Raw genomic sequence first — 72,089 nt, forward strand, 5'->3', positions numbered from 1 at the left:
AGTGATGTGAGGATTGCAATTATGGTAAATGACAAGCCGTGTACAGTGGCAACTGTCTGTGACCCCAGTATCTTTTGCTGTTGTGTTAGTATCATGTTCTATCAAACACAGTGCTCTATGTATTATTTTTCCCCCTTTTTTTGTGGCACTGGAGATGGAACCCAGGGCTATTCTACCTCTGAGCTACACCTCCAGCCCTATTTCCTTTATTCTTTATTTTTTTTAAACAGGGTCTCACTGAGTTGCAAAGGGCCTCACTAAGTAGCTGAGGCTGTATGAGAACCATGATCCTCCTGTCTCAGCCTCCCAAATGCTGGGGTTACAAGCATGTCCTACCACACCTGGCTTGTTCTATTTATTCAAACACTGTAGTCTCAGGAATATCATAAGAAATATTAATATAAGCAAAAATGCCTGAGTCTTACCCCACTATTAGAATAATAGTATAGAATATCATCTTCTTTTACTTTAGAAACCTTGACTTGTCTGCTTCAAGTTTTGTAAAGCTGTTATTAATTATACTTATTCTGCTATATTATGGTGAAACACTCGAGTAATTATGCAGTTGCAATTTGTGTGTTCATACATGCATGCGTGGGACTAGATTGACACCAGGAGCATTCTGACTCTGAGCTATACCTTCAGCTCAATTGGTTTTTTATTTTCAATTTATTTTATTTATTTTTTGTGGTACTGGGGATTGATCCCAGAGGAATACCCCCAGCCCATTCTTTATTATTTATTTTAAAACAGGGTCTCACTAAGTTGTGAAGTGCCTCACTAAGTAGCTGAGGCTGGCCACGAACCTGCAATCCTCCTATATCAGCCTTCCTAATACTGGGATTAGAAGCATGCACTACCATTTCTGGAAGAGCTATTTTATGTTTTATTTTGAAACAAGGTCTCACTAAGTTGTGGAGGGCCTTGCTAACTTGCTGAGGCTGGCCTCAAATCTGTGATCTTCCTGTCTCAGTGTCCAAAACACTAGAGTTACAGACTTGCTTCACCATGACTGCCTTATGGTTACAAATACGTTTTTGTAAAAGACACAGAAGTATCTGTTCCTCTCCTCTACTTTCCAGACTGACAAAACTTATTGATCAGTATTGGACAATATAGCATATAATGGTAAATGTTTACTCTCGTGCATGTCATCTAAATATAACATACTTTATCATTTTGGAAAACAATCTGTAAATCACATGAAAGCTATCTCTTAATGTCTAAAAACTATTAATTCCACCAACTGGAAATATTGTACAGAAAAATCAAATGTGCTTGTGTGCATGTTTGTGGTTGCAATGTGAGTCATATTAAGAAAATCAAAAGTTTATACAGTAGAAAAATTATAAAATAATCATACACCCATATTCTATGTGGTAGAAGCTGATTAGATAAGAACCAAGTCTGTTTTCTCTTAAACTTGTGTCTACATTTTCTGTCTCCCTCGTAGGTGAGGGTGTATGTTGCCCAGCTTCAGCTGATTAAGAGGATGAAAGTGGCTGGGCGTGGTGGCGTACGCTTGTAATCCCTGTGCTTGGGAGGCATAGACAGGAGGATTGCGCAGGTTCGAAGCCAGCCATGCTGGCTTAAGAGACCCTGTCTCCAAATTTTTTAAAAAAAGTATAAAATAGGTCTGGGAGTGTAGCCTGGAGGTAGAAGGGCTTCCAGGAACCCTAGTACCACCAAAAAAAAAAAAAAAAAGAAGGAAAAAGAGGATGGAAGTGGTGATGGACATCAGGCCAAGCTCTTCACTGTCCAATAGTGCATACCCCCTCAAGACTCAGTCCACAGCTTGATGAAAAAGATGCAAGCTTAACAGAGCCTTGGTGTCTACATCAAATCTCTAGTAGAGGATTCAGAAGAGAAGGGATTTTCTGTGATACGAAACAAGCCAATATTTCTTTAAGCTTCTAACATTTTCAGGATATGGCAGTTGGTGTTATCTTTCCACAAACACAGAAAAGATAAGCTGTCATTTTGGTGAATAAGGGTGTTGAAGTGAAATCTATGTAGGCTATTGAAAGGATAAAGTCTCAGAGAAATAAGTTCACTCTGATTCTATTGAAAGGTATGTAGATACATATGAATATTTATTAACCAATATGCATACATGCATAGATAGCTAAATGCATTCTAGAGTGTCTCAGAAGATATTTCTCATTCGTAATGATTCACAATAATTATTTTTATTTTGTGATACTGGGCTCTATCCCCAGCCTTATTTTCTTTTTTATTTGGAAACAGTATCTCACTATATTTCTGGGGCCTTGCTAGGTTGCTGAGGTCGTCCTCCAACCTGCAATCCTCCTCTTTCAGCCTCCCAAGTACTAATATCACAATATTAATGTTGCCATCACACCTGGAGGTTATAATTAATTTTAACTTTTTCTATGGCAAAGTGGAAGTTCACAGGCACATATTTTATTTAAAAACTTAAATCATAAATAACTTTAGACTACCTTTTATTTCATTTTAGTTAGATTATTCTCAGAATGGTCAAACATAAATATTACAATCAAAACGTATCTGTATATATTCTAGAGAAAGGACTGTGACAAGAAAATCTATGGGATTGTGAGTGATAGATAGTACTAAGACCCTAATCTGTTCAGCATGTTTAGACTCAAAGTAGCTTTTTAATTGGAGGGAGCTCAACTTAATAAATATTCCCTAGCACCATATTGTTATTACTACCTTTTGAACACTGTGAAAAATAAGCATATACATTTTGAAGCCTATACATGGATTTTTGAAGATTTTATCTCTTGTTTTGGTGAGTAAAATAACTTAGAGATCAAACTCTCAGAAAGGAATTGGCAAGAAACAGATTAGATTGTTTGCAGAGAGAGGGTCAGAGAAATCAGTCAATAACAATTTTCAAGTGGATGAATAAATTCGAAGTGATGACCTAATTTGGCAAAATAAGCTTGTCATTCTCTTTGTTCACATATAAATTATGTATTTGTGGAAAAACACTTGAATAATTCATATACATCTATCTACCGTGTCATGTCAATATTTATTCATTCTGCAAGTGTCTTTGTTTTTGTTTTTGGTACTGGGGATTGAACTCAAGGCCCTTCTATTTCCAAGCTATATCCCCAGACCATTTTACTTTTCTATTTTGAAATGGGGTCTCACTAACCTGTTGAAGGTCTCGCAAACTTGCTAAAGCTGGCCTTGAACCTGTGATCCTCCTGTCTCAACCTCCCAGGTACTGGGATAACAAGTGTATACATACACACACACACACACACACACACACACACACACACACACACATTTTTTTTTCACCTCTGAATGTACCAGGCACTGATTTGATTTCTTGAGCCAGACCAACGACCAAGACAAATGATGTCTGAATTATAAAATCAAAATCATGAGAGCACATCTGGCAGAGGTAATATAGTTATACATCTTCCAACTAGGAAAAGAAGACGGGAAACCTTGTTTGATAGTGCTGGGTTGTAGAGCAAAATAAAATTTAAAATCAAATAAAGGAACTGCAAAGCACTTTGTAGGGTGATTTCCCAACTATTGTTAGTTACTGTGCTTGCACCTTCCTGCTGCTTTATGTCTGAGACCTGGTGAGCCTTGACAAGAATAACAAACTGGTTGTTGTTTCATGGAATCTGTATGCAAAGCTTATGTTAATTTTTCCATTTGCTGTTTTAGATGTGAAAGGACATTACCCTCTGTAGGGTTACTGGGAGACACTGACAATGGATGGGTTAAGTAGAACAAAAGACTTGAGCTCCTTCTATAAAAGGAAGCAATCACGTAATGTAATTACCCAAGAGCCAAACAGGGTTCTGAAGCTTATACACCTGTTTTTGACTAAGCGGGGAAGAAAGGCGACGAATTTTAAGGGAGCAGTAAATTAATTTTGGAGGAATTGTATGGCTTTAAGAAACATAGAGTGGCCGGGGATGAAATCTATGGGTCTCACAGAGCAGAAAATGGATTGTAAACGATTCTTCTTAGAGAACTGGATGGGCAGAAATTAAAAGACAATGGTGCATGGCACAAGTCTTGGCAGATGTGTCAGCAGACCTTAATCTTTTTCCCCATGGTGTGAGCTTAGTGAATGGAAACTTAGGAAGGAGTAAATATTTTCTTCTTTTGTTGTGTGTGTGATACTAGGGATATAACCCTGTGACATTCTACCTCTGAGCTATGCCTCCAGCCCTGTTTTTTATTCTTTATTTTGAAGCAGGGTCTCACTGAGTTGCACAGGGCCTCACTAAGTAGCTGAGGTTATCCACAACCTCCTGTCTCAGCCTCCCCAATGCTGGGATTACAAGTGTGCACCACCACGTCTGGCTCAAATACTTTTTTCTTTAGCAGGCCCAAATTTTAAGCAGACAAGGAAATACCTGCTTCTTTTTAGATTCTTTTAATCTAATGTAACCCAACTCATGAATATTAGGACTATGTGTTTTAATTCTTTGAGCTATATTACTGGGATTTGGATCCAGCAACAAAGGCAGTAGAGGACACAGAGATCAGTTCACATAGATACAGTCATTCAATCCTTGACAAAGGTACCCAAAACATATATTAGTATAAAGACGGTCTTTTGACAAATGGTACTGAAGAAACTGAATATCCGTGTCCACAAGAATAAAGCCAGACCCCTAATTGGATCAAAGACATGGGAACTTGAGCAGAACCTTACAACTGCTAGAAGGGAACATGGGGCCAGCACTTTATCATATAGTTACAGGCATCAACTTCCTTAGCAAGACCCCTTAAATATCAGAAAGTAAGAGGAATAAATAGGATGGCATCAATTGAAAAATCTTCAGCAGGGCAATAGGATCATGAAAAGAGAGACTGCAGAACGGGAATAAAAATGTTGCCAGTTACTCTTTTGACGGAGGGTCTAAATACAGAACATGTAAAGAATTAAAAAACTCTACACCAAAAAATAAAATAACCCAATCAAGAAACAGATAAACACTTTTTAAAAGAAAAATATAACTGTCTGCCAAATCTATGAGAAAAATTCCAACATCTTTATCCACCAGAGAATACAGATCAAAACTACATTGAGATTTCATCTAACTTTACGTAGAAGAGCAGTTATGGAGACTACAAATAATAACAAATGCTGGCAAGGATGTGGGGAATAAGGAATATTTATAATTTCTTCGTGTGAGTGTAAATTAGCACAACTACTATGGAGATCAGTATGGCATTTCCACCATATTATCCAGCTATGCCACCCCAGAAATTTATCCTAAAGAAGTAAAGCCATCACTCTAGAGTAATACGGGAACATCTATGTTTATAGAAGCATCAGTCACAATAGCCAAGTTGTGGAACCAACCTAGATGTCCATAAATACATTATTGTATAAAGAAAATGTGGTACAGAGACACGATAGAGTTATGCTCAGCCATAAAAAGAACAAAATTACGTTGCTTTCGGGAAAATGGATGGACTGGAGAACATCATGCTAAGAATCAGAAAGTCAAGGGTCATATGTTTTCCTTCATGTGTGGAAGTTAGAATAAATGAAAGCAAAGAGACCTCATTAAAAGAGAAGAGAGATCAATAGACTAGAAGAAGGAGTTGAAAGGTGGGATGAGAAGGAAAAGAGGAGGATATTGGGTCAGAAAGTAAGTCAAATTATGCTTTGTGCATGTCCCAAGAATATAAAAACGAATCTATTGTGCATAAATATGAGGCAAAAACAAAAATAAATAAGATAGTCATTGGACCAGGGTACCGTGTTTTCAGATGATCTTTTATGCAATCTTTTAAAAAGGGAACCTCCATCTTCCTTAAACTCAACTATAATTGCATTAAGGAATAAAGAGAGTGCACAAATATGTATATATGAATTGGTTATTTAATTAACACTCTGTTGCTGGCAAGATAACAAAGGAAAAGAATTTTAATCATGGTAAACTAACAGGGAATTAAGTTTTAATATCATTTGTACTTTCAAAGAAAATTCATTGCAATTTATTTTTAATTAATGTGCCATTTTTAATAAGTATTGCCCTGAAGAATAAAGTACATTAATTCTCTCTTAAAGTTAATTAAATAATTCTAATATTTCAAAAGCCCCAGTTTTTTTTTCCATTGAAGTCTAAAGTACTAGATATTGTCTTCATAGCTTCTGACCTATGAAATTATAAATGCCAAACTATGGAACCAGCCAAGATGTCCATCAACAGATGGGTGGACTACAAAACTATCGGATATGTACACAATGAAATTCTACTCAGCCATAAAGAAAAACACAATTACCTTATTTCCAGGGAAATACATGGAACTGGAGAACATCATCTTAAGTGATAATCACAGAAAATAAGAAATTGGATGTTCTCCCTAATATGCGGAAGCTAGGGAGAAAATGGGGTATTGGAGGAACTCTTGATGAAGGAGACACTAGATACTATAGATGATCAAATAAGGAAGCCTAACTGAGGGGATGGGACGGGGAAAGAGGGACATTCTCAAAAGCACATGATGGACTTTAACAAACATATCAATGTCAGTCACTAAGCCAAACATGAGAAGGAAGGATGGAGAAGGAATGGGGTGGGAAAGTGGTAAGGACTAATTGGATGATGTGTGTATGTATTTCTCCACCATCTTGTACCCCATTAATAAGTATGAATACAATGCACCAATATAAAAATAAATAAGTAAAAATAAAAAACAATCATTTTGGTCCTTTTATAAAAAATCAGGTTTTGTTTATTTAAATTCAATCTGAAGTTTCTCGCTGGACAAACATTAGCTTCAATGTGGAATAAAATAGACAGCAAAATATAAAGTCTTTGAGATAAAAATGTGCAGGAGTATTTAGAAAACATGTATAAACAACACATTTTCACTCACAAGTAGTTCGTGTTCTTTCAAAAGTTCAGTGTTTACTTGTAAAATGATTATTTTTTTTATTTTAGAATACAATTTGCTTGATCAATCATCTTGTCTCCCACGCATCAATCTGATGGTTAAAATATTATCAAAGTACATTTATAAATAATGCAGTGTAAGCACCATTCATTGCTGAATCTATATTTTAATTTTCATAACAGTCAGCTATATAACTTTTCTGCCACATTCTGATATGATTTATATTATTTGAATGGCTTAGTAGACCAGATAGATTATACTTTCCTTTGTGTTATGAGTGCATAGCTTATGACTTCATTAAATAGGATAAAAGGTCATATTTGAATCATAAAAAGAAAATTGAAATGTAGTAATACTGAGTTAAATTTTAGCCAAATGTTTTTACAATATTCAGTAAGCAGTCAAAATATTTTTGTTTAAACATACAAGATTTTTAATATATATCCAATGTATGCATTAAAATTATCCTTGTTATTTAATCATGATATTTTCTGTAATCTTTGAGTACAGTCATTTTTAGTATTATACAAAAGATTTAAAAGATAATGTCATATTACCAAGCCAAACCAAAACAAAATATAGAAAATACTATAATCTTTGGGTAAAAACTAAAATTTTGGCTGCTTTTCTTTAAACAAAAAGCATAAAATTTTTATTAATTTCTCCTAAATCAATGAGAAGATAATCTGTTTTACATTATTTTGTTAATAAATAATGGTTATAAAATAAGTTTAAAGTCATTTAGCTTCCTATTGAGTACAGTATGAACTTTCATTCTTTTAATATTATTAAGAAGCTGAAATTTTTAAAAAATAGAAATAAACTGATTATTTATAATTTGAGAAAAATATTGTCCAATACACTTATAAAAAATACAATTGATGTTTAATATAAGGTTTGGAAAATAACTGAAGAAATACATCTTAATAATTTTTATGTAGATTTATATTTATAATCCTTTTTATATCTTTATATTCCTAATAATTATTTCAACTTCTTTGCTTGTGATTCATTGCCTATAGCACCAATTCCCAACAGTATTGATTGCAAACTATATAACTGAATAATTTCTTGTAGTCACAGGAGGATAATAAGATATGAAACCAATTTAATAATGTATGATTAAGTCAATATATTCAAAATACAGTGTGTGTATAATTTTATTGAGATATTTTATGATCCTTATTTCATATATCTTCTAACCCAACACTGTTTTATACCCAATAACCCAATTTGGATTTGCCACATTTTAAGTGTCACAATTACATTAGGCTATAAAAGAACAGTTAGGTTGTAACAGAAATCCATGATATGAATATTCTATATAAAAATATTATGTATTCTTTAGTTTTCTATTCTGCTCAAGATGCATGTTTCTCTCAAATAACCAACATATGCTGTTCTAGATTCTCTCCCAAATTTATATTTATACAGAATCTGTTACATTTTGCAAACTTAAGAACTTTCCCTCCATATATTTTTTCAATGGGTTTAACTTCCTCCACAAATTGTTTTCCTTTAATATGTAGGTTTTTTAAATGTATGCTTGAAATAAACTTTTTTATTTATAAATATTTAAGTCTTTTGTGCATTATTTGCTATGCAGTTTGCTGGATTTTTAAGAAGTTGGAAACTATTATATTTTGAGTAGGTATTTGCATATAAAATAAACCTATGTGATAACAGAAATGATATGATGGTGAGGCTGGTCATAGGCTACAGGAACAGGAGTTTAGGAGGGCCTCAGGAAAAGCTAAAGGGAAGGTAACATTTTATTTTATTTTATTTTATTTTTTAATTTTATTTATTTCTTGGTGGTACTGAGGTTCCTGTAAACCCTTCTACCTCCGGGATACACTCCTAGACCTATTTTTATACTTTTTTTATTTGGAGACAGAGTCTCTTAAGCCAGCGTGGCTGGCTTTGAACCTGCACAATCCTCCTGTCTCCGCCTCCGAAAAGCAGGGATTACAAGTGTGCGCCAGCATGCCCGGCAAAGGTAACATTTTATTTATTTTTTACTTATTTTTATTTATTTTTATTTTTCACTTTATTTTTTTGTGGTACTGGGGTTCCTGGAAGCCCTTCTACCTCCGGGCTACACTCCCAGACCTATTTTTATTCTTGGAAACAGGGTCTCTCAAGCCAGTGGGCTGGTTTCAACCTGCGTGATCCTCCTGTCTCCGCCTCCCAAGGGCGGGGATTACAAGCGTGAGCCACCACGCCCGGCCAAAGGTAACATTTTAGATGGCCCTTGAATGCAAAATTAAGCATGTGTAGACAAAACAGTGAAAAGTCCATTATAGGCAGTGCACAGTAGTAATTACTGTGCACGTACCAGCCATTCTTCTGATGATTTTATCTCATTTAATGATCAAAACCCTCTCACCTAGGTGAAGTATTGAGGCAGAATTGAAGAGACTTAAAAAGCAGTTAGAGCCAGGCGGGGTGGCACACGCTTGTAATCTCCACTCTTAGGAGGTGGAGAAGGAGGATCCTGCAGATTCGAAGCCAGCCCTGCTGGCTTAAGAGACCCTGTTTCCAAATAAAAAATATATATATAAAAATAGGTCTGGGAGTGTAGCCCGGAGGTAGAAGGGCTTCCAGGAACCCCAGTACCACACACACAATAAATAAATAAATAAATAAATAAATAGCAGTTAGAAAATATAATTTTAATATAAAGTCTTAATCTAAAGTTACTTTTACTCCCCAAGCCTGGTTTAAAGTTACCTTTAATCTTTCAGAGCTGTCTCTCCCCAAGTTCATAGGAAATATGTAAGTCTTAAAAGTAAATAAAAAGGGGGTATAATTACCCTGTATACTGTTAACAAGATATATTATCTTCAGAAACATATTATTTACTGGCATCTTCCAGTCTATCTACTAATCAAATGAAGAAGAGCATGATTAGCCAAAGGACCCCATAATTGACCAGACCACCAGACTAATGTTGCCCTCACATGTTTTCCTGCACCCACACTTCAGAGAGTTTCCTTCCAAAAAAGAGCTGTAAATCTCCCAAATGCACGGCTCACTCTGGAGAGAGCCTGCATTCTTCCATGATCCATGCGACCTTCCTTGCCAGAAAATACATGGACAAATTTGGAGAAACAAGAAAACAAAGGAAAAAATTTACCTAAGTGCCCAAGATGAAAGGACTCCTCCTCGTTTAAAAATTAACAAAACCAACAATAAAAAATGCTGTCAAGAGTATGAGGAAATAGAAGCTTCCTTTTTTCAGCTCTTCTTTTTTTGTTCATATGTTTATTCCAGTACAGTATGTAGTGTATAGTCTTATAGCCATTATGTGTTATTTGTATCAAAGTTATTTGCAGGTGAAGTTTAATTTTTTGATTTGGTATTTTTCACTTGGGATAGGGTTTATAAACTCATAAACACTCCTGGTAGAATTGTAAAATTATTATCAACCACTCTGGAGATGAGTATAGAAGTTCCACAGATCACTAGGGATGGACTCCCCATATGCTGTACCACTGTTCAGCATCTTTCCAAAGGCACTAATGTCAGATACTGCAAGGATACATGCATGCCCATGTTTATAGCGGTATAATTCACAATAGTCAAACTATGGAAGCAAAAAATATTCAACAGATGAATGGATGAAAAGCATGTGGCGTATACTCACAATGGAATTTTACTCCACCATAAAGAACAAAATCATGTAATTTGCAGGAAAATAGAAATAGAAAATATTGTGCTGAGTGTGATTGGTCAGTCTCTGATAGCCTAGGGTTTTAGGGTTTCTCTCATAGCTAAATTCTAGAGAGGAACAAGGAGAAAAGTCGTCTTAAATTAAATGAGGAGAGATGCCAGCAGAGTTGTGGAATGAGGTCTGGGGCGGAGAATGAAGCTTGAAGAAGAAAACAGATTGAATAACATTATTTTCCAATATGAAGGTATCAGTACCAATCTTACTAACATGCACTGAGAGGGAGGAAGTCGGAGTCGGGTGGGAGGCTGAGGAAAATACTCCAAGAGATGTGCGCATGTATGAATGAATCACTTTGAACCTCACTATGGTGTGTAAGTACAAGACACCAATAAAAATTATTGTAAAAATATACTTAGCGAGGTCCTTCGCAACCCAGTGAGATCAAAAATAAAAAGACTAAAAACAAATAGGGCTGGGGTGTAGCTTGGAGGCAGAATGTCCCTGGGTTTCATCCCTGGTGCCACAAAAAAATGATTGTAAAAATAATAAAATTGAAGTTTATTATTTTACAACTTCAAGCAGGAACTGATCTGAAGCAAACTTTTTCCATTGCTGATGATGTTTTCTTTCCAAATCCGAGTCATCTGTCTACAGTTATAGGAAAATGATTTTGACATTGGACACACAAGGACTCCTCAGTCTACATGTATTTCAAAGTTTGTGCTTTTTCAAAGAAGTTGTCTGATTTCATTAGCAAAGCCCAACGAGTGCCCGAAAGATCAATGATTTTTATCCTTCACGATTACTAATTCCATTTGCTTAGTAAAATATGATGCCAAATTAATAGCTCATAACTTCCTCAAATGCAATGTATGAAATTCATTAGCTCTTCATCTCTGCTCCCTGGTGGCTGAGCTCCCCTCAAGCTGATAGGGCTACACGAGTTTTAATGGACTGTGGCACTAATATTTATAGTCCTGACATTAATTTCAATAGCAATTTTTCATAAATCCTCCAAAAGTCTGAGTTTCTCAAACATGCTCAGTATTTTAATTAGTATTGTGTAAAGTCAGCTGCTCATTTTACATAGGGAGGATTTACATGAAAAGGTATTTAATTGAAGAGCTACTCACAGATGACCCCACTCTATTTCCACTGCCTCTCAAAAAAAAAATATCAAGAGATGAAAATACCATTTGGAATACTGCACTAGAAAAACTTAACCCTTTTGAGATATATTTTATCATCTAAAGTTCATTTTTCTTTTTAGCATCCAGACAAGAGTATACATTTTCAAATATCCATTTTCACACATATGCATGAAATGGAATCCTGTTATCCTGTAATTGAAGGAGAATGTAGCCAGGGAACATGAGAATATTCTGTGGTACTCTCTGGGAGATTTGAGAATCTAAAGATCATTCCATAAAGAGGAAAAAGTTGAGAAAAACTCGCATAAATATTTTATTGATGATCTAAATTTTTTTTCATGCAGCAGATTAGGTACACTTTACTAACTTTGGTGATTCTCTGCACTGATATTTTATATTTTCAGTTTTTATTGTTTTAATGTGTCTGAAGAAAGTGGAAAGTCAAGGTAAACAAGGATCAAGATGGAAGAATCATCATGTCAATCAATTATCTACATGGGAAATAAAGTCCCCTATGCATAATTTTGAATGGATTTTCTCTTTGGTTATAGAAAAGAAGCTGCTTATAAGTATGTGTCTAGCATAATATTCTTTAAGATTCTGCAAGAGGGAACTGATAATCAGTGGCTTGCCTAGTGAGTGACCCCAGAGAAGGAAGCACCGCAGTAAAGACAGCCTCAGGAAGCTGGTTATAATGTGAACCACAAGAGCACAAGCTTGGCACAGGAAATTCTAGGAAACAGGCATCATTGTTTGAAAGTGTTTCTCCAAATTTCATTGGTTGAAAGGTAATGCCTCATGAGATGGCAGCCTTGAAGAGGTGATCAGGACATGGGGCCTCCTTCTCTTAAAAGGAACCAAGCCCCTTATGAAAGGGGGCTTTCCTACCCTTGTGTCTTCATCTGCCATTCAAAGACACCCAGACTGGACCATCCCCAAGAAAATGGCTTCATCAGATACTTGTGCACTGACCTTAGACTTCCTAACTTTCATATCTATGAGAAATGATTTGTTGTTCTCTAAAACCACCCATTTTCAGCTACTTTGTTATAACAGCACAAACAAGTATATGACAACCTGCCTTTAGATGGGTTCCATGTCCAGAAATCTATCTCTGCCATTTATAATTTGTCCTGTGCATGAGGTAGTGTAGCATCCGGCAGTACGTTAGGACGTGAGCTGAGTGCCTCTGACTCTGGGGCTTCTCCATCATCACACGATACATCTGTTCCTCCATGCCTTGATTCCTGAGTATCGCCTTGTTTTTTCAGTGCTCTGAAAAGGTCCTTTCCTCGCTCATTCCTATCACTGTGCTTCTATTTTTCTCCAGTCATTTAAGGGACCATCCTAGCATTGTGGCACTAAACCTAGGAATCCTTGATAGGAAATTAAATTCTCTGTCATGAGGATGTGCCCTCATTTCAACAAACACACTTATCAAGTCTTTGATTTTATCTCTACCCTTGAACCAATATACTCCACACACATTCCTAGGATCTCAGTTCCTGCTGGTACATATTAGCTGGGTCCTGCAGTGATTTTGGACACACACACACACACACACACACACACACACACACACACATAAATAACACATACATATAAATACTGGGTATATACATACTGGGTATGTGGGTATGGACTCCAAGGGTGTTCTACCTCCAGGGTACAACCCCAGCCCTATTTTTTTTTTTTATTCTTCATTTTGAAAACAGGTCTCACTGAGTTGCAGAGGGCCTCACTAAGTAGCTGAGGCTGTCTGTGCACCACGGTCCTCCTGTCTCAACCTCCCAAATGCTGGGATTACAAGCAGGAGCCACCACATCCAGCTCTGGAAATATTTTTATTCCTTGGAAAGAAGAGTACTTCTGCTATTAGGTGATGAAGCAACGTTTGTTACTGGTCCAGATTAAATGGAAGGAGATGCTGGTATCCATGTGACTTGGATGAACTGTCCACGGTCCACAGGTAAGTGGAGGTAGTCAGCACTAGAGAAAGAAGGAGATCAGTCCGGAACTAGGAAACAACCTAGGCATAAAATGTTACCAAGCATCTGTGTGCTGAGGTTCCCATGCTAAGTGCCATGCTGTGAACTTTCTTAATAGAAAGGCTTGTGCCGAATATCTTACAGGCATCTTTCTTATACAGAAATAGGTGCGAAAGCCCACTAGTAAGCTCCAGAATTCAAATACTAACAATCAGAGTATTCATAGCATATAATTTATATCTTGACTACAATTGAATGTTAACATTTGTAGATTCATTTGAGTCCATTTCATGATCCTTAAATTGTATGAGAGTTAATTGAACTAGGCATTGCAGGGCATGCCTGTAATCACAGCAGTAGGAAGGCTGAGACCGTAGGATCACAGGTCTGTGTTCAGCCTCCCAGCTTAGTGAGACCTCGCAGGTGTACCTCAATGGTACAACATCCATGAATTCAATCCTCAGTAGCCCCCCACACACAGAAAAAGAAGGTTAAATGTAATGCCAATCAGCATCTATTTTGTAACCAAAAAGGTGTGTTTCAAGTTTGTTGAGCAATTGCATCATTAGTATTTATTTAGTCCTTTTTATTATATGCAGGAACTACATTTCGGATATGATAGGACATTTACACTATTATTTGACAGTACAGAAAACGAGATCACAATGGAGCGATTCTTGAATTCTCTTTTATAAGATTTTTTTCCTATCAATTCCTTTGATTAAGAAAAATATTTAACATTGAAATTTGGAGAATTTCTGACTTATTTTTGGTGGTACTGGCGTTCCTGGAAGCCCTTCTACCTCCAGGCCACACTCCCAGACCTATTTTATTTATGGAATTACAGTCTCTCAAGCCAATGTGGCTGGCTTCCAACCTGCGCGATCCTCCTGTCTCCACCTCCCAAGCACGGGGATTGCAAGCGTGTGTCACCATGCCCGGCTGAATTTCTGATTTTTAAATAGACTTTTACAAACACAAATTAAGTGAGGAGCCCCTAGATAAAATCTTGAGAATGCTTTTTTTGTTTTTTTTTTGTTGTTGTTGTTGTTTTTATATATAAATTGATACTGATGCTTCTGTCAAAATTTTAACTCATCCTCAAAAGGAAAAAAGAGATGCCTAATAAATTGTCAATTCAATGATATGATGCATTGTATTGTGAGTTTTCAAACAAAACTTCTGACTTATTAAAATTACACTTATAATAAAATCTACATCTCATGTGCTTTAGTGCATTACTCAAATGTTTGTATAAAAGCAACTTTTCTCACTTGTTCATGGCCAGAATTATGTACACATTAGCATCTACTTGATAACCTGTGTGTCTCTGCTTGTATGAATGGGTTTAACCTGCCCATATATCTCACTTGGAATAATTCTGCTGCTGCTGACAGGGGAAAGAGTAGAGAATTCACACATTTATCATTCTCTGTGCTTCTTTTGACACCTGCAAGGATGCCTGACGATCCCCAGTGCTCAAAAACAATTACAATGAGAAGCTATGTGGAGAGAATTTCTGAAGTGCAATTCCTAGGAGACGGAGACTGGAGAGGATGTGCTGAAAGGTCAGAGCAGAGCCATCCGCGAAGGGAGACAATGAGAGTGAGCTCTGCTACAGGCGCCTGAGGACCTCCTACCCATCGCAGACTGAGCAGCATGCACAAGGCACATTACTGTTACATTTAGAACCACATAGCTTCTCATATCTGCAAATTCTGTGCAGAAATCAGCAAACGTCAGGAGAGAAAGAAATGCCTCTCTGAAATAACTGGACTGCCGTGGCTCCACTAAGACCATCAGCACTGTGCTCTTTGAGAGATGAACTAGATTCCAGTGCAACAGAACTGTGTCTTCATGGGCGTAAATGTCAAGAAGTATTGCCTCTGATTTTATCATCGTCGGTATGAGATGATATTTTAATAATGTGATGACATACCAGAGCAAAAGAGTTTGCAAATCCTAAAACTTCCAATCAGATAAGATTATTTTAATACTCTTGAATGCTATGATAAAAATGACTCTCCTCTCTCTCTCTCTCCCTCTCTCTCTTGTTCTCCCTTTCTTTTCTTTCTTTCTTTTCTCCCTTTCTCCCTTTCTCCCTTTCTTTTTCTTTTCTTTCTTTCTTTCTTTCTTTCCTTCTTTCCTTCTTTCTTTCATCTTGGTACTATGGATTGAATCCAGAAGCATTCTAACTCTGAGCCACACCTCAGTCTCTTCTTATATTTTCCATTTTGAAACAGAATATCACAAAGTTGTTTAGAGTCTCATTAAGTTGCTGAGAGCCCTACTAACTTGCTGAGGCTGACATCAAACCCGCAATCCTCCTGTGTCGGCCCCCCAACTACCAGGATTATAGGTGTGTGCTACCATGACGGGCTACAGATGCTTTTAAATGATAAAGTTGCATGTTTATTTTGGAAGAAGCTCCATAATGCTCAAAATACAAATACAAATAGACTTGCATCCGTTATTCACCTATTTCCAGGTTTGTAAAAATCTTCAAACTTTCAGTTATGAGTAACTATTGTCATATTCTTATAAAAGCTCACCACTAAAACCCAGAAAAAATAGACTGGCTTTGTGTCTGCAAAGACTTATAGAATATCTGTGATTCAATAAACTAAACAAAAGGAAACATCCAGTGTGATGATAGAATCCACCTGCAAGTCAAATGACTGAACATTATACTTTCTCTGTATATTTTTCTATTGGTAACAAAGTCCCAAATCTACTTTTGCTCAAAACACATTTACAGGTCCTATCAAGTCATGCTGTAATCATACAAATAAAATTTACTCACACCACTATAATTAAACCAAACTACCAAAATTATTCCTATTTTCAGTCTGCAGTACAAAAGTGCAAAAGGGCCTAATAGGTCTTACTAAACCCCCTTTTGTTCTCTTGAGTGCAATAAAGAAGGGAGCTTACCGTAGAAAGAAAATTGTTCTGGAATTATATAATTGTATAAATCATCCACTCTTAGCCCTCTGCCATGGACACTTAAAAAATAGAACATGTTTCTGGAATTAGTATGTTTTTGAAAGCAGTACAAATAGAAGGAATTCCAGTTACAGCAATGCACTGAAACACAAAACATAATATAAAGTAAAAACAAAAATCAAAATGCAAGTTTATGCTGTGTTCTTACTTGATTTATAAGTGAAATTTTATCTCATGAATATTGCTTGGTCATGCCCCATCCCTCGAAAATGGGCTGCGGCATTAACTATTTTTCTATGTTTTGTTTCACTGTTATAGTTAAATACCAGAAAGACTTCTTTTGACATTGTTTTTCATAGTTAGGAGATTGTGCCTGAGCCTATACTTAATTCTTTTCTAAATAATTACATGACAGTACTTTAGAAAATAAAGGAGGAGTCATTTGAAATTGTTATATTTATGATAACATAAAAAACAAAAGATTTGTATGTTTTCAAATATTTCTGTGAATTGTGTTGTATGCCTGAATCCTATCATTAATTATTAAAATAGTATGATTTCAATATCATATACCAGCCAGGCGTGGTGGCGCAAGCTTGTAATGCCCACGCTTGGGAGGCAGAGACAGGAGGATCATGCAGGTTTGAAGCTAGTCTCGCGCGCTGGCTTAGGAGACCCTGTTTCCAAATAAAAATGTAAAAATAGGTCTGGGAGTGTAGCCCGGAGGTGGAAGGGCTTCCAGGAACCCCAGTACCACCAATATATATATATATATATATATATATATATATATATATATATATATACACACACACACACACACACACACATATATATAGTGAGAAGGAAACTCTCTAAAGCACAGGATGTACTTAAACATACCGATGTCGACCACTAAGCCAAGCATGGGGAGGAGGGATGGGAACTGGGTAGGGGCTAACTGGGCGATGCATGCATGCGTGTTGTCTACACAAGTCTTTTTTACCCCATTATGATTATGAATATAATGAACCAATAAAAATTTTTAAAAAGGAGAAAAAACGTATCATGTATGAGAAAGAGAAGAAGTAGAAAGGGGGCTGGAAAAAGCTCACCAAGTGCTGCACCTTGGAATGTTTCCATCACTCTGAACCTTATTATGATGCGGGACTGCGAAGCGGCAATAAAAGTATATTTAAAACAGTACGACGATTTCCATCTTTGTCATTATCTTCAGAAAATAATCCCCTTTATGGACGCTGCGTCATGCGCATTACATACGGACCCATATGTCATTTGAACATGTCAAACGTGTTTGGACGGTGGTTTGCTTCCCTGTCTTCCTTTCCTCTGATAAGTCAAGCTCTTCTGGATGCTACTTTGCAATTCTTTTTATTTGGGCATGTGTCAGAGATTTTTGGGATGTTTAATTTGGATCTCTGGCTCGTGGACTATGCACATCTTTCACTTTATTTAAAAAGAGAGCCCGCATAGCATTTAGAGTTTGAGATACCTCTACCATTGTGAATGGCTAATATTCATGCAAATGTTGCTATAAATGTATTTACGGGACCCAGAGAATGATATCCCAAATGTATCAAGTAAGCCAAAGAGAAAAATAACATTTCTCAGAGTATTTTTTCACACCACCTGGGAAATAAGCCTGCCAAGCACAAGGATGCAGGATAAAATAAATATGTATCTCTCAACCAGGAGTATAAATGATCTTTCATGAAGGTAGAAACTTCAAAGGATATACTTCTCGGCTAAAGACATATCACCTAGCAATTTAAAAATAAGGTATATACTATCTTGAGCTAGACTAGGAAAGACACTATTTTGCAAAGTAGCATCTGATCAGCTATTCAAAAGCCATTGAATATTTTCTAGCATCTGCCTGACTCCTTGAAAGTGGAAATGGTATGCTCACAGAGAAGAATTTGTCTTGGGATGGTTATATAATGTTACCTTAGTGTTAAAGTATAAAGTCGTGAGCACACTCAATGAAAGGTTTCAGAAAATGCGCTGCAAAACGTTCCTGGTTTTTGAAAAATAATAGAGCATTTGGAGGAAATTTTAGAGACAATTTACTTTAAAAAAGGTAAGTTAAAGATTTTTTATTAAGCACAATTTTTAATGTAGTTAGCTACTGCAGGATTCCAGACTCTATTTTCCTTTTCATCTAAGTCTTGTTCTACCATTTCACATCCAGATTCTGATGTAGCAATCCCTTTAGCAGTGACTTTAATAATTTTAGTCAATAACTTTAAGTCACTGCCTTATTCATTTGTTTTATTCCTACCATCGTTTACATATTAAAAGTCTAGTAAAAAGTCACACAGTACCTAAAATTAACACAAAATGGTGTCATTAAACCATCTTTTCAGAGGTAGACTTTTCTGTGTGTTTGTAGTACTCAGTACTGAATCCAGGGATGCTCTAAACAGGACTACACTCTCAGCACTTTTCATTTTTTATTTCGAACAAGTTCTCACTAAATCACTGCACACTAGTATTAAACCTTTAATCCTTCTGTTTTAGCCTCCCCAGTACTGAGATTTCTGTGCCCAGCTCACAAGTAGGCAATTTGAATCAGAAATGTGCAGGTACCTATACTTAAAAATTGATTCTTATTTGTCTTGTGGGTGAGTACAGTTGAAGAATATATTATCAGAACAATGTAAAACTTAAAAAGTTTAAGATAGAACATTGTTAAAAAGGTTGAACTGATATTAATATTCATTGTGCTACAATAAAAATATTATTGCGTATTATGCTAAGATATTAATATTTTGGTTTCTTTAATATGTCTAAATTTATGATTAGCGAATGTGTATTCTCATCCTGAAGGATGAGAATAGGACTTGGAAAATGGTTTTATATTTATATAAGTCAAAGGAATATATAGAGATATTCACTTAGGAGTTTGAAGGGCCTTATAGAAGTAATGTGCATTGTGAATTTTCATAAATGTCTCATTAACCAGCCTTTTTCATTATAGAAACTTTATTTTCCTAATAAGGACTGCAGTAAAGAATAACAAGAAAATTTTTTTTTGCAGTACTGGAAATGGAACCCAGGGGTATTCTACCTCTAAGATACACCCGCAGCCCTATTTTTTATTCTTTATTTTGAAACAAGGTCTCACTGAATTGCAAAGGGCCTCACTAAGTAGCTGAGACTATCTGCAAACCGTGATCCTCCTGTCTAAGCCTCCCAAATGCTGGTATTATAAGTGTGTGCCACCACACACCAGGGACGATTAAGGGATGGAGGTGGAGAATGGAGGACATTTGATGAAGAAAACAGTTCAAATAATGACATCTATGTATTTAAAATTAGCAATACCAATCTCAGTAATATTTACAGGGAGGGAGAGGTAGTGAGTTAAGATTTGGAAAGAAATACATCAGACATTCTCAGAAAAAATGCTTCACCAAAACAGGATGTATCACAGTGGTAAAGTGCCCCTAGGTTCAATACTCAGTATCAAAAAGAAAATAAGAAAACTGGGAAATTTCCAAGGATTCGGTGTTATCTCATCATTTTACAATGGCCAATCTTTCTTGCTTTTTCTAACTCAAGGTGGCAATTTTACAGGCTCTGGATCTACACGGCAAGTTCTTCAAGCTTCAGAAACATTTGGGACAAAGCTACAAGACTGGCTTTCAGATGTGAATCCAGAAAGTCATGACATAATCTTAGTGTTTGATAATCATCGTGGATATAAACTGAGTCCGCATTACAAACACGTTCCTGATCCCGTGAACCAAGGAAGAGGCCTAGTGTGGCTTCCTCATCTCAAACTATTTCTTGAGTTCTAAATATATTAAAAATATTTTGTAGCATTAAAGAAAATTTTCTCTCATACAGCCTCAGCCAAGTTACAGTCATTGGTAGATATATATCGTCCTAAATTTTCAGGAGTGTATGTGTGTTATAGTTAGATAAAAATTCCCCTGAAAAGCTCATATTTTCAGAGTTGATGTAAGTAAGTCATGAGGGTTGTACTCTCATCAGGAAAGAAATTCATTGTAATGAATGTACTAGGTGGTCATGTAGGCAGGTGGAGTGTGGCTAGAGATGGAGCCCCAGGAGTTTGTGTCTTTGCATCTTATTTTCTTGCTCTCTTGCTTACAGCCTCTATGAAGTGAGAGCAGAATCCTCATTTTTTTATTGCTCTTCTTGTCCCCATTCCTTGAGTTTCACAGACTCCAGGCTAGCATAAACTGAGCCCCGGATCTCCAAATGCTGTGAGAAAATATATCCTCTTTTCTCTAAGTTGTAGGGTCAGTTGTTTTGGATTACATCAATGAGAATGTTGACTGTAGCAGATGGCTTTGATGTCGATTGATGACAAGTAGCCTCTCACGTGAAGGACAATGGGGTCAGTGTGGAAGCTGGGGAGGATTGGGAGGAGAGGGCTGTCTCTACTCCGATTGTCCTTCCACTAGCATCTTGCTTTTATTAAGGCTATAACCAAAACATTATAAGGTATTATTAATCACAGGAAATAACAAAGAAATAATGGGGTGAGTCAGGGAAAAGCACCGAGGTAGTCACAGATGAATTAGGCAAGGAAAGGGTAAATAAACTGTCAGGGTCTTTGCTTATTGGTCAGGGTTCCTGGTTATAGGTCCCATTTGGTCCTTGCAAACTTGTCTGCGTGCAAACAATTCTCACGTGGGTGGGCAGTTTGTGTTCCTCCCAAGGAGAACCGAGGTGACCTCAAAGCGGATGATTAACAATGCTCCCAACAGTTGACTCTGATGGTGTTAGCAACATAAAGTGATATAAGTTTGGACTAGCTGATGCCTAGGGCCCTTCTACTTATGCAATTCCATTTGTTCTCTCTCTACATTAAATACAAACACCACAGTGTGGCATGTTATACAAATTCCAATTGGCATCAAGCTTCACCAATATTCTAACATTATGCAACAATAAATTCTTCTGGTCTTTGATTAGTTGGTTGGAAGAAAACCAGAACCAAATAATGTAACAGGGTTTTGAGATGGATTATTTAGTCTGAGATCATAATTTCATCCCTTTATTAACCATGTAACACTGACTCAGCCACTTAACTAATCCAGTCCACAATCTTGTTATTTACAAATTGAAATAATATTATCTATACAAAACCTTCATGGAGTTAAGTAAAACAAGAGGAAAATGCATGTTGGAGTGTTTGTAGAATTAGAGAGCTGAAAAAAATGATGATTAAGTATTCACTCAATCCTGTGTGTGCTTGGCCTTCATTTCTTTCTTGGAATTTCAAGCCTTGATAACTTGAATAATAAATAAGAAATGCTGCTGAGGATTAAGGAGAGACGTTAACTGGGGAGCATAAAGAATTCTTAAAGTTGATTATTTAAAAAGTGATTGTGAAAGAACTTTTGATTGGATGAGTTAGATGGAACAAAAACCAGATTGTCAATGTTGTATATAAAAACACCCCACAGGATTTGTTCTTTCTTAGGTACAAGCCTCAGTAGGACCATACCCTTAGCCATAATGGCCTGTCTCCCCACCTGAGATTCCAGAGAGGCTTAATAAAGAAAAGATCATAAGGAAGATCAAGCTCTGGTGCCACACGTCACCACCCACCAGTGCTGGAAACCTGATGATTCTGAGGAAGTCCAGACGTCCGGCCCTGCTGTGCTCCCCTACTCAACCCCTCCCAGGTGTCTCCTATAAAAGAATAATTGTGAAGACCCCAAAGTTGCTCTTTTCATCTTGAAATGGCTCACATTATACCCTGAATGTGTATCTTCCTCTTTCCTAAATAAACCTCTGTCTGTCTCTGAAAAAAAAAAAAAAAAAAGGATGTGGCATCTAAGAGAGCACAAAGTTGCTAATCTATTTATAGCCAAAGTGAAGGTATAGAGAAATTTGCCAGACTTCATCCATATTGGGACGGTCCAGTATAGGTGTTAATTTGACTGGATTGAAGGATATCAGAGGGCCGGTAAAGAATGATTTCTGGGTATGTATGTCAAATAGTCTGGAAAATGCTGGCATCAGTCTGTGGACTGAGCAGAGAAGACCCTTCTTCAATGTCAACGGAAACCATCCAACTGGCTGAGGGTCAAGAAGGAATAAAAACGCAGAAGAAATGTATATTTACTTGCTATCTCTTCTGGACCTGGAACATTTTCTATCTCCTGCTCTTAAAAAGAAGAATTCCAGGAGCTCTGGAATTTGACTAGTAAATTTTCTATTTCTGAGGTCTTCAGAATTTAACTGGGTTATACGCCTAGCCTTCCTGTTCTCCAGCTTGCAAAGATCCAATTCTTTAATTTTTTTTTTTTTGGCAATACTGTGGGTGAAACCCAGGGGCTTTCTACCTCCGGGCTATACTCCCAGACCTATTTTATATTTTTATTTGGAAAAAGGGTCTCACTAAATTACTGAGAGCCTCACTAAGTAGCTGAGGCTGGCTTCGAACCTGTGCAATCCTCCTGTCTCAGCTTCCCAAGTGCTGGGATTACAAGCGTGCGCCACCACGCCCGTCCAACAAAGATCCAACTCTAAGACATCTCAACCCCTACATGCACATGAGCTAATTTTTTAAATATAATATCTATCATCTGTCATCTAAATAATGTATCATTTCTCTCTCTCTCTATATATATATATACAAACATACATTTAGCCACCCATTCATTCATCTTATTAATTCTTTTTCTGGGGTACCTTGACTATTTCACAGATTAAAATTGAGTATGAATTACCTGTTATACGTCAGAAAATTATCTGAACTCACTAAGCAAAAACTTGCTATAGAGTGGGACAAAAGATTCCTTAACTAGGTTTTATGGTAAACATTAAATGGAAAACATCCTCTTTTTCTGGTTCAGAATCTACTTTATCATTTTCTTGGCTTTTAAAAATATCGTATTGGTGCATTATACATATTGGTGCATTATAATTATGTATATAATTATACATCATAGTGAGATTCAAAATAACACATTCATTCATGCACACTTAGTTAATCCCTTCCTACTCACATTCATGACTAAAGTTTTGTACATTTCCAATCCAGTTTCATTTATCTAATATAAACATTAAATCATGCAGACGGATAAAATTGAAATAAAAATTATTAAAATGAGTTGGGCGTGGTGGTGCACGCTTGTAATCCCCGCGCTTGGGAGGCTGAGATAAGAGGATCGTGTAGGTTTGAAGCCAGCCGCGCCGGCTTAAGAGACCCGCTTTCCAAATAAAAACGTATAAAAATAGGTCTGGGAATGTAGCCTGGAAGTAGAAGGGTTTCTAGAAACCCCAGTACCACCAAAATATATATATATATATATTAAAATGATAAACTTAAAATGAAGAAACTTCTACATAAAGTGTTAAAAAGCCAGCATTATTTATCCAGAAAGATTAAAACATAGTGACCATATATGGAAAATATTTTTAAATGCATCTGTATTGAACATGTACAGATGTTTTTTTTTTCTTGTCATCATTCCCTAAAGACTACAACATAATGATCATTTATATTGGATTAGGTATTATAAGTATTTCAGAGATTACTTATTTTTAGTTATTTGTTTTATATTCTGTCCTGGGGATTGAACCTGGGGTGTTCTACTTCTGAGCTTTATCTACATCCCTTTTAATTTTGAAACAGGATCTTGCTAAATGCTAAGGCTGGCTTCCAATCTGCAATCTTCCTGTCTTAGCCTCTCAAATACTGAGGTTACAGGTAAGCACCGTCACACCTAATGTCTAATAATGTTTTAAAGGATATGGGGAGATGGACATGGGTCACATGCAAACAGTACATTATTTTATAGGAGGGATTTGAGAACTGAGGGATTTTGGTATCCAAAGACATTCTAAAACTCACCCCCCACACATACTGAGAGCCAACTCTCTTATGGCCATTTTGCTGATACATATAAGGATTTGGAAATGTTTAGAAAACCTAATCCATAAAAGGTTTACATAGTTATGGCACATACCTCTGGTTTTAAATAATGTCATCTAAATGCCAGATATAAAGGCATTTATCTATTGGTGCAGATAAGAATGAAGAAAATGGTGTTTATAAAAGACTGACTCTCTAGCACATACCTTGGTTCCTTACATCCCTATGGTGAAGGAAGCAGATGTCCTTGTCATTCGCACGACTATAATTCTGCCTCGAATTCCTCCAGAGACATCTAGCTTTACAACCTGAACCTTTGTTTTCATGATGGTAGAGAAACCAGCCTTAGTTGTTTCAGTCTTTATAATAGAGTTCAACTCAGACTTCGGAAAACAGAGAACCTTTCGGTGGTAATCAGGACATAAATTTTAGTTCCAACATTTCCAGTTTGCATGTTAAGATATTTGATAGGGACTATAACAAGATAAAGTCAGGCCTAAGGCAGATCTCAGACTAGTGATTAGGAATACATGCAGTGAAAACCTAAAATAGGGTAATTTAGAAGAATTTGTTGAGACAAAGTATTTCTTCTCAGAAATAATTCTTATCTGAAATGTACATTAGAATCTTGTATTCTCTGGTTGAGGTACAATGATTTACTGAATTTTTTATTTTTAAATAAAGTCCTATTAAATTTAGACATTTTACACTAAATAAACCAAATAATCAAAAACTGAATAATTTACCTAAATAGACATTTCACAAAAGAAGACATACAAATGGCCAAAAATACTGAAAAAAAAAATGTTCAACATCATTAACAATCAGGGGGATGTAAATCAAATCTACACTGAGAGACACCTGACCCAGAATGGCAATCATCAAGAAGTCAAATAACAATAAAGCTGGTGAGGATGTGCGTAATTGAAACTCTTTTACACTTAGTTGGATTGCCATTAGTGCAGCTGCTACGGAGATTAATGTGTATATTCCTCAGAAAACTGGGACTGGATCTGCCATACGATCCAGCTATACCATTCTTTCCAAAGGGACTGAAATCAGAGAATTATGGTGATATATGTATACCCATATTCATAGCAGCACAATTTCCAATAGTCAAATCATGGAATCAACCTAAATGCCCATTAACAGATGAATGGATTACAAATTTATGGGATATACACAATAAAACTCTATTCAACAATAAAGAACAAAATTATGTCGTTTGCAGAAAAAATGGATGGGCCTGGAGAATATTATGTTAAGTGAGATTAGCCAATCACAGAAAGTAGAATGGTCATATGTTTTATCTCATATGCAAAAGCCAAGGATTTCAGAGAGACTTCAAATAAGGGAGGTGATACTCCAGTGTACCCAAGGGAGGTCGTCTAGGGGAAAAAAGTGTGGAGAAGGAGGATCAAGGGTGAGAATAACAATGTCGATCCCAATACTCTCTATGGGGAAGAGGTGGATAGAGAGGGAGCTGAGAGGAAAGTGCTATATACGTGTATGTCTGTATCACTATGATTCACATTAGGATGTGAGACTATACTGCACCCATAAAAGGATAAAAAATGTTTAAAGGCTTCAACACTACCTTGCTTTCTATATGGTAGTAAAATGAGTGGAGGGTAAGATTTATAGGCAGCATGCATGGCCACATATGTGCAAATATGTGTATATACACAAAGACACACATATGTATATATGTATTTTATTTTTCTTTAAACAATTCTTTGAGGGTCTTTTCTTGAGTTCACAGCCAATATGTCATCTCCTCAGAGATGCTTCCCTAATAAGAATTAAAAAAAAAGTTCCCTTCAGGTCACTACATGTCATTCCATCTCTATTATCCTTAGAACGCTTGCCACTGTTTTTGTCCACGTTTCATTCAAGAACTTTGACTGAACACCTACTACGTGCATTGTTGTAATTACTAAGCCTCCGTTGCTAAGCAGAATGGCACAATGATGCCTGTCCTGATAAGCTAAGCTTCTCTTTATATGTAAATGTGACTGTGCCAATTATTTCTGACACAGAATTTAAGCTCCATGATGGCAAACACCTAGTATGTCCTTAGCACTGGCTCCATCTTTGGTCCCCAGGAGGGGGTTACTTACTCTATAATAGGCACTAATTAAACATTTTGCCGCAAATTTTCTTAAAGTTGCATTTTTAAGGTCATCCTCATGATTAATTTATTCATCCACTCAATGCATGAAACCATTGAATTCCCCCTAGAGACTTCCTATGTCTTAGTGATTATGCTAATCCCTAGACATGCAAGTAAACCCAAGGAAAAAGTAGAAAATGTAACTAATCAATGAAGAAAAGTATGTGACCAAATGATTGCACTGCTATATTAAATGCAAATACTAAAGATAAATAAAAATTATACTCAGAACAAAGATGATGTAACTTTTCACCAGCTAAGGAGGTCAAGGCTGACTTTTCAAAAGCGACACCTGCTTTGGTATACACGGACACAAGAGGGGGAGAGCTCTGTGATAAAAGATGGCTTGGTGGCCCAGAGGACAACAGAATTTATTACTATGGCTTTCTAGAAGTTTCACCTCCATAAAAGTCCACGGGAGACAGCAGAACTGATGAAAACAGAGCCTAGTTCTGTCTCTAATGAAGTAAGACTCAGAACCCTTCAAACCATTAGAATGCAGCACAGGCCCACGAAACTATCAATCCTAAACCCAAATCAAGCAGGAGCCTGGGATCCAAAAATAGTATTTCTCAGATATTAAGGAAAATACAGATTTGCCTGATAGGAAATGGCATAAATCCATAAAAACCTGCCAAAGTCCTATAAATTAGCAATAAAAAGAAGAACAAGGGCAGATCCTGATATACGTGAGGTCCAGTCTGTATAGACTACTCTAAACCAGATCGTGGAGGATGTTAGGACTTCTGAAACCTAAGGAGACACATTAGGGGTTGAAGGTAGAGTTCTAACCTGTAAGAAAGTGTAGCTGTAACTATAAGAACCGAACAGATTTTATGGGAGTGATCTCTCCAGAGAAAGGGGGTAGATTGGCTCAGAGCTGCTGCCTCCCTCAAGTTCTCCCAGGCCTGGTTCTCCGCTCAGAACTGAGCAAAGATCCGGAGTCAAAGACAGAAGTCACTAGGAAAGGAAGCAGACAAGAAAGAGTATAGGCACGCAGCCCAAAAATGCAGAAAATGTTCTTGAAAAATATTCTTTTCAAATTTTATATTGATCATAAACAGAGTGATTATAAAATAGTTGAAGAGAGAAATATAAAGCCATAGATAAAGACAAAATGAAGATATTACAGAGATGTGTTGGGGTAGGGCAGAGAATACTTAGGGCGTGATTAAGGTGTTAGCCTTGGAGATTGGAGACAAAATACTAGGGCATGGAGGTAATGTAGATTGAATACGTACAGCATTCCATGGACGATTGTGTGTCTTGGAAGGATAAAAAGATAACAACAAAGAGTCAAAATGACTGAGAAAGATAGAAGGAAGAAAATTTTTGTGGAACTATTCAAGTTTAGATAAAGGTACCCAGGCTGAATTTGATTTTTTTTAAAAATAGAGGTCAGAAAAATCTAAGATACAGGGAATAAAGAGGGAACTATTTGACTTCTTTAGCTATGATCCACACAGTGATGGTGGTTTAATGTATTGCTGTTTTATTTCTTCAACTTTCTCTTGACTTGTTTTGGACATTATTTATACAGACAGATCCAATTTATTTATTTGTCCCTAAGCTGACAGCCACAGATCAGAGGACAGGGCACATGCTATTTGTTATATAAAGGACATGAAACTAGGAAAGTCTCTCAGAATCAGGTGAGAAGACACTGAAAAGTTGTTTTTAAAAATTAATGATTAAGCTTGGTTTAGTCATGCATAATTTTAATACCTCTAATTGAGAGGCTGAAATAGGAGGGTTTCAGATTTGAAGGCAGCCTCAGGAATTCAGTGAGGGAGGCTGACATCAACTTTGTGAGACCCTGTTGTTTCCAAATAAAAATAACATTGGGCTGGGTGTAGCTCAGAGATAGAATGCACAGAGGTTCAATATCTAGTACCATAGACACAAAAACTTAATGATTAAAAATTTAAAAAGTAAAAACTATTAACTTATTTCTTATAAAAACAAAGATTTTTTGTCTTTATTTGTTTTTATATATTTACTTATTTATTGTATTTAAAATATTTTTATTGGTAAATTGTAGTCATACATCTTAGTGGAGTACAAGATGGTAGAGGCATCCGTGCACACATCACCCAATTAATCCTTATCCAATTCCCACCCCAATTCCTCCTCTTTTCCTCCTTCTCATGTTTGGCTTAGTGATTAACTTTGAAATGTCTGTTAATGTATTTTTTATTTTTTTTAAGTTTCTCAATTCTTCTCTATTTATTTTTAAGGTTTTTTTATTGTTTAATTGGTGCATTGTAGTCATACATCTTAATGGGGTACAAGATGGAAGAGGCATACATGCACACGTCATTTATTTAGCCCTTTCCCATTTTCTCTCCCCATCCCTCCTTCTCATGTTTGGCTTCCTGATTGACTTTATACAAAGTTGAGATACTCAGGTATTTGTCCCCAAATATTTTGCCAATGACTTGCCACTTTATCTCAAAGCCTATCTTCAAAATTAGAATTACGTCAGAGCCTTAGTCTTTGGTCAACAAAATCAATTCAATGGCATTTAAACGAATGGCATTCTTCATCATTGAACCCAACATTTTATTTGGCATTATTTCCATACTTTATAATAATCATCCTTTCCTCAGTGGATCACTCCCTCCCAGTTCTGTTCCATCAGCTTCAGAAGACTGATGAACTACACAAATATGGAGACAAATGTGTGCGGTGATTTGATGATAAAAATATTTATGGTATTACACAGAGGAGAGGTATAATTAAGGACAGATAACTGTAATTGGAAATATCAAAGGAAGGCTTAGGAGTGCTGACTTTTCCCTGAATTGTTTTAGGTAATTGTAAGTTTCAGAATTTTAGTAATCCTAAAACCAATGGAGAATGGTCAGAAAAAAGCAGGGAGAGAGAAATGCAGGGGAGGAAACTGGTTGCAATGATATTTTTGGCCACGTCTCCTCACCCCCATGCCAGGAAAGAACAGAAATGTGGATTTATTGCTTTGCTGGTTTTAATAAGGACAAAGGGAGGAAATAAAGAAAAGATGGTACTGATATATTTGATAGGATTTTTACTACATTTACTTCCACCTGTTCATTTACTTACTTTATCATGACCACAGCATGTATACATTTCTTTGATAATATTGTTCTTTTACTTTGTTCCATGGAATACAGTGTTATTGATTTGTGTTATTATAGAAGCAGGCATTTAATAAAAATTCTAATCTCTTTCCAAATTATAGACATAGCTTCCAAAATAGACAAATGCAAATCCGTGGCCAAATTAACTGGCTCAGAGGTATACATTATTCCAATTTATACAATAATAAGAAGGATATTTTACCAAACATTAATTTCTATTTGAATTAAAAATATAATTTTCTAACTTCAAAGTTCCATAGGATAGAATAGACTTGAAAGTAAAATATTTATGCCAGGCGTGGTGGCACACGCTTGCAATCCCCGTGCTTGGGAGGCTGAGACAGGAGGATCGCACAGGTTCGAAGCCAGCCTCGGCTACCTGGTGAGGCTTTCAGCAACTTAGTGAGACCCTGTTTCCAAATAAAATATAAAATAGGTCTGGGAGTATAGCCCGGAGGTAGAAAGCCTCTGGGTTCCACCCCCAGTACCACCAAAAAAAAAAAAAAAAAAAAAAGGAATAGACTTGAAAGTAAAAGATTTACTTGTTAAAAAAACTATTACCTCTATTATTTTCTTCATATTTGAGGTTTGAGTTATTAAATATAATAAATTTGCTTCTAAAGAAAAATAAATTTTAGACATGTTTCCAGAAACGGAAGAAAAAGAAAAAGCCATACTTCAGATTTTTGTTTACTTTCTTTTGTGATTACTCATTTTTCTTTTTTAAACAATGTAATGTTTAGCCGGGCATGGTGGCGCACGCTTGTAATCCCAGCATTCGGGAGGCTGAGACCTGGAGGTTCGCGGTTCGCGGACAGCCTCAGATACTTAGTGAGGCCCCCTGCAACTCAGTAAGACCCAGTTTCAAAATAAAGAATAAAAAATAGGGCAGGGGGTGTAGCTTGGAGGTCGAATGCCCCTGGGTTCTATCCCCAGACCCCCCCCCCCCAAAAAAAATTAATGTTTAAAGTAGAATGTCTATTTTTCACCAAAAAAGCATTAGCCCTCATATATTTCAACATAAACTAAGTTATCAGTGCACAAACAACTATTGGAAATAAAAGATAATTTCCAGGGAGACAATCTTAGATTTAACCATTTTCTTACTGCTCTATAAATAAAAAATTTTAGAAGCAAGTGACAAAATATCAAACCCTACATGCTCTTGTGAATATTATCTATACACCCACACACATAGACACATACTTATGCACATAACTGCCTCCCAAATATTTACATCTTAATTTGGTAAGATGTTTAGTATGATAAATCTGGTTAAACAATCAGAAATAATTCCAGATGAGTAATACCATAAAATTTTAAAACTATATTATGTTTTCAACCTAGGCTAAATTGTTGTTTTAGGAAATGTGCAATTTTCTTGCCATTCATTAAGATCTTTCGTCCTGTCTTGAGATTTTTTTTTTTTCCCCAGTATACTTGAAGTACTCTGTATTTAAACACAGAGCTCCTGAAGCTTCCTGGGTTCATCACTTCTTAGCATCAGAGCAGCCATCAGCAAGGCTTTCTTGATAGGTAAAAAATGAAACAAGAAAGTCTGTTGGGTACTCATCCTACTCCAGGCTTCTCTGAGGATGCTGTTCCGATTCGGGTGGAGTAGTTTATGAAAACTAGGTTACACATAAGGGAGTAAGTCCCCACTGTGGAATGTTTAAAGATCATGGGAATAGAAGGAAATCCCATGAGGAGAGGCAATGGAATTAAGAAAATGGCATGGGAACACACAAAGAGAGAAAGGCGGGACCTCTGGCCAAGAGCCTTTGTTGAAGTCATAGGTCAACAGTAATGACACTCAGAAGCCATTCTCCTTGGGTAATTCAAATGTAACTGAGTCGGCATAGAATCAGAGGAAGGTATAAATTGGCGACACCACTTGAACACTAATCACTTGAACACATATCAATGTCTGATATTGCTGATGGGTGATGGCCAGGTAAAAGTTCAAAACAAGCAATATGGCAGTCATGGAAATGTTGAAGTAAGAAAAACCACAGTCTAAAGACCATGAGCATGGCCAATGGCTCTATATCTCTGTCTCTTCTCCTTCTAGCTCTCAGCTTTACCTGCATACAAAGAAGAGCCTTCAGTCTATGTGTTTGCCAACCACAGAGGTGGAAGCCGGCACAAGCCATCCATATTAGGCCTACAAGCCAACAAATTGAAATGGGAGTTTTCATTTGTTATTGTTTATTGTTGCCAAATCTCTTTAGGGTCAGGTTGCACCATATTTTACTTTCCCATTTTCCCTGACCACTAAACTACACACACACACACACACACACACACACACACACACACACACACACAGATTGCTAAGTGAGGGCATTTGAGGGAATCTGATGACAGATTAATACTTGAAATATGAATGGAAGACTTATAAGAAAGTTCATTTGCTTCTCAATTTTGAGTAAAATTAGCCCCAAATAAAGTTCTAATTGAAGGCAGATGTCCCAGAAATTACCAGGCTACACTGTCAGAAACCTACATCTGCTATGATCTAAAATGAATAAAATACTCCAGAAATATCACTAAATACAGAAAGAGAGAGGCATCTTTTAATATAGCCATCAGCTGGAGAATCATAAATATGATACTTAATGAAATCCTCACTCAATGCGGGAATCACAGATCTCATAGACAACATTTCAGCAAATACAAGACACGTATAAAAGTGCATTGCATATTTAAAGTTTTAGAAGTATTAGTAAAAGCAATTTTAAACTATGTTTCTGATATTCCCTTCTGAATTTATTCTTATCGGTATCAATGCTTGGGAGTATTTTCACAGATTAATTCCCCAAAGGGATTCAAGGGGAAAAATAATATGAGGTCTACCTCACAAAAAATCAAACTTTCAACAGTATTTTTAAGGTACAGAAGTTATGAAATATTTGATGTGAAAATGGTTTTAAACAACTCAGCATGAAATTGACTTATGAGGTCTCTTTGGTCTTGGCAACTGTGAATTTGTTCACAAAGTCATCCTTCGAAGGTACCAAATCCTTCTTCTATTCCCTGCAGTCCCTGCCCTGAGATACAGCAAAAAGATCACTTAACAGTCAACCATACCATTGGACAATATTTTATTCAGTGATTTTATTTATCCAGTTATAACTGACCATTTCACACTTCAGTATGTTTTAGCTAGAGCCAAGAGTATTCAGCAATCAAATGCTGTAAACAGCCCTGCAGGAAGTCTTTTTAGAACTAAATCTACTGACAGGATGAACACTGCATGGGAGTTAAGGCAGAGTTTCCCACTTGCACACCAGCAGAGTCCATAACATTTCTATCACAGTTAGATTACGGATGTTCCCACATTCTCCCCACTCCTATGTTGCCAGAAGAAAGTATTCAGTCCCACTGTATCTCCTGCATTGATCTCTATCCCTACCACTTTCTAGAAGAATCTTATGACAGGTAAATAGAAGACCTAAAGATTCCAGTTTGTAGCTCTCAACAGCAGGTATCCAATGGCATGCCCATGGAAGGTGGGCACAGTCTTTATATTGTGGGAGATGATAAACTTCCTAGGGTCTGGGCTCATTATTGGAGAAGGTCCTGCTCCTTAGCTGAGGGAAACCAAAATGGCAGCCTTAGCTATAGAATAAGAGGATAAACAAGGAAAAGAAAATAAAAAGCTATCCCTGTTTAAACACTAACTACTTCCCTCCCTAAAAGAACTACCCCTGAAGGCACTAAGAGGTTCTTTAAAAAGTTATATTATAAAATAATAATTCCCACACCATGCACACACCTGTAATCCCCGCATTTGGGAGGCAGAGACAAGAGGATCACTCAGGTTCGAAGCCAGCCGTGCTGGCTTAAGAGACCCTGTTTCCTGCGAGTGTAGCCTGGAGGTAGAAGAGTTTCATCTCCAGTAGTACTACTACTACTACTACTACTACTACTACTAATAATAATAATAATAATAATAAATTCCTTGGGGAAAATGTTAGTAGTACAGAGGAATTCCAGTAAGGAATTATAAAACAGAGGGATTTCAGGAAAGAACAATACACTATATAACAAGGTACATAGAAAAAGAAAACTATATCACCACACTAAAATGTCCGTGGCATAGTCACCCTCCTGTTACCACCCTGAAGGGTAATTACTATTGAAACTGAATATTATCAGTCCCTACTCATTTATTCAAAGTATGAACTTTTACTAAAAAGTATGTATTCCTACAATCTCATATTGTTTTTTTCCCATTTCAAACCTTGCATAAATAGCATATTATATGTAATCTCAAGCAATTTTCTTTTGAAAAGTATTCATACTTATTCAACGTGTGGTTGAATTTATTCATTTTCCTCAGTCAGAGCTTTTCTTCTGCAAATACAATGCAATCTACCTACTTTCCTGCGGATATAACCTAGATTGCTTATGATTCTTCTAATGTCTAGTGACACACCTATGAGCACTGTTGGGCTCATATCCTGGCATGTATGTATGATTTCTACTTTGTCATGCTAGACAATGTATATATCTCCAAGGCAGAGTTGCTAGGACTTCTCCCTCTGGCTGTAGATATGAATATTTGGCTAGACAATTTATTAATACTTGGTATGAGCATGCATTTTATTGTAAAACCAGTATTGAAAAGTTATTTATTTGGCATTACATTCTATTTTTCTGATGATTACAGAGACTGAACGGGTTTTCATGTTTCCTGCATGTTCTTGGTATGTTACATGTAGGATTTTAAGTTGATATTTTTTGCCCATTTGTTATTAATCTCTAATAATTTGAAAACATGGTCCAGAATTCAATATTTTCTGTGTTACAACTGTCTCTATTTCCTGTAGCATCTTAATAACTCTTCTCAACATAATTTAACATTTTAAAATTACATTTTTATGGTTAATCTTTTCATAAACTTAAAAATAAGTATTTCTTTAATTAAAAGAAACTCAGGCTTGTCAATCAGACAGGATGCTGGGTAGCCCAAGGAACCACAACAAAGCACTTTGGCTATTTCCTTGAAACTCACAAGGGAGGTTATTCCTTAATGATGTGGCCTAAATATTCCAACTGCTGGAATGGGGTCCTTGGAACAGCATGAGAACAGAGGGCTTCCGGGATGATCAGAACAACCCAGTATATAACAAGGTGCTTAAGGAGAAACGATGCCACCATACTAGAATGCCCATGGCATATTCATTCTCTTAAATGCAAGCTGTACTTGCTAGCATAAGAGATTCCCTGAGTTTGGTGAGTCCCTCTAGCAAGTTATTCAAATTCAGGAGAGGGGTTGCAGAAACTCAGATTTGTATTTAGTTAGTCAGGAGTTCTGGAGAACTGGACTTGTGACTGGTGTCTGAAATGAGGACCAGTACCGTGGGACTGAGAACTTGACCTCTCAGACCTCTTGATTTCTTTAGGCAGATGTTTCAGAACTGAAGTAGAGGCCATCATGCTGGTGACCACGGGAAAGCTGAGTGACTGCTGTGTGGGAAAACCACTCCACAGGTATGGTGTCAAAAGTTTTTGATGACGAGGGCAGAATTGAGAGCAGATAAAAGTTTTTTTTAAAAAAAAACGTATTCTAATAGCTTACAGTTTATTTTCTTTCTCTTTATACAGAATTCCCGAGAAAGAAAGAGATGCCTTGGTCCAAAACCATGCAAAAATGCTAATGGCAGTGGACTAGGTAACAGGAGAGTCTTAATGGAATGCTTTTAGCAGGATACACCTGTTCTTTCTTGGTTAGTTAATAGACTACTAAAAAGAAGATGGCCCTTATCTTTGGGCTTTCTTTATATAAGGTTTGCCCTGCTGCATCTGTTAGACCATTTGACATTATTTTGAAATAAAGTTTTGCTAATGGAAGAACAAAGGGGAGTTGTATTATTGATCTAAGATTTCTCCATTTTTTTATGTCTTACAATGCCAGAGTATCCTTTGCTTTCTTAGTAATATATTGGTATTAGTTAGATCTATGATTTCCGTGAGTCTGATTTGTTTGATACTTTCTGTTGCTTTCTAGTAAAGCTTTTAAACAGCTGCTTTCTACAACAAGGATTTGGACACAAAAGATAAGTTGATGTCTTACATATAAAGAGAATCAAAACACATTTGGGTTCATTTATTACAATACAAAAGTTCTCTACATCCCCTACCTCAGTTGGGCATTGTTTCCCACTGAATTCCTTTGTGTTATTATTCTGTCATCCTTAAGTTTATATTATATGAAATTGGTTTAGAAAGAAGACCAATGGCTCATCTGGTCCCAGTAGCACACTGAGGAGTGAAATTTGCTTTTGTTCAGATTAGAGAAGGTGTGGAGGGGGCACTTTTTCTTCTCTGCCTTCATTTCATTTACACACTGGCAAAGATGAGAGGAGAGGAAAGGAGGAAAGGAGAAAACACCGTCAGACTAACAGAGTGTGAAACACAGGAAGCAACCCTAGAAAAGTTATCCAAGGATTAAGAAAATTCAGAGAATGATTTATTTTGTAGGCAACAAGTAATATTTTTCAGAAAGATTTTGTCCAGTCATAAAGTCTTCTAAATCCTAGAGCAGGAAGCAATCATAAGCTTTCAACGAAAGAATAGTCTCAATTATTTTTTTTCTCTGAAAAGTTAGGTAGTATATTTTACCAAGGCAGCAACTGGTAGTTTAAAAGATGAATTCATTAAAGAATAAACTAAAATATAAGTCTTTGGGAAACTATCCCTATTATTCAGGATAATATATTCCAATTAATTTTAAATTATTTTTACCAGCGCACAAACTGTGATTCTTACACACACGTGTGCACACACACAATTTTACAGAGAAAGCGATGTCTGTTCAGCATTAGTGTATAGATTCTCACACATGAGTTTTACTATTTCCATAAGTGTAAGATTCACTTTCTCTTTCCCTAACTGTAAAATGAAGAAAGATTTTTTCTGCTTTCTTAGACTTCAGACAGTCTTCTGAATTGTTTTGCCCACCATACATGTTAATTAATACACAAATCTATACATCTATAATACACAGCATCTACCTGTCATCTCATTTCTCTGTATCTAGGACACAATTTTCATAATATACAAATGTTTTTTTACATATCATTGCCAGGTACTAAAAAGGTATATTAAACAAATGCTTTTACTTAGAGCTTGTACTTATTTATATGTTTAAGACTAAAGTTAAATTTTAACATGTTTTAATAAAATCAGGGTCTTTTCAACCTCTAGTTATGGTCATTAAATACTTCATAAAAGTAGTTAAATAAAAACATTATAAGGCCCCATTTTTTCACATAGTTTAAAACATCAACGCTGTAGGGCTGATAATGCTTATTATTAAGTATATACATAACTGTGTTAAAATGCCAAGAGATGATGGTCCTAGGAATGTTTTTACTCCAAGTAAATTTTAAGCTTGCCATCAACTCCTTTAAAAAACATAAAATCAAATGTAACTAATGGTTTATTTACACAAAAATAAGCTGGCATTTACTACTTATAAGAATCAACATGATTCAATTTGAGATTAAAAGAAACTTGCAAAAAATATTGATTGAATCATTCTTATATTCTTAAGAATATGAAATATATTATATGTGACTGAACATAAAACAGAAAAGGCATTTTTCAATTAGTAACATAAAGGATGATTGGAAAAAGTATTCATATATATATATATATATATATATATATATATCACTTAAAACAATGATGGGCCAATATCTTCATATATTAAAAATACAAAATATAACCTCATAGTTTGGTATTTTGAGGACTTGGTATACTGAGTTTGCATTTAATTTATTTATTGATTTTATGCCTACCTATTTGGCAGATTCTGAATTTTTATATCCCTCTCTGTGGACCCAAAATTAATCTGATTCTTTTATCTGGACACTCAATGCTATGGTTGAGTGGTTTAATCTCTGTCCCTGGGAACACAACCAAATTCATCTCCACTGAAATCTTGACTCCTCTGTGACTGAACTTTGCATCTGGGTTTCCATCTGTCAGACATTTCACTGAGTTGTCTTTATTCTTTTCTGGGAGGCTGTTTGAAAAGAGAAAAAAATAACAAAAAAAAAGGAAGAAGAAGAAGAGTTGCCACGGAGCTCAAACCGCACTCCCGGCTCTGGATTGCATTTATAACAGATATAGAAAGAACCTCAAGGCAAAAGTGTTCTCATTGTTGTAATAATAAAAAAAAAAAACAAGAGTCTAGGCACTGGTTTAGATTGAGTATTTGTGGAGACTTCCACTTTTCTCTACTCTGTAGATAAAGCCTGAGTTTCAGGTTTCATGAATTTCTTTAATTCTCTTGTGTCTCTTCCTGTCTCGGGAAGGATCTAATAAGAAATCTTTCCTTTCTTCTCTCAAACTTTGATATCCAAGTACTACAGCCCTTTTGGTTCACAACAGTCAATTCAAGAACCTTTTGCAGAACTTCTGTGAATTTATATCCTTTTATATTTTTAATAATAATAATAATAATAATAATAATAACAATAATAATGATAATGATAATAATAATAATAATGTAAGAATTATAATGATTTTGATGCTACTGTTTGTGATTTGAAGCCATGAAAGAAATACTGAACTAAATGTTATGTTTTACAGCAATGACAAAATGTTATATTTTATTTAATATAAAGTTTGTGTCATGCCAAAATATTCTTTTAGTTATGCAAAAATAAATCCATTTGGCCGGACATGGTGGCACATGCTTGTAATCCCCACGCTTGGGAGGCAGAGACAGGAGGATCACGCAGGTTAGAAGCCGGCCTCACTGGCTTAAGAGACCCTATTTCCAAATAAAATATAAAATAGGTCTGGGAGTGTAGCCTGGAGGTAGAAGGGTTCCATCCCCAGTACCACCAAAATAAATAAATAAATAAATAAATTAAAATAAGTAAATCAATCAATTTGTTATTTATGCCATTGATTTCAGCAGATGTTTGTATTTAATAATTCAGTGCAAAAGCAAACATCAGGATATTCTTATCTTTGTAGTTCTGGTTCTTTATACATCAACATTGTTTTCTTCTTATTATTATTGGTACAATATAATTGTACATCATAGTGTGGCTTGAAGTGATGCTAAGGTGTATGCACACATCACTGGTCTCCTGGTCTATTTTCCTCCATATACTGTGAGTTTGGGAGTGTGAAGATAATAATTTGTGTTATTTTCCACATGTATTTATCATAAAATGCGCAAAGGAATTGGAAAATGTCAGAGGGACATAACTTTTATATTTCTCAAGCTCTTTATGAATGTATAAGAAACATCTCAAAATTTTATAGCAGCTTTGAATTCTTCTTCCTCCTCCCATCTTCCCCTCCTCCTCTTCCTCCTCCTCCTCCTCCTCCACCTTTTCCTATTTCTCTTCTTCTCTACTTCTTTCTGACTGTGACTGTGTCTTTATGCTATATATTTCTACTATTTTATAAGATTTTTATAGGGGAGAAAGTAGTCAAAATTAAGGTAAGATTCATTCTTATGGACATGAAAAGTTTTTCAAAGTGGACTCATTTAGGAAAGTAAGTAGTTAGAGTGATAGAGGAGCCTTAGAAAGATAGAGGGATGGAAATGTAGAGTGCAACAGTTTAAATAATGCTATGCATATGTACAAAGTTATTAGCAATTCCAGTCTCAAAGACATGTATGGGGAGGGAGGGCAGGGGTGGGGCACAGAGGGAAGTGCTCCAAGAGTTATGTCCATGTATGTCTCTATTACTCTCTACCCCAGAGTATGATGTAAAATTTGATATATAATGTAACAAATAAATGTATTTATAAAAAAAGAAAGTTAAGGGTTGTATGTTTTCTCTTGTACATAAATCTAGAGAGAAAATAGAAAACAAAAGAAATTTCAAATAAATGAAGAAAGAGATTTGAATGGAAATTGAAAGGAGGAGGTAGGGAGAAGAAAAAGAGGGATCGAAAAGAAATAGTTCACAATAATATTATGTTCATATACAAAGGGCTCACTATGAATCTCTCTAACATGTATGGAGAGGTAGGAGGGGAGCAGGGTATGGCTGTTGCTCAGATGTGATTAATCAATTCATTTAACAGAGAAACAGGGCAGAAATGAAGAACGCTTTCATGAGGCAAAAATATTTACTAATTTTTAATATACTGTTGATTCCCTGATAAGAAATCAGGTTGACTTACTATCTTTTGTGTAAAGGCTTGATGGCCATAAAAATGCTAGTAAATTGACAAGTGTGGAATTATCTGTACTCAAACCTGATGGAGAATTCTCATAGAGATCCCAGTGAATGATCGCTCTGATGGCTGGGCTTGTCTGGGTAAAGTAGAAGAAATTTTCATCACTTGTGGGGTGACCTACAATCGTGCATGCATAAAATTGAAAGAAACACAGGTGGCAGCAATCAAAACATGTCCAATAAATGGTAAGTTCTAAGAAATTCATGCAACTGTGGGTTCTGAGCTCTAGGCAACCACGTGTCAATAACAGAACTCTAGTATGTTAGTGCTAATCCTCTGCACTCTACGGCATAGAATAAATCTGTGTTGGGAAGTTAGTCACTCAGCTTCCATCTTTTTCAATAGAAATGCATGTGCATTGCATTTTGGTGGCCTTGGTTTATACTCGGATGTGTGATACATTTTTCAGGTTCCTTCTTGCAAGATCAGATGCTATTATTTGTGTAGCTACAAGGAATTAGAATGTTAAATGGCTGTATTTGCCAATACCACTTATAATCTAGAAATACATTGATGGCCATTATCACCACTCCGATTCATTAAAATACTAGAAATTCATAACCACCTCATTATTACCATTCCAGTTCAATATAGTACTTGAAATTCTTGCCAGAGTAATAAGACAAGAGAAGGAAATTAAAAGGATACAAATGGGGAAAGAACTGTAGTTATCTCTGTTTGCAGATGATATAATCTGATAATAGGAGATCCAAATAATTCAACCAAAAGCCTTCCAGAGGTGATTAACAAATTTAGAAAAGAAGCTAGATATAAAATTAACTTACAAAAATCAATAGATTTTCTATATACTAGTCACAATCCCATAGAAAATAATTTCATTCACAATAGTTTCAAAGAAAAAAATACTTAGGAACAAATCTGAGATAGGATATAAAGTCCTTTTACTCCTATAATGAGAAGGAGGGAATCAGGAATAAATGGAGTAGAAATTGAGTAAGGGCTAAAGGAGTGATATGTGTATGTATGCCTCTAACATCTTGTACTTCATTAAGATGTATGACTACAGTGAATCAATAAAAAATTAAGAAAAAATAAAATCATAGAATCTTAAATAAATTGAAGGCTTCAGAAGATGAAAAGACCTTGTTATTAGATAGGCAACATAAACATAGTCAAAATGGCCACACTAAAAAATGTAATCTACCGATTCAATAAATCCCTATCAAAATACTAACATCATACTTTACAGAGTTAGAAAAAAAAACAGTACTAACATTTGTATGGAAGAAAAAAAAAAGAATAGCCAGAGCAATTCTGAACAATTATTGAGGCATCGCAATACTCGATTCAAATTAAAATACCAAGCTATAGTAATAAAATCAGAATGGTCTTGGCACAAAAACAGATACAAAACGAATAAAATAGAAGATATTGAAACAAATCCTTACATTTTTTTAGCCAGTTGATTTTTTACAAAATAAGCCAAAAAACATATGCTGGAGGAAAGAAAGCTTTTTCAACAAATACTGCTGGGAAATATGGATGTTCATATGTAGAAGAATGAAATTAGACTCGAATCTCTCACTCTGTATTAGAATCAGCTCCAAATGGATTGAATATACAGAAATTTGATTAGAGACTTTGCTGGTACTAGAATAGGGCATAGGGCCAACTCTCCAGCTTATAAGCATTGGTAGAGACTGAATCCTAAGAAATAAAACATAATAAATAAATGTGATGACATCAAATTAAAAACTTCTGTGTGGTTAAGGAAACAATAAAGAGTCTGACACAATAGCTTACAGAATGGAAGAAAATCTTAGCCAGCTATTCCTCTGATAGACAATTATCTAGAATAGACAAAGAATTTTGTAGTATATACACAATGAAATTTTACTCAGCTCTAAAGAAGAACAAAATTGAGTGGAGCTTGGTGGTGCACGGTTGTAATCCCAGAATTTGGGAGGCTGATACCAGAGGATCGTGGTTCACAGACAGCCTCAGCTACTTAGTGAGGCTCTCAACAACTCAGTGAGAGCAGGTTTCAAAATAAGGAATAAAAAAGAGAGCAGGGGTTGTAGCTCAGAGGTCGAATGCCCCTGGGTTCCAACTATCCCCAGACCTGGGAAGAAGAAGAAGAAGAAGAAGAAGAAGAAGAAGAAGAAGAAGAAGAAGAGAGGAGGAGGAGGAGGAGGAGGAGGAGGAGGAGGAGGAGGAGGAGGAGGAGGAGGAGGAGGAGGAGGAGGAGGAGGAGAACAAAATTATGTTATTTGCAGGGAAATGTATGGACCTAGAGAATATGATCCTAAGTAAGATCAGCCAGTCTCAAAAGTCAAGGATCACATATTTTCTCTTACATGTGGAAGCAACAGAGCAAAATAGAAAACAAAAGGGGCTTTAGACAAATGAGAGAGACCAACAGCATAGTAGAAGGGGACTGGAGAAAGGAGGCAGAGAGGGGAAAAAGAAATTTGATGCATGAACCTGATCAAATAATGCTGTGTTCATATATAAAGGTAATACTACCAATCTCACTAACATGTATGGAGATGGGGGAATGGGATGGGATCCAGTGGGAATTTCACAAACTGTTCTGTGCATGTATGTTTATATAACATTGAACCTCACTAAGATGCATAGTTACAATGCACCAATGAAAGCCTATTTTATAAAAGAAGCACAGAGGGCTACAAGTTTCAGAAGGCAAGTTATCGAATTTTTAGCCACTTAAAAGTAATTGAGAAATGTTGGCATAAGAAAGATAGATAATTTTTTCAAAGTGACACTGAACATGTATTTAAACTTAGTACTAAGTTAGAGATGATAAAGGAGTGAGTTACAAATGGGCTCTACTTTCTGCCTGCCATGAAGGGTCACTGGACAATGCTCTGCTCTGATGAGTCAGTGAAAACCAGAGAGCAGGGAAGCAGGGCACGTGCTGTTCCTAATATCAGTTTGCTGGCACTGTTCCTCTGCTCTGAAGAGCTACATTCATTAATCAGCTGAATACAAAGCAATGCATGGCACAGCTAAATTCGGCTGCTTTAGGCATACTAGATTAGCTCTATCCAGAAAGACACTATTTCAGCTGACGTCTGCAACTTCAGAAAACTATATCTACAGATGGGACTCTTATGTTGTCTGAAAGTTGACCAGAAGAGAAATGTAAATGGGATATAAAAAACAAAAAGCTTCATTTTTTTTAGTTAAAATATGTAAAACCCCTGATATGAGCTTAATTTCCTATTAGTGTGGGTTATATCAGTCCAATGGTATATCATATAGAAAATATATAGAATAATCATTATGTGTGCTATCTTTAATAATAAGAAGGCTAAAGATAGTCTCCAGAACTGTAATGGCTTAGATTTTGAATTTCTCTCCAGCTCTTACAGAAACAAGGTAGCAATATCAGAAGGATGGGTTGGTTGCTAAGGAGGATCCCTGGAAGTGTGGGTTTGGGGGATGGTATAATGATCTTTCATCCCCTTGCTCTTTTTCTATTCCAACCTTCAGGATGTGGGAGCAGGGAGTTGCCATCTCCCTCTCCTCCCTGTGTCCATGCCCAGAGCTCTATATACTTGGCCTGGCATGAACATTTAAAATCTCCAAAAACTGTAAGCCAATAAAATTTTCTTCCTCTAAGTTGCACGATCAGTTGTTTGGGATTATAGCAAAGAGAGTGGCAACTGGGATAAGAAGTGAAATTGTCTGCAGTATAGTTGGAAATACAGAAATATTACATCAAGCATAAAGTGAACAAACATTTGATCTTGGCAGCCCAGTGGCAAACAGTGCTTAAGTAAAAAAGAAGTAGGAGGCAGGAGAGAATAGAGACATATAATACTAAAGCCAGACCAGGAAAATAATTGGTAAGAAAAAGAGAATGGAATTCAAATCAAATCATATTTTTGAGGTACACAGTACATGGCAGACACTGTACAAGGTACTGAAATTCCAGAATGACTTCTTCTGTGTCCTTAGGATAATAGGCACAAAAGAAAGGGGTAACTTATCCTATTTGGAATTCTGCAAGCCTTTCTGCTTGGATGGTGAACCAGCATTGGTAGGTAAGAAGAAAAAGATAAGGAACTCAAATTTGAACATATACTTGACATTTTAAACAGTCATTAAGGGACTTATAGGCAAGACACAATCAATTGGCCTGAGAACACAGGGAAGTCATGCCTCTGGGGTGACACTAAATTGTCAATGCCAGAGTAAATTCTGTCATCAAGGGCTCATCAATATTCAATGATTGCTCGCTCTGTCACATTGAGCATATGGCCATTCAAATCAGGCTGTAAGGAAGCCAAGGGAACACATGTTGCTAATGCAATGTTAGATTCCAGTACTTAGTGCCTAGTGCACATTACTTCATCAGACAGGCTTGCCAGTGCTAGTTCTATGAAGTGGAAACCAATGTCAAGAGTCCAAAACTGTAAGCCAAATATTCACCTTTATGCTACCCACTACAAATCTTTTAGATTGTTGGCCCACAATAAAATTATGGGATTCAGTAGAAAGGAAGTGGTAAATAAATGTATATTTCACAACCTAGTAAAATAAAATAGGCTTCTCACAGATGGTTGAGTATTGCAGAGTGAATTTTCCAAGGCAAAGAAAACTCCTTCCTAGTATAGAAGAAGAATCCAGTTCTCATCTGACCCTCAGTTCTTCTCCTCTGGTAAAACCAGACAACAGGATCCAGAGGTCCACAATTTGTAAGTTAGGTGCTACCGTATTTTACCACCAAGGTCAACCTTCAGATGGCCCAGCTCCCAGCACTGAGAGAGCAGCTTTGGGAGACAAAAGGCAAATCCAGATCTAGGGGAGACGATCACAAAGGCCTTGGCATCTGGGTTTTGCTGATGTATTTATGTACCAATGTTTAGACTGCCTGAAATATTTAACCACAGCCATGCCATTAAGTAAATAAAGCAAGGTAAATGTCATCATCTCAAAGCATCGTTATAATAAAACAAGGAGTTATTTAGTGAATAGCCTACGTGGTATGTAGGGTCAAGTGAAATCCAAATATTATATAGTTCTCCAGCCAAATCGCTTGTGCCTGTCAACAGAGTAAGGGCTACATTTAAAAGTATTTAGAGAAGAGAGATATAAAGAGTCCACTGTGAAAGGGATGTCTGAGTAAGGTTGCTCAGTTAGAAGATGGGCTGACATAGCAAGAAACCACAGAATCTTTTCAATTACTGCAGACTTAATTATAACCTTGGAGGTAGAATTAGATGAGGATTATTGGCCAAATTAACTGATGAAAAATCCCAGATGGGACTTAAGCAACCTTTGGAGAACATGCACGGTCTACTTGGAACCCACACCCCATCCTTACCATTTTGCCTTTTTCTAGTCAAGGACACATTTCTGTTTCACAAAGACAAAAATATGGCCAGGTGTGGTGCCACATGTCTATAATCCCCATTCTTTAGAGGCTGAGATGGGAGGGTCACAGGTTTTAGGCCAGTCTAGCAACTTAGCAAGGCCCTTAGCAATGTAATGAGACCCTGTTTCAAAATTTAAAATTATAAAATTTGGGGTAATGGCTTGGAGATATAATGCCCCTGGGTACAATCTCCAGTAAAAAAACAAAGCAAAAATAGAGGAAAAAATCTCTTTTATTGTTACTTTCCGCTTTTTATAATGCAGCTTCTTGGAAATGCACACACAGCCTCAATTGTGGCTAAATTTTCATACCACTCCCAATGACTGATGAGAACCATTGAGGAAATCTTGCCAGTCCCTTTATTACTCTATGTAAAATCTCATGGCCAGAGAGGCATAGCAAGCATATGACCCAAGGCACACAGACTTTTAGCATCAGGAATGGACCTGGACTCAAGGTTCTTTATCTCCCTTTCAAGCTTTTCCCAACATACAGCACTACTTATTTTTTGTATAAAAATTATCAACTGTTTCTTATGAGACTTATGCATTTTCTGTATGATCAAGAGGGAAAGAAACTTTACAATGGAATTCTAGTTAAGTCATATAAAATGTCCCCTAAAGAACCCATTTATTAATGTTTGGATAGGCGGGTGTGGTGGTGCACGCTTGTAATCCCTGCACTTGGGAGGCTGGACAGGAGGATCGCAGGTTCAAAGCCACCTCAGCATCTTAGTGAGACCCTGTTTCCAAATAAAATATAAAAATGGATCTGGGGGTATAACCTGGAGGTAGGAAATCCCCTGGGTTCCACCCCCAGTACCAAAAAATAAAAATAAGATAAATATTAATGTTTGGAGCTGATATAATTGAGTCATGAGGATTGTAATCCCAGCAGTGGGTAAATCCATTGTAATGGGCTTACTAGGTGGTAACATGGGCCCAGAGGGTGTGGCTGGAGGGCATGAAGCCCTTGGGTTGCAGCCTTGGGTATTATATATGATTCCTCCTATTCTCATTCATTCTCTCTTTCTCTTTCTCTTTCTCTTTCTCTTTCACTCTCTCTCTCCCACCTTCCCTCCCTCCCCCTCTCTCTCTCCCTCCCTCCCCGCCTTCTTCTTCTTCTCCTTCTCCTCCTCCTCCTCCTCCTCCTCCTCCTCCTCCTCCTCCTTCTTCTTCTTCTTCTTCTTCTTCTTCTTCTTCTTCTCTCTCTCTCTCTCTCTCTCTCTCTCTCTCTCTCTCTCTCTCTCTCTCTCTCTCTCTCTCACATCCAGCCTCTGTTAGATCCAGCCTCTGTGATGTAAATAGCACAGCCCATGTGCTCCCTCTCTTTCCATCTGCCCCCACCATGTCCTGAGATCCATAGTCCTCAGCCTCACAGGGACTGAACACAAATCCACAAGAAAATAAATCTTCTTTCCTCTAAGCTACATGGTCAATTTTTTGGATTACGGCTGTAAAATTTCTGGCCAAAGTAAGTAGTTCTCATGCTTATTTATGTAGCTCTTAGGTTACACCTTAACTAAGTTTTAAAATAAAAATAGTAAAGCCAGAGGAGGTAGAGCATCGATTTTAACTATACCTGTGTATGGCTGGTAATTAAATCAAAGACACTAATGCCTAAGGATGATTTACTATTCAGAATTGATGTGTCCGGCCCTAACAAGTCTACGTTTCAAGCACAGTATAGCTAAAAACAAAGGCTAACGTCCTGGGAGTCATAAAACTAGTACAATGTCAAACATGGGATTCTGGAGAGAAATATTGAGAACAAAGGCTCCTACGGTGATTCAGTGGTGAGCATCTTCAGGCAATGAATCACATATGACCTTCAAGAAAAAATAAATAAACATCTTCACTTTCCAGCGTTAAATTTCAAGTCTAAAATGATTCTGACTCTACATTTTCAAACCTATTTTCTCAGTTAACGTTATTAAATGGATTATTTTCCTCGAGTTTCATCACATGGGAGAGCTTCAGAGCCTTGCATTTAGTCAATTCTAAGCTAAACTCTTGATTTTTCTCACAGAGAAGTTTTACACACTGAACAAGTAGTAATGAGGGTTCCAGACAATAAATATCCAAGCATCTTCTAAACTTGGAAACACAATTTGGTATTATAATATCTCTATATTGGTCTTCATGTTTTGTTTTACTTTATTTTTGTGTGGGTAGACTTGCATCATACTTAAATTCCCTTTCAAATAAGCCATGTGAATATAAATGACAACTAACATGTTTATGTGAATAACATATTTGAAGGAAAAGTGATAATTCCAGAATACTGAGCTGAAGAAAATAATTGGGAAGAGTAAAGAAATAACTATAAATAAAACTCTGTTACTTCCTTCACTTAAATTGTTAGTAATAAATATGCATAAAATCTCAGTTTTGCTACCCTATGCCTTTCTTATCAGCTAAGAAAAGATACGGGAGCTGAATGAATGTAATTAACTTTCTATAGATGATAGGATTTATAAGCCCAGCTAATTATTTGAATTTAGATTATTTGCACCATTTAAAATACCCAAACTGACTACCAAGTGAACATAAATAACTATTATACTACTAATACGTTAAAAATTGGGCGGATATCTCATAATTATCACCGGAAAATAAAATATTTTTATATAGCTCCCTGTAACCTTGAAAACTTCATTTTTTAGAATTTCTGTTATTCAAAGAGGAGTCTATGCAGGTTATTTCCCATGAGTTAAACTAGTGGTACATCACTTGCAGTGATAGGAAATAGTTTCTCTTTGATTTTGCTCTTACAGTATTAGTGAGAAGTAGATATCCAATATTTATCAGCCTGTAATGACTATTCCCGTTCCAATTTTTTTTAATTGAAAACAACACTTTGTATACAAGCTTGAGTCCAAAAAAATGGACATCTTCATTATTATAATGAAATTCATGTAGGATCTAAAATAATCAAACTAAGAAGCGGACAGGAAGCCTAGTATGACGGTGCACACCTGTAATCTCAATACTTTGGAGGCTGAGATAGAAGGATCACAGGTTCAAGGTCAGCCTCTACAACATACCTAGATCCTCTGCAATTTAGTGAAACCCCGTTTCAAAATAAAATAATAAATAAGGCTGGGGGTGTAGTTCAGAGGTTTAATGACCCTGGGTTTAATCTCCAGTGCCCCCCCCCAAAAAAAAGAGAAGCAAAAAAGAACAGATATAAAAATAGTAGTTGCAGCCGGGCGTGGTGGCGCACGCTTGTAATCCCCGTGCTTGGGAGGCTGAGACAGGAGGATTGCACGGGTTCGAAGCCAGCCTCAGCTACTTAGTGAGGCTCTCAGCAACTTAGTGAGACCGTTTCCAAATAAAATATAAAATAGGTCTAGGAGTATAGCTTGGAGGTAGAAAGCCTCTGGGTTCCACCCCCAATACCACACACACACAAAAAGAATATTAGTTGCAGAGACTACGGGAGAGTAATACATGACAAATATTTCAATAAATAGATAGATTAATTAGTTTAATCCAATCATTCCACCTTATATAAATATATCATAGTACAACTTTGAATTGTATAAATATACAATGTTACAATTTGAAATTTGTCATTATTCAACAAAATCATTTCTAAAAATAAAAACATAAATCTATACCACACAAACAGGACAGAAATTGGATTTCATCTTTTATGGTCTTAGAATAATGCCTCATTTCTTTTCAAGAACTTAACAAAACACCGATGATGTAAGTATCTTTGGACCAAATTCCCTTAACTGAAGTTGTGAAATTCCTTGATCAGGCAACCTTTCACTTAGTCATACCATGAATATTTATTGAGACCCTGTTTCCAAATTTAAAATAATATAAAATAGGTCTGGGAGTGTAGCCCCGAGGTAGAAGGGCTTCCAGGAACCCCAGTACTGCAAAAAAGGAAGGAAGGAAGGAAGGAAGGAAGGAAGGAAGGAAGGAAGGAAGGAAGGAAGGAAGAAAGAAAGAAAGAAAGAAAGAAAGAAAGAAAGAAAGAAAACGAAACACAGGTGTCAGCCGGGCGTGGTGGCGCACGCTTATAATCCCTGTGCTTGGAAGGTGGAGACAGGAGGATCGCGCAGGTTCGAAGCCAGCCACGCGCACTGGCTTAGGAGACCTTGTTTCCAAATAAAAATGTAAAAATAGGTCTGGGAGTGTAGCCCGGAGGTAGAAGGGCTTCCAGGAACCCCAGTACCACCAAAAATAAATAAATAAACAAATAAATAAATAAATAAATAAATAAAATAAAGAGAAAGCAAATAAACTGCTAAGAAGTTCCTCGCCAGGATGGAGACAATATCATTTTATATGGTGCCCTCATGAGAGACCAATCTGAGAAAACAATATATAAATAGAGTCAAGTGTAGTAAAATAATATATTAAAAGAAAATCTGCAGAAGGGAGTTCAGGTAGTGAGAAACAGCAACTAACATGCCCTGGGGGAGGAAAGTGGCATAAACCAAGACATCCCTGGTGGCTGGGAAGTAGCTGCGGTGGCAAGAATGTGAAAAGGGAAGACGGAAGACGTACTGAGCCTAAGATTCAGGGACTCAGGATAGGACCATTTCAGGTAGGATTGACAAGCTAAGAAAACAGTTTGTATTTTTACCCCCAAAATGTGCTGGCAGGCCATTGGAGTCTTTTGAAAAAGGGGGGTTTGTAGTCTGATTTACTTTTTTATTTTTTGTACTGGATATTTAACCCAGACACATTCTACCTCTGAGCTACACCCCTAATAGTTTTTGCTTTTTATTTTGAAACAGGGTCCCGCTAAGTAGCAGAGGCTGTCCTCAAACCTTCAATCCTCCTGTCTCTGCCTCCCAGGTATTGGGAGTACAGGTGTATACCATCATGCCTGCTTTGATTCACAGTTTTTTAAAGGCAATTCTGCTGTTGTGTGTATAATTTAGTGTGCTAGGAAAGACAGGAGAATAAAAACAAAATTTGGATTTGTAGTAGGTGAGAACAATGATAAATTAATCTAGAATTTTCCCAGTAGAGCTAATGCAGTTCAGGTAAATGCTGGGCACATTTAAAAAGAACAGCTCACAAAAATTACTGATAAATTTAATATTGGGTTATAATCAAGAAAGCTGAAGCAAAACTAACACTTGCCATTTTGGCTTGAGTACCTGGGCAAATGTCGGCTCCATTAAATGAGATAAAAATGACGATAAGAATCTGGATGAAGGGGTAAGCAAAGTTCTAATCTTAATATATTAAATATAGTTTACTAGACCCACAGGTGGATATTTTGAGTGGGCTCTATTCTGAGTTTTTCAGTCAAACATTGTATGATAATGAAGCAAAGTACTGACACCCACTCTTACACCCAGCTCCCCCGTTAAGCTCATCTGGCCCTTGTCTTCCATGATACGATGGTTACACCAGCTAACTTTCATTACTCTGGGTTTGGTCATTAACAAAAGAGCCTCAGGACAGCTTCTCCTTCTAGCCTGCCCATTTTTAAATATGTAACATGGGCAAATTGATGAAGAACAGCCCCAAGAAATAATAATCTTTGCTGCTGAGATTTACAGAATTGTCTAATGGTTATGTGATTGGGATATGATGTACACCAACTGGTCCATTCGCTGTGAGAAGGCACCTTCCATTTTAGGAGCACCTATCAACCACCTAAAGCAACCACTCTTAAATCAGCTTTCCAGCAAGATGAACTTTGTGAAGAGTTTGCCATCTTCTCAAACAGCTGGCTATTCTAATAAATTTACCTTCCTGGAAAGAACATCTTTTTTTCTCATCTTAACCAGTGGACCAAGTAGTGAGGAAGAGGACTTGGATCTGGTAACAATGACATCAATGCCCAGTAGAGGAGCTACTAGCTACATGTGATTAGTTCATGTATGACTGGGGAATTTAATTTTAGTTACTGTTTAATTGTAATTTATAATTGTAGTGAGGTAGCCATAGTTAGTGGCTACCACATTGGAGAGTTAGAATTCAGAGGAATAAAAAGGAGGAAGATCCAGCAAAACAAAGTTAGGAGACTTAAAATGGTAGGGAAAAAATCAGGTGTATGTGATACATATACAGATATTTTTTCCCCTAAGGTAAACAGAAATTTGGAAGCAACTGAAGTGCAGGAAAAAAGCAAGCGTAAAAACAAAAGTAAGCTGGGCGTGGTGGCGCATGCCTATAATCCCAGCATTTGGGAGGCTGAGACAGGAGAATTGTGCAGGTTCTAAGGCAGCCTCAGCTACTTAGTGAGGCCCTTTGCAACTCAGTGAGAGCCTGTTTCAAAGTAAAGAATAAAAAATAGGGCTGGGGGTGTCGCTTAGAGGTAGCATGCCCCTGATTTCCATCCCTAGTACCAAGGTAGCCATTAAAGTATGGTATTTTCCCTTAATAACAGCTTCTCTTTCTGAAGTTTCAGTTGCCTTTAGACAACCATGGTCAAAAATATTAGAAGAAGCCAGGCGTGGTGGCGCACGCTTGTAATCCCCACGCTTGGGAGGCGAAGACAGGAGGATCGTGCAGGTTTGAAGCCAGCCACGCTGGCTTAAGAGACCCTGTTTTCAAAGAAAAATATAAAAAAATAGGTGTTTGGGAGTGTACCCGGAGGTAGAAGGGTTTCCAGGAACCCCAGTACCACCAAAAAGTATATTCGAAGAAACATCCCAGAAATAAATAATTCATAAGTGTTAAATTGTGTATTTATTTTGCAGTGATGTTGGTCCCAGAACAAAGGTGTAAATAACAGCTAAATCAAAACTAAAAGTAGAAAAAGACTCACGTCATCATAGTCCCTGGACATATAGATTTGGATAAGTCTGCTACTACTGGCCATCTGATCTACAGATGTGATCAGATGGACAGATGAACCACTGAAAAGTTGGGAAGGAGACTGCTGAGATGGGAAAAGGTCCTTCTGTGTGACCAGGTCTTGAGTGAACCCAAACAGCATGAGCATGGTATCACCTTGACAGTTTCTATGGACATTTAAAACCAGCAAATATGTGACAACTATTGATGCACTGGAACACCAAGACTTTATTAAAAAAAAAAAACATGAATATAGACACATCTCAGCTGACCATGTTGCCCTGATTGTTGTTGCTGGTGTTGGTGAATGTAAAATGCTATCTCCAAGAATGGGCAAAACTATGAGCACACCCTTCTGGCTTACAAAGGATGTGAAACAACTAATTGTTGACTTTCACAAAATAGATTCCACTGAGCAGTCCTGCAGACAGAAGAGACAGGAGGAGATCATTAAGACACTCAGTATCATTAAGGCATTAAGAAAATTTGCTATAATCCATACACCGTAGCATATGTGCTCATTTCTATTGAGAATGGTGACAATATATTAGAGCCAAGCACTCAAATGCTTTTGTGCATGGTACAGAAACTTACCATCAAGATAGCAATACCAGGGGTATCATTTGAAGCTCTGGATGGCATCCTATAAACAACACAACCATTGGCAAGCCCTTGGAAGTGCTTCTTTAGGAGATCCACCAAATTGGTATCATTTGTACCATCTCTTTGGGCTCAGTGCAAATTTGTGCTCTCAAATCCAGCATGCCGGTCACCTTTGCCCATTCAAGGTCACAACTAAAGTCTACTGAAATGCACAATGAAGCTCTGCGTGAAGTTCTTCCTGGTGACAAGGTGGCCCTCAGTGTCAAAAATGTGTCTGTCCAAGCTGATTGTCATGGCAACATTTGACGGTGAGAGCAAACACGGACCCAATCAATGGGGGCAGCTGGCTTGGCTGCTTGGTGATTATCCTGAAGTGTGCAAGCCAAATCATTGCTGGCCGTGCCCTGTCCTGCATTATCACACAATCCACATTGCTGGCAACTTGACTGAGCTGAAAGAAAACGTTGACCACCATTCTGGTAAGAAGGAAGAGGACAGCCCTACATTCTCACAACCTGGTATTGCATTCTGCTGTTATTAGTCGTCTCCTTAAAATCCCATGCATGTTGGCATGCTGAGAGCTTTTCAGCCTTTCTCCAGGCTGATCGCTATTTGTGATACAAGACAGACATTTGCTATGAGTGCCGCTGACAAAGTGAACAGGGAGGCTACTTGAATTGGCTCTGTCCCTAAGAAGGCAAACTCAAGTTCACCCTCACACCTGCCACCCCAGTTTCAGTCAGTAGTGGGAGACAGGTTTCTCTTATTTGGACATTTAATTTGAATAGTAAAAGGTTGGTTAATGATAACAGTGCCTTATAAGACCCTGAGGGGAAATAAAGGAGACTATTTTCTGGGCCATTTGTTTTTCTTGTATATTGTACTTTTGAAGTATTAGTTTATAAAACCTTTTTTTTTTTAAGGGAAATAACCTGACCTTAAAAAAAAAATGTTGACAACTATTAAAATGTAAATTGGGCAAGGCGGCACACACCTATGATTCTAGTACAGTACGTAAGAGGCTGAGACAGAAGGATCAAGGTTTTGAGTCCATCTTTAGCAGCAGAGCAAACCAGCATTATTTTACTGTTTCAAAATAAACAATCAAAAGGGCTGGCTGAGAGTGCAGCTCAGAGGCAGTAGAATGCCCCAGGGTTCAAATATAAGTAACACACACACACACACACACACACACACACACACACACACACACACTTTATTAACAAAATGTTTAAATTGCATACTTTTCCGAGTGGTCTGATAAGATCTTTTGCCATCCCATTCTACCTTGCCTAAGACTTTAATAATTCTTTGTCCAGTGTACTCAAGCTGTGTGAGTTACTTTCCCATTAGGCACTTCCCAGCCTTCTGGGTTATCAGACCAAATGCAGTGCTTCTGATACCTTAACAATGATGCTAGAAACTCAAACCAGCCAAAAAGAAACTTTAAAGGGCTTTCTCTACAGGAAAGGTGACAGCTCTTAATAAGAAAAGACGCAGGATCACATGCTGATCTTGCTAAGCTCTACGGTTAGAATAAGTCTACCAACCATATAATTATGAAGAAAAAAGAAACTCATGCCAGTCTGTTTGTTGCAGCGAAGTATAGCAGTTATAGCCACAGTGTGGGACAAGACCTTAGGTAAGAGTATTATAGCAATACATTCAAGTTCATGTTCATAGCAGCATAATTCACAATAGTCAAATTATGGAACCAGCCTAGCTGACTATCAAAATATGAATGGATCACAAAACTGTGCTATGTACACATAATTGAGTTCTCCTTAGCCATAAAAAAGAAAAAAATCACATCACTTGCAGAAAATTGAATGTAACTCAAGAATATTATGCTAAGTTAGATTAACCAGTCTCAAAAACAAAGAGTTGTAATGCTTTCTCTTATATGTGGAAGCCAAATAGAAATTAACTAACAATGGTGACATCAAGTAGGAGAGGGCAGATGCCAGTGGGATGGGGGTTAGAGGAGAGAGGAAAAGGACAGAGACATAAAGAATATAACAGTTGAAATAATGCTATGTATATAAAATTACCAATTCCAATCTCAAAGCCATGTGTGAGGAGGCAGACGGAAGGGATAAGACCAAGAGGGAAGTGCTTCAAGAGTTATGTAAATCTGTGTTTCTATCATTCCAAATCTCAAAAATGTGCAATTATTATCTACCACATAACAGTATGTAATACATAAATATATAAACACATAAAATAAATGATCACATCAAAAAAGATGGAATGGACAGTAAGTATATGTATATATATACAGGAAAAAACATAGCAAATACAGGGCTCTTAGGAGGACCACCATACACACAGGACAAAAATATTCACTAGTGAAGAAAATAGCAGCAACTAACTTTTATTATTCCAGTGGTGGAGTAATAAACTAGTTCTTATCTTATTTGTTCTAACTTCTAGAAAAAAATAATTTTTCTAACCAAAAATTAGAGAGTAGAGCTTTATTCTCCAATAGCTATTTGTATTCCTAACTCTTTCTCAGCATCTAATTCCCAGATCACAGCACCCCACAGTTAGTGTCAGAAGTCATCCAAGAAAGAAAGTAAGTGTTGCCTGGCGTGGTGTCTCAGGCTTGTAATCCCAGCATTTAGGAGCTTGAGACAGGAGTATCCCAGTTTGTGGCCAGCCTCAGCTACTGAGGCTCTTTGCAATTCAGGAAGATCCTATTTCAAAATAAAAAATAAACAATAGGGCTGGAGGTGTAGCTCAGAGGCAGAATGTCCCTAGGTTCCATCTTTAGTGCCACACACACGAAAAAGAAAGTGGTGAGACAGAATCCTCGCAGTATGGTGGGTAAGGGTGCCTTATCTACCAAAAAGATAATAGCATTAAGATTCAACCTCCCATTCCTTTAACATTAAGCTAGTTCCAATATGCCTGCAATCAAAGCATAGCTGATCCAAATATAGCTTATAAAAGCATATGTAATACTTGAGAATCTTAGACAGAAGAATTGAAGTTTCATGACCAGCCTTAGCAACTTAGACTATGTCTCAAAATTAAAAATAAAATAGGGCTGGGGATGTGGCTCAAAAGTAGAAGGTGTCTGAATTCAATCTTCCTCAATAGAACAAAAAAAGGGTGGAATATACAAAATATTTAAGGTATAAAATTATTTTAGTACATTTATTATAGAAGCTTTTATTTGGCCAATAAAGATCTCAATTAGTTACATTTTGATCAGTGTTACTCCAATTCCAGTTGATTTAAAGTACAATATTCAAACTCTCTTCCTTAGTTCTAAATGTGGCATGGCATCGTGTTTTATGTCAAACAGAAAATAGTGCCAGTGTATATTGTATATATTGAATATATAATGCTAATTAAAATTTTTAATGAGATAAAACCAATTAGATCAATATTAAAGGTATAATAACTTTAGAATTATTAATAGGAATGATGTTGCCAGGCGTGGTGGCGTGCACCTATAATCCCAGTTTTTGGGAGGTTGGAACAGGAAGACAGCAGGGTGAGGAGAGCTTTAGCAACTTACTGAGCACCTCGGCAACTGAGCAAGATCCAGTTTCGAAATAAAAAGGGCTAGGTGGTATACCTAATAGGAAGAATGCCCCTCAGTACCAAAAAAAGAAAGAAAAAGAAAAACGAAAAGAGGAAAGATAGCTCTTTCAATAAGAAAAGAAAATTAAATGAAGAATTTGGACTGTTCACAAGAGGAGATGAATTCATTACCAATAAAGCAGAAGGCCTCTGAACTTCGTGGGAGACAATGATAAACTTCCCAAGGACAACCTGGAGAGACTTTTGCTGTTGTGAGCTCTCCTAACAACCACATTTTATTTTAAGATGTCCTGACTTAGCTCTTGAGAACATTCCAACTCTTCTCCCTAAAGCCTTAACACTGGTTAGTTCTGTTTTATTGTAAGAGACGTCTTGAGTTAGCTTTGCTATTTCCTTTGCATTAAATGAAGTTTCTGTCTTTCTATAGACAATGATACCTTTTCTCTCTTAATTCTATTGTGTTTCCTAAATCAGGACTTTACTCAAAGGATGGGTATCTGTACAACTCATTCTTTTCTTAATATTTGTTGGTGCATTGCAGTAGTCATACATCCTAATGGGGTACAAGATGGTAGAAGCATACTTGCACACATCACTTGTTTAGCCCTTTCCTAATCCCCACCCCATTCTCTCCTCCTTTTCTTCTTCCATGTTTGGCTTACTGATTGGCTTTGATAGGTTTTATGAATGTACATCAAACTTAATACTTAGAAAGAAGCTGGTTTTCCAGTGAACATTAAACTTCTTAAGCAAACATGTACTTGTATATAATGAAAGCCATCCTGATAAAAGGCTTAAAGCAGAATTTAGGGTTACTTGTTTAAAATGCAAATATACACATACTCTTAATGGTTAGCAGTTGTAAAAAGATAGTTGCAAACTAGCACATTGGTGCACACATGTAATTTCACTACATGGGAGGCTAAGAGAGGAAGATACCAGATCAGCACACAAAACCTATGAAGACTGAAAAATAAAATTAAAAAATAATAGCTGGGGTACAGCTAAAATGTAAAATACTCATGGATCCAATTTCTGGTACCACAAAACAAACAAACAGTTGCTATGGCAGGTAGCTGATACTGAACTTTCTATTTATATCTATATATTTAAGTACAACTATCTTAGTGTCTATTTTTATTTTGTTATTCTTATACTATACTTCTTATATTCTTTTATTCTACTTCATCTTGAAATTTCTATTTTTAATATAACACAAAAATTGTAAGTTATATTTAAAAATGATTCTCCTAAGCATTTTCAAATTGAAGGTAAGGGGATGACATGAGTCACAATCTTTTAACACTGGAAGCAACTTCACCCGGTGTTCTCATTCTACACAACGTTAGATCTGTATGTCTCAGGTAATATAGTCAAGTCACATCATAGTCAAGAATATCATGAAGGCTTGAAGCAAGAAATAAAGGGCATTCAAATGACAAACGTACAGTCCCTAAGAGCACAGCCCCAGGGACCCGCCTCCCTCAGCCACACTCCATCTGCCCAGGTTACCATCTAGTAAATCCATTACAATAGATGTACCCATTATAGTCTCATTGATGAGATGACAACTCTCACGACTTAATTCCATCAACTCTGAACACTAAGACAAGCTCTCTTCAGGGAACATTCTGTATCCACTCATAACAGACGCACGTATCCATCTGTATGCACTCATCATATCAAAAATATTAGTCTTGAGAAGATATGTATCAGGAAAAAGTTATTCACTTGATGAAGGAATTATTCACTAAATGCTGTGCCTCACTTTTTACTAGCTGGTTTTCTACACGTAATTTCTTTCTTATTTTTAGAGATTCATCTCAAAAATTTTTATGTGCACCACTAAAATATTTGACCTTGAATACATTTGTATTTTCAGAAGTTTCCTGACTTATGATGATTTGGTATATATATATTTACTGTATAGTGGTATAAAAGTGATATAATAAGTAAAAATTATATCATAAAAATATGTCATGATGCTCTTTCTTGTGGTGCTGAGCAGTAGCAAGGAGCCCAACTCCTAGTCAGCTACAGTCATCTGGTACATTTAGATGCACTACATGCATTTCATTTGTGTGGGTCCATACTTGGCGGGGATCAAGAAGAGAGGTGACCTTACAAAGACGGTTGAGAAGCACTGTGCGTTGATGAGTGAACGTTACATTAAATTCTTACAAAATATACAATTACAGTTGACTAACTTTAAAATTAATCACTGATTAAAATTATCTCCATCCCTGTGGAAAATATTTGCGATATTTAAGAAAATCTCCAGCCTTCTACTGGCACTTACCACATTTGCTTAGCAGCCTCTTGGCTGCAGAATGCACGTGCCTATTAACACTTTTCCAGAGATACTCAATCCACTCAACATATGGCTTATTAAATACTCCGGGAAGCTTGGGGAGCCACTAACATATGAGACTGTGATGTCGGAGGCAACCTTAGGAAATAACTGTTGCTTGATTTCTTTCCATCAGGTAAAGATTATGTGATTATGCTAGATGTGAGTTTTATTTTTCAGGCCACCTACAGTGATAATCAGAATTTATTTGCAGCCAAAGTGAAGTCAACTCTTCTCTCCTGGCCCCTCTCCAGGAGTATATCTGTCAACTAATTAAGGACCAGCCCACATTTGAACTTCTATTTTTAGAGACACTGTGTCAGAGCTATGGTTTGTATCCCATACATACCTACACACTGTAGAACTTTTCAAAATGCACAAACACTCCTTTTACAACAGACCAGAATACCAGAATAGCAGGTTATTTCCATTCTTGGAGAAGAATCCAATGAAATGTTCTCTGTTATATACAATCCATATTCTTCAAGTTGCTTTTAACTAAGTAGTTTTGAGATAATTTTATCATTTTCTCTTCTTTGAAAAGAACCCAACCTCGTGGTTTCTTTGTTCTTACATCATAGGATTAGCAATTCTTTCTCAATAGTAAAAAAACTAATAACAAGTGAACTCTAATTAGAACTGACATTACTTCTCACTTCATTAATTCAGATGGTAAAGAAAAAATCTGATATTACTGCAGTAATGGATAACTCATATGCTAGTAGGACACAATTTTTATACTCATTTTTGTGCATTACGGTTGATAGGACCCCCTGAGGAATGTCTGATGTGGGAAGTAATTGTCCCTCAATGTTATATAGGTTACATGCTTTATTATCTTGGATGAATATTTTATAACTTTCATTTTATATGTTTATAGTTATCTTAGAATGAACAATAAGCTATTAACCATTTTAAATAATAAACCAGCTCTTTATAGTTTAGAGACAAAACAGCGAGAAATGATGAAAGTGGAATCATTGGTTGCAACATCCACAACTCATGTATAAGTCAGGGGATGTTATTATATCACTAAGTGAATTTAAATAATTTAGTATTAAGTTAACCAGACAAATTTCCTGAATTATGAAAGTAAAAGTTAAAGAACATCTAATGCTCAATAACTTTAAATGATAAAGCTAAACTTATTGATACTGTGGACATTAGAATATAAATTTCTTCACTTTCTTGAGATTTGTAAGATGACTTTACTAGATAAAAATGCTTCTTGCTGCTTTCTTCAAAATTACCAACATGTGATGTGACCAAGAGGTCCTTCAATAAGTAAATGGATCAATAAACTATGGCATTTCCATTCAGCATAATAACCTTCAATGATACAAAGATAGGATCTAGCAAGCCACAAAAAAAGATGTAGATTTTAAATTCATACTGCTAAGTGAATGATGCTAACTTAAAAAGCCTACTATCCATGCACAACTACGCAGAATTTGTGAAAGCTGAGCCTATCTAGTTAACAATATGATCAGTGAAGTTTCAGGTATGAAAAGAAAGTTGATATAGGAAAGCACAGGGCATGCTGGGCGTGGTGGCTCACGCTTGTAATCCCCGCACTTGGGAGGTGGAGACAAGAGGATGGTGCAGGTTAGAAGCTAGCCATGCTGGCTTAAGAGACCCTGTTTCAAAAAAAAACCCCAATATATATATATATTGGGAGATATATATATATATATATATATATATATATATATATATATATATGGCCTGGGAGTGTAGCCCAGAGGTAGAAGGGTTTCCAGGAACCCCAGTACTACCAAGAAGAAGAAGAAGACGAAGAGGAAGAAGAAGAAGAAGAAGAAGAAGAAGAAGAAGAAGAAGAAGAAGAAGAAGGAGGAGGAGGAGGAGGAGGAGGAGGAGGAGGAGGAGGAGGAGGAGGAGGAGGAGGAGGAAACTTTATTGCACAAAGAGAGAAGCTTAATGTATGCATGAAGTTTTAAAAATCAGTAAGAGGATGCAGAACATCAGGGAAGAGAACATAACATGACAAGAGAATTCAGTATAATTACAAATATAAGGAATATCCTCAAATAAGGGGCTGGAGAGGCCATGGAGCAGAGGACCTGGCTAAGCATTATTCAGATGTTTGACCCACAGAAGCTGTGAGATAATTAATCTATGACCTTTTAGGTGAGCAAAGTTTGGGACAATATGTTACACAGTAAGATATAACTAATACATTCAAATATCTGTCATTTCATCTGATTAAAAGATTTTTCTATCAGAATTCTGGAGTCATGCTTTCAAGGAGGTCTAGAAGACATATTTTTAGCTTTCTAAGTCAATCAATAAGATAAAAGCAAACATGAAGACCGAGTCGGATAATCAAAGCAGATCCAGAGTAATTGCAAATAATACAGGTAAGAAATAAAAAGTACCTGAATTATTGTAGTAATAGCAGAAATGAAGGAGAGAGGGTAGGTTAGTGGAGCTCGTTCTAAAATAGATGAGAGAATTAGAGTTATGTTCAGGAGGGTTGAATATAAAGAGGACTAGAGAAGGTCTAGGATTTGATCCACAGTACAATGGAAAACCAAGATATATTCTTCCAGAAAGGCTCAAGCCAGTGCTCATGAAGAGAGGCACTTTTGGGGACCTAAAGGCCACCTGGAAGCTTGGTAGAGATATATTTTGATTCAAAATTAAGATTTTTCTACTTTAGCAAGGAGAAAAAGTCAAGAAATAAAGTATGACAGAAAGAAAACACAGAGATAGCACTATTTTAACTACAGGTTGAAAATTCATAATGAATCACTTAAGATTACATTTCAATTCCTTGATTGGAATAAGATTAATGACTGGTACATTAATGCAGTCTTACCAAGAGAAAGGTGAAGATATTTAAAAAGAACTTATAGAAAAATATTTAAGCAACCACTTTTGATGTTTATGGTTAAAAATGCTGCTGGCATATTGAATTTCAGCTGTCCACAGATGATGGAAGCAACTTTAAAGCTTAAAATTAATTTAATAGGCTATTTGGTGAAGAGATTGTGGAGAAGTGAGCAATTTTTCACCACTTTAAAAAAAAATAACAAGTCCATAATTAAATGTGGGCATTGACTGTTGAAGAACACTATTTAGATTGATGAGGAGAATGTCAGTCATTTATATGCTAAAGAACTGCATCAGCTCAATGAGTTGCAAGCAGTCAGTAACTCCCTCACATCAAGGGACAAAGAGGGCTGAGCGTCTGGCATGCACAGAGAGTCAGCTGGTGTTGTAACTATAGTTCTTGATTGGATTGGGGCAACAGGTCTCTTGGTACCTGCTAAATCCCTCTATGATATCCTAGATTTATTATTCTATATTTAGTTGTAAAAAAATTTAGCATGTTATATTGAATCCCCACAAAAGGCTTTAGAATAAAATAGAACTTAATCAATCCTTACATGTGGAAATGAAGAAACTAATTTTCTCCATCCCAAAAGACAACAAGGGATAGAATTTCTGGGGACTATAAGGAAATATTTAAATCCTTAACACTTCAAAAAACAAAATGTAAAATAAAAATGAATTGAGTCATCTCAGTAAACATTATCACTGCTATCATCCAAGACAACTGACCACAAAACTCAGAAAAAACTTACTTGCTAAAAGTTTTTTGGAGATTTTAGATTTAGTTCACATGAGGTCAGGGTCTTTGGAACTCATGGCATCTTGGAAAGAATCAGGGAGAAGGAGAGTGAAGAACCGCTCTGACATCATAGAGGTTGAGGTCAAAAGCAAGTATGCAAGCAAAGGGATTCTAAGACAAAAGCATATTCCCTAAGGCCACACCCACAGTGGTCACCTTCAGCCATACCCCACCTGCCTAGATTACCACCCTGTAAATCCGGTACAATTAATTTATACACTGATATATACTTGTTAAGGGAAAAAGTAAAATAGTAGTATTGAATACACAGGAATCAAAGCAAAAAAGAAAAAAAGATTAATTAAAGATTAACCAGAGAGTGACCTTAAGAGACTAGATTCACCTCCTTAACCCTCTTTGTTCATTTGTTGTGTTTTTTTCTTCAAAATCATTGAAGGAGAATGCCAGTATCTTTTTAATTCTTGTGCATTATCTTTCCCAGGAGTCACCTTAATTGTTTGTCAACAGTCAAATAGCATCACCTTTTTATCAATCTCTCTTTATTTTTTAGTCATTCTGCAGTGCCATTAAATTATTTTCTATTTAAAACTTGTCATTCATACAACTATTCAATTATGTCTGTGTTTTTTGCTGATATTGAGAGTGTTCTTTCTGATTAGCTTCCTCACATCAGTTCATTTTATGTTTATTATCTGAAATTTCCTGCTTTAAATTCTAACAGCCAAGAAAGTTATGCAATACTAATTTTCTCTTTTAAATTTTTTAAATCAACTCGGCTGACAAAGTATTGGAAACAAATTCTTTAAATTCCCTAAGTTCACAGGTTTTAATATTCTTTACTTTTCAATTTAGAGGAACAATTTCTTTTTTATTTGGGAAACATCCCAGCTCCATTCTCTCATTCAAGAACTATCCTCCTACCATACAAATGCACAATTTCCTAAGAAATTAAAACACTGGGTTTTGATCAGTATATTTTTTGATCAGTATATTTAAAAATTAGACGTCACATTCTTTATTCCTCTTTTGTAGTGACTAGCAAGTAAATGAGTACATATGAGCCTGCATGTATCTGTGACTGCTCATGATAATGCTTTCACCCATCAGTGTGATCAGTTTCATCTCATGCTCAAAGCTGATCAAAAACAGGAGGAAGGTAGTTTCCTGAAGTCATGTCTTGTTTATATTCTTTGTTTAAAACTAATGTTTTATAGGAAATGCAATATTGCTCTACATTAAAGAGAAAATATAAAGGAAAACCTTTCTCATGCTGCGGGTAAATAAAGAGTTGTGTTGTTATAGTTTGGATCCATATGTCCCCAAAGGCTCATGTGCTAGAGGCCTCATCTCCAGCAGCTGGTGGTGATACTGAAAAGAGGTAGAAACTTTAGGAGGTGGGATGACTGGAAGGAAGTGAGTAATTGAGGGTGTGTCCTTAGAGGGTATATTTGTGCCTGGTTCCTGCACTCCCTTATTAATTTTTTCTTCATCCTTTGTTCTTTCTGCCTCCTGGCTACCTTGAGGGGAGCAGCTCTGCCCATACCCTGACTCCATTATATTCTGATATCCTGCTCCCCAACAGACCCAGAAACAAATGACTTAAGTGTCTACTGACTGAAAATGTGGATTAAAATAACTCTGTTCTCCTTTATGTTCCCTTTCTCAAGAAGTTTGTCACAGCAACCAAAAGGTAACTAACACATATTGAGTCTTATTATGTATGATAATTATGTATGATAATTATGTTTTATGTATCAACTTAAAAATAAAATTTTAAATGTTTCATGTAGGTTTATAATAAAAGAAGTTTTATATCCCTTAGAAACAAAAAAGAATGTATGCTATATTTATGATGGGGAAACATTAACAATTTTCAGGTACTTCCCAACTGTGAAAACTTCAGAAATCAAGTACAAATGCCAGTCAGAGTGAAGAGAAAACTGGAAAAATTTAAATATAAACACAAGGGAATACAGATGAAATCTAAAGAACCACTAAAGTGAAAATTAAGGCCAAAACACAGCAGTAAAAGAAAACAAACAGTAAAAGGTGTGTGTGTGTGTGTGTGTGTGTGTGTGTGTGTGTGTTACCCAGGGAAATTCTATCTATCTCCAGAGCTATACCCCCGGGCCAAGTTTATATTTTATTTTGGAAACAGAGTCTTGCTAAATTGATGAGGGTCTTGCTAAGTTGCTGAGACTGGTCTTGATCCAGTGATCCTCCTGTCTCAGCTCCCCAAATACTTGGGCTATAGACATATGCTACCATGCTAATCTCTTTGTAAAAAATAATTTGAATAAGATTCATAGTTTAAAATTAGATTATCCTGTATATATAACCAGGTGGATTTTCATTTAATCAATGTAACCAAATGATTATATTTTTTATTAATTGAGTTCATAAAGCTGATGATATTTTAGCCAGTTGTGTAGCTTTGTAATTTCAGTGCTTGGATGGCTGAGACAGGAGGATTGAAGGTTCAAGGTCAGCCTCAGTAACTTAGTAAAGCCCTTTGCAACGTAATGAGACCCCATTTCAAAATAAAAGTTTAAAACAGGGCTATAGATGTAGCTCAGAGGTAGAATGCCCCTGATTTCCATCCCCAGTACTATACACAAAAATGTAAATAAAAATAAATTATATGATGATATTTTGTCTAAGTCTCATTTAGAAGTTTGTTAAAAAAAAAAAAAACTACAACTGCCAGTTATTTGCTTCAATTTTCTTGGTCCATGTGCAAGTCACATTATGATTTTAAGTGCCAGAATATTCACTATCTATACATTTACATATGTTTAAAATTGTGCATATGGCATAAGACTGTAATCTCAGTACTTGAAAGGCTGAGACAAGAGGATTGTGGGTTCGAGGACAGCTTCAGCAAGAAGCAGGACTCTTTGCAAACTTAAAGATTCTGTTTCATAAACAAAAACTAAAGAGTGTCAGGGTTTAACTCAGAGGTAGAATGTTCTTGTGGTACCAAATTCCCAGTACCACACACACACACACACACACACACACACACACACACACAAGGACTAAATATGTTTAAATGTTAAGCAAGTCTAGACATGCCTCTTTGATGCATAGCATGTGCTGTGAGATATTTCTCAGAAAATAACACTTCAGGAAAGACTTTGCAAACACCAGTGGATCCCAACTAATATGGTCCAGTGTAAGTGGATGCATGAACTCAGCAATAATATGTATGCGTATAAATTTTCTGCATATGCAAATTACATACAAATATATATATTATACACACACACACACAACCAAAGCATTTAAAAAATATAAGACGTTTGAAACATCCACTTGAGCTAGGCTATGAACTACATTATGATGGGAAGCTAATATGTACCATTAAATATGTTTTAAAAAGTTAAAAAAAATTGGATTTAACCAAATAGCCTCTACTTCTGTGGCCTTTTATCCCTCCTCTGGTCTTTGTATTTTTCAGTGAGTGTGAATGACTACTAAGTAACAACAGTAGCTCTCCTGTTATTTTATCATGAATCAAAACTGTTAAAAGATATAAAAATAAAAATGGCTACACAATTTGCACTCAGGTCTCTACACCCTCTGGGGTGTGGCCGGGAGACAACCCATGGACCACGACCTTTGTGTTAACCACAGCACAAAACAACCAACCTGTCTACATACCTGTTGAAAAACTATACATTTGGTTTTTCAAGGTGACCTGCAGCAACTAGGAAAATGGAGGTTGGTGGCTAAAGTAAAAACAAAACAACAAAAAAAAAGAAAGAATTTTTTTTCCTTTCCTAATAATTTTGCAACATGAGAGTCTACAAGCTGAGCCATAACAAATGTGCCATTGCTGGGTGTGGTGGCACATGCTTGTAATCCCAGTATTCAGGAGGCAGAGACTGGAGGATCAAGGTTCGTGGACAGTCTCAGCTACTTACTGAGGCACTCAGCAACTCAGTGAGACCGGTTTCAAAAAAAAATTAAAAAAGACTAAAAATAGGACTGGGGATGTAGCTTGTAGGTACAACATTCCTGGGTTCCATCCCCAGTATGGGGTGGGGGGGATGTGACATTGATACTGAAGACTCTAAGAATACTTTCTAAACACAAAAGACTCAAACTAAATACTCCAGACAATAAGATATATTGCAAAACTTTAACTACTGGCAAAGAAAGAACATTCTTATAGTCCATCAGTTGAATAAAAGTGTAACAAAGAAATTTTTAAAAATACTTTGGACTAGGCAAAAGTGAAAGTAAAACACAATAAATTTTTTGGTGTGCAGCCAAAGAAGTGCTTAGAGGAAGTTTATAACTGCATATTTTGTTTGAAAAAAAAAAAGAAAAAAACTGAAATCAACTACCTAAGATTCCACCTTAATCAGCTAGAGGGAAAAAACAAAAACAAACCCAAAGAAGACAAAGTAATTTGAGAAAAAAGGAAATAAAACAGGCTCAAAAGTCCACAAAACAGGGATCAGGGAACAATAATAAAAATTAAAGCCCCAAAGTTGTTTTTCTTTTTTTTTAAAAAGCCACAACATTACAAAATTGATAGCTATGGAATTCCACATCAGACATGAAGCAGCTTTATCCAAAGACTCTACAAATCAGGTTTGAGATACCATAGAGTGTTAGGAGTCATTTTATAAGAGCAAATTTGCCAACTTTGGAGATACAAATTGCTTAAAAATAGAAAGCTTACCAAAATTAACTTTAAATAAAACAAATTCAAAGGGCCTTGTGTCTACTAAAGAAATTAAATTTAGCATCCAAAACTTTGCCATGAAGAAAACACATTCCAATGATATCTTTGGTCATCCTATCAAATATTCTGCGGGAATATACCCACCCATCCTACACAAATTCTTTCAAAAAACAGATGATGAAAAGAACACTTCTGACATCATTTTAAGAAGCCATCATTGCCTGGTACCAAAACTAAACAAAACAAGAACTCTACTAATCACAGAGATACAGGCTCCCAAGGGGCTCTAAAGAGTGCTGGAATTATCTTCTCGATGGGAGTTGGGGGTGTAGAAACAGGAGCATAAACAAAGAATAAAAAAATTAGGGCTGGGGGTGTAGCTCAGAGGTAGAATGTCTCTGGGTTCCATCCCCAGTACTGAAAAAAAAAAAAAAAAAAAAAAAAAAAAAAACAGCCTCACCAACCAGGTGTGGGGTGGCACACACTTGTAATTCTAGTATTTGGGAGTCACATTTTGTGGCCAGCCTCAGCTACTTAGTGAGGCCCTTTGCAACTCAGTGAGACCCTGCTTCAAAATAAAGAATAAAAAATTGGGCTGGGGGTATAGCCCGAAGGTAGAATGTCCGTGGGTTCCATCCCCTGTACCAACCCCCCGCCAAAATATACACAAAAAAATAAAAACAAAAACATAAGTGCTAATGAATTAAACCAGCATCCTTGAGCTAGAAATAGAAAGGGAAGTATTGTGTCAGATATTAACAATTGAAACAGAAGTAGGAATTAAGCCCAATGTGCATGGTGAGCGGTCACAAGGTGGGTGGCTCTCTCCATCCCCCCTGGTCCAGAGGTGTTATCTTCTGCTTCATCTTTATCCAGGCTGCTATGTGTGCCCTCTAACTCCTCTTAGATTACCGTTTCTCACTCGCATGCTATTGGCAAGCTACCAACTGTTCTATGATGCGAACATCCCTTCTGAGTCAGATTCTAGGGACTGAGAATCTATCAGATGTCTCTCACAAAAGACTATTTGAGTTTTCATTGGAATACCACACGCCACTGTGGATACACAGTAGGATTCTGGAACTTAGGTCTGCGTGAGTCAGGAGCTAAGAAATAAGAATTGGCGTCCTACAGCAATACCTTAGCCTTTAACATTGAGCTTTATGCCCTGAAACAAAGATATGTGTTCCGCCTATAGCATACTCTTTCAAAGAAGACATTTGTTGGGAAAACTCTGGAATTGAAATACTAAGAAAGTTACGATTCTCATTCAGTTCACTAATAACCATTTGAACCGAGATATAGAAAACTTGGTCAGCGCAATCAGTCAGCTTCTGAGACCATCTTTATCACAGGGTCCTAAAACAAGTTAGTTCTTCCTCATTGAAATCATAAGGAAAAAAAAAAAAGCTTACAAGAAAACTACAAATATAGCACATTTAAAAAAATAGCAAACAGAAATCTTTTCCCTGCCTAAAGATTCAGGTAGTCGATCTTATTAGAAATACAACACCTTGAATGGAAATTTCTGACCTCCAGAATTTTGAAAAAAAAAATTTTTTTTTCTGTTGCTTTAAACCACAAAGTCTCAAGAGTAAGATGGTGAGATGAATACTCCCAGCTTTTACCCATATTTATGCACACAGAGTAAAGGAGCTGAGCTCTCTTACCTCCTCGTCCTGGTGTCGTCTCCATCTAGATCTGTGCAGGTTGAAGAGGATTCAGGAAGCTCTGCACTCTGCTTTGGGGTGATCCAAGTGGGGTGGGATCTTCTTATAAGAGGAAGTGCTGTGGATTTGCAGAATAAATTCATCTGGGTGATGAGACTAAGGCTTTATCATAATAAAGACCACCTGGCCTCAGTTCTAAGCCACATTCTGTTCTATTTTACTAGTAGATAATAATAATAATAAGTAAGTTGCTGGTAATAAGATTGTTTTTTCTTCTTTTTGACTGTCTTAATTTTTAACTTCTCTCTTACTTTTTAAAAATTTTTCTCAATCTTACTTATTGTTAATAGCAAAATAAATCACTAATTTCCTAATAAACTCCAATTTGAGAATAACCAACCTGACTTTCCTCAATGCTTTGACCTTAAGCTGAGAATCTGTCAAATACAGTAACTTTTATGCATGGCAGAGGAAGCTGAAGTTTGAGCTGGTAATTCATGTTTATAAAATCAAAGTTCAATAAATATTGCCTAGATGAACATAAAGGGCCTGGGACTAGAAGAAATGCATAGCTATGTTTCTGAATCTATTAAACTCAAAGTAAAAACAGAGTATTCCAAGTTGTGCTTAGAAACGTGATGGGTCCATTAACTAATTAGAGTAATTTTGTAGACAAAAAAAATCTGAGACTCTTTTCTGGGGTCTGAATGATTGTGAAGTGAATAATAATAGTAACAATAATAACAGGTGAAAATTCATTTAGTAAAAAATTTAATGATGTTTCATCATCTGCTATACAATTCAGATCAAAAACACAGGTGCTGGTGAGACTCCTATGGCCCACCATGGTCGAGCATCACGTCAGAAGGACAGAAGGGTTTCTTCTATTCCAATTAAAGAAGCAGAAATTAAATCAACAAACAAAGCATATTACACATTGGCGTCTCTCTAGGATTTACTGATGAGGATGTTCAAGATATCAATATCTACTTGGCTTTGCTATTATATAAGGATTGAAGAAAATTGTTAGCTTCATGTAGACTCTAATACAAATTGCAGTATTCGGCAAACCTGTGCTTAAGTATTTGAAAAGAAAGATAACTGAACTCAAGAAATAAATGCAACGTTTTTTCTCTTGAAAAACCTAGTATATTATTTATACTTTTAAATGAGTGGCATCGTTATATTGAAATATCTGTGAAATGGGTAAGTATATTTGCTTCCTTAATGCTACTGTATCTATGTGAATGCCAGGTAAAGCACGTCTAAGTTTTACTAAGCTTACCAACTTTTGTACATTAATAATGTTATAGAAACTAACACCTAAAAAAGTACCACATAAATTATTTTCAACTATGCATGGTATGTGCACCATGGTGAACAAGCTGAGCCATATACAAATGTGACGGTGATACTGAAGGCCCTAAGAAGAATATTTTCTAACCAGAATAGTCAAACTAAATGCCAGGAACGGTAAGATATATTATAAAACTTCAACTATTTGTAGACGAAAGAACAGTCCTATTATGCACCAATCCGATATAAAGTATAACAAGGAAAGTTAGAAAAATACTTTGGACTAAATAATAGTGAAAGAAAAACACAATAAAAAGCTTTGGTATGCAGCCAAAAAAGTGCTTAGAGGAATCTTATAACCACACAGCATTATTTGAAAAGAAAGGAGAAAAAAAAAAAAAAAACCTGAAGTCAACTACTTAAGATTCCACCTTCATCAGCTAGAGTGAAAACAGAAGAAAACAAACCCAAAGGAAACATAAAGTGATTTGAAGAAAGGGGATATAGCATAGGAGTACGAGATAACAGAACAAGAATCGGGAAGCAATAAGGAAAATTAAAGCCCAAAGCTGTTTTGTTTTGTTTTTTTGAGAAAAGCCACAAAATGAAAAAAGTCTGTAGCTATGCTGACTAAGAGAAAAAGGACAAAATACCATTGCAGGCCTGAAGCAGAGTTTTCCAAAGACCTTATGATCAGGGAAAGGGTAACACAGAGTGCTAGAAGCCATGTTATACTAGCAAATTCGCAAACTTTGTGGATACGAATTGCTTAAAAAATAAAAAGATTACCAAAATTAACTCGAAATGAAGCAAATGTAAAGGGTCCCATGTCTATTAAAGACATGGAATATGGTGTCTGAAGCTTTGCCATGAAGAAAATGAAGCTGGGAGTTGACCGCATGCTTTTAATCCTCGTACTCGAGAGGCTGAGACAGTGGATCAGAGGTTTGAGGCCAGACTCGGCAACTTAGTGAGGCCCTCCCCAACTTACTGAGATCCTGTTTCAAAATAAAAGAATAAAATGGGGCTGGGGACTCCATCCCGTGGTAGAATGCTCCTGGGTTTCATTCCTAGTATCACACACGCATACACACAAGGCCAAACAGAAAATAGGTTTCAATGATATCTCTGTGATATTCTATCAAATACTGGAGGAGAAAGAAAAAACACTCTTACACAAATTCTTTCACAAAATAGAGGACAAAGAGTACTTCTGAACTCGTTTTAATATGCCACCATAACCAGATACTACACTAAACAAAACAATAAAAGCTACTATTCAGAGATATATAGACTCCCAAGGAACTCTGGAAAATTTTAGTGTTAGAATCAGTCTGCTTGTTAAGAGAGGTAGGGGTGAAAATACAGGAACAAAGTAAGGTCTATACGCCTCTGATATATTAAATTATGTTTTTGTTTAAATGGCTATTATTGTTTTAAATTTTTAAACAGGGTCTCGCTAAGTTGCTGAGGTTCTGGCTAAGTTTCTGAGGCTAGCCTGGGATCTGAGGTCCTTCTGTCTCAGCCTCCCTGGCTGATCCTACTGGATCAGTGACATGCTTTTTTGTATCTGTGGAAGCACCATAATATTATGGTTACTTATGAGCATGATTCCAAAGAGAAACGGGGGCAGGTGATATTAAATGCTGTTTCATTTAGACTGAGAGATGGCTGATAAAAAGTGACCTGTTATTGCAGCTACATTAGTTATTTGTTGAGATACATATTTTACTATGAAGGATTCATATACTTGTTATATTATGAGCAGCAAAGATGACTTAAAATATTGTGTGGGAGCATAAGTTCTTGATCTAAGCTTATTTTCATGCTAATAGAAGACACACACACACACACACACACACACACTCCCTAAACAACTATTGGCAAACCTCAAGCAGCCATAGAGGTTGAGGAATATAGAAAACAGAGAGAGGTGCCCATCCCCGGGTACACCTGAATGGTCAGTGAAAATACACTTTCACATTTAACCGGGCATTTCTGCACAACCTATAAAACATTCAGAATTTTATTTTAATAGAAAAGGGAAATTTGGAAGCTTGAGATCTCTAGGGCTAGAGGGTAGCAACTAAACGTGCCAGAGCTTTGTGAGTAATTGTTGCTTAAGCAATACCTGGGGCTTGACTG

Source organism: Muscardinus avellanarius, assembly GCF_963383645.1.
Source record: "Muscardinus avellanarius genome assembly, chromosome: 20".
Lineage (NCBI taxonomy): Eukaryota > Metazoa > Chordata > Mammalia > Rodentia > Gliridae > Muscardinus > Muscardinus avellanarius.